The sequence below is a fragment of the Tiliqua scincoides genome, chromosome 11 (assembly GCF_035046505.1).
Source record: "Tiliqua scincoides isolate rTilSci1 chromosome 11, rTilSci1.hap2, whole genome shotgun sequence".
Lineage (NCBI taxonomy): Eukaryota > Metazoa > Chordata > Lepidosauria > Squamata > Scincidae > Tiliqua > Tiliqua scincoides.
Genome location: NC_089831.1, coordinates 9,022,511 through 9,094,599, shown reverse-complemented (window position 1 = coordinate 9,094,599; position 72,089 = coordinate 9,022,511). Strand labels below are relative to the sequence as shown.

At 46.7% G+C, this 72,089-nt stretch overlaps 9 pseudogenes; 6 read left to right on the top strand and 3 right to left on the bottom strand.

The window, feature by feature from the left end:
* Window positions 1–21,300: 21,300 nt before the first annotated feature.
* Window positions 21,301–21,420, bottom strand: LOC136662763 (5S ribosomal RNA; annotated as a pseudogene).
* Window positions 21,421–44,780: 23,360 nt separating this feature from the next.
* LOC136662634 (5S ribosomal RNA) lies at window positions 44,781–44,903 on the top strand (annotated as a pseudogene).
* Window positions 44,904–44,932: 29 nt separating this feature from the next.
* On the top strand, window positions 44,933–45,055 carry LOC136662599 (5S ribosomal RNA; annotated as a pseudogene).
* Window positions 45,056–45,084: 29 nt separating this feature from the next.
* Window positions 45,085–45,207, top strand: LOC136662598 (5S ribosomal RNA; annotated as a pseudogene).
* Window positions 45,208–45,236: 29 nt separating this feature from the next.
* On the top strand, window positions 45,237–45,359 carry LOC136662570 (5S ribosomal RNA; annotated as a pseudogene).
* Window positions 45,360–45,388: 29 nt separating this feature from the next.
* Window positions 45,389–45,511, top strand: LOC136662888 (5S ribosomal RNA; annotated as a pseudogene).
* Window positions 45,512–48,110: 2,599 nt separating this feature from the next.
* LOC136662887 (5S ribosomal RNA) lies at window positions 48,111–48,233 on the bottom strand (annotated as a pseudogene).
* Window positions 48,234–48,262: 29 nt separating this feature from the next.
* LOC136662562 (5S ribosomal RNA) lies at window positions 48,263–48,381 on the bottom strand (annotated as a pseudogene).
* Window positions 48,382–60,890: 12,509 nt separating this feature from the next.
* On the top strand, window positions 60,891–61,010 carry LOC136662929 (5S ribosomal RNA; annotated as a pseudogene).
* Window positions 61,011–72,089: the final 11,079 nt, after the last annotated feature.

Genomic DNA, 72,089 nt, shown 5'->3' with positions numbered 1-72,089 from the left:
ACATTCACCATCGGGAAACATAGAATGACTCAGAGAGAACAGGCAACTCCCATAGAAAGGAATAAAACACACATAAAGTATAGCAATATTATGACAAACCCCTCACCATTTGGTCAGACATTTTCTGAAGAAAAGACCATTTGGTCAGACATTTTCTCTCATATATATATGAGAGAGAGTTCTCCTCTATGGAGAACTCATGCAAGGAAAGCGCCCTACAGGTAGACCACAGCTGCGATACAAGGACATCTGCAAGAGGGATCTGAAGGCCTTAGGGGTGGACCTCAACAGGTGGGAAACCCTGGCCGCAGGCTGTGCAGCATGGCCTTTCCCAGTTTGAAGAGACACTTGGCCAACAGTCTGAGGCTAAGAGGCAAAGAAGGAAGGCCCATAGCCAGGGAGACAGACCAGGGACAGTCTGCACTTGCTCCCAGTGTGGGATTGTCACTCCCGAATTGGTCTTTTCAGCCACACTAGATGCTGTTCCAGAACCACCATTCAGAGTGCGATACCAGAGTCTATCAAGACTGAAGGTTGCCAACACAATATATATACAACTCTATCCTTACAATGCATGTATATCCAACTCTCATCAGCTTCACAGGGGTGAAACATCGCTGCTCTCTGCACCCGGCAACGATGGGTGCTTCGAACACAGTGGCATCCATGAGAATGCCCTGGCGCAGTATCATAGGCCTGTGGTGCTGGTTCAGTGCCATACATTGTGGCATGAACAGGCACAGCCATTCACACACCCAGCTCTGGACACTTGTTTAGTGCGCTCTAGACCTGGCTGCTCACATGTCTGGCCTATTAATCAGGTTAATTCCAAGTAACCCATCCTGATTTATGGATTGCACCGTTAGTTTACCAAGTATTCCAGCATTCCCGGATCTTCATCTTCTGCCTATGTGATTTAAAACACAAGGCAATTTGCTTGTCACTCCTCTCCACTGTAATGAGTTCTAATTTAACAATAGTAAACATAATGTATCAGTTGTCAAGAGTGGAATTAACCAGGGAATGGTGAAAAGTGATTCTCCGTTCCACCTTTTTGTTTCCGATTGAGGGTTCAGATCCTAAATTTGCTCACAGAATGGGACTTCCACATCATGTTGCAGCCCCTGAAAGCCATTCCTGAGGACCGAGGGGCACATTGGAATCACATGGAATGAGATGTGGGGGGCGACAGCAAGAAGGGGGGAATTTTCATGGGGTCTGGCGTTGGATTGACCCCAGCTGAGTCTCTCTCCTGATTGCTGTTGTGCACACAAGGAAGTGGATATACTAACGTACTATACCAATAATTTAAATATTTGGATGGCATTTTCCAAGTTGAGGAAGCTATCGTTCAGAGCCTGCCGCAGAAAGTATAGCTATTCATGTATTTTAGAAGTGGGCTACCCCAGAATGCCAGATGCAACAGATGGCACCAGGATGCCGGTCTCTTGTTGTCTTGTGTGCTCCCTGGGGCATTTGGTGGGCCGCTGTGAGATACAGGAAGCTGGACTAGATGGGCCTATGGCCTGATCCAGTGGAGCTGTTCTTATGTTCTTAACTACAATTCCCAGGAGGCCTTGCAAGTCTCTTGTTATCTGGTGTGCTCCCTGGGGCATTTGGTGGGCCGCTGTGAGACACAGGAAGCTGAACTAGATGGGCCTCTGGCTTGATCCAGTGGGGCTCTTCTTATGTTCTTATGTTTCAGAAATGTAAACATGGCTCCTCTTGAGAGACTCCTTTCTTGACGGAGTTGCATTTCATACTTAATACTATTATTCATATGGAGACAATTTATTTGGATCACGTACTCCAGTTCCTGTTTATGCACAAAATGTACAACTTTATTTTGGGGAAGGGGGAGGGGGGGCTCTGCTCAATTCTTTCCTAACCATAAAGATCCTGCTCTCTTCTTATGGATAACAAGAATCCACAGGGGTGATACAAAGGAAAGGCAGCTAGGTTCTCATCGAGATCTTGTTTTGTTTTTAACTTTGCCTGGATTTGGGCAAAAAGAAAAAAAATTCTTTGGGAAAAAAATACTAATCTATCAAAACAAGACCTAATTAGTTTGCTAGGGTGATGATTTCCGTTCTTAATTAGGAAAGTGGGCTTGCAGGAATTTGTACATTACATTTTCCAGATAGCACATTGAGCAATATGCACGGCACAAACTCACTAAGTAAACAAAGATGTCATTCCTTTAGCGCACAGTGGACCCCTGCTTTACAATGGTAATCCATTCCAGAGACCCCACTGCATTGTGAAAATATTGTAGTGGAAACACAATCATAATTATTTATTATTTTTATTTTTGGGTAATTTGTTCCAGGGTGTGAGAAGTTGAAATGTCTGCCACATAACTAAGCTATCCTCACCCCAGCAGTGTCTTTTCTAGTGGCTGTCTGCTGATGTTCTTTTGCTTCTTTTTAGATTGTGAGCCCCTTTGGGACAAGGAGCCATTAGTTGTTGGTTTGATTTTCTCTGTAAACTGCTTTGTGAACTTTTCGTTGAAAAGCGGTATATAAATACTGTTATTAATAATAATAATAATAATAATAATAATAATAATAATAATAATAATAATATTTCCATCTCTACAAGGTGATTTTAAAGGTTTCCGCTGTGTTCTTTAGGGGGCCATGGTTATCAGATTACACAATGTTGTAGTTATAAACCACACATTACAAGGCTGTATCCTTTCCTCCAGACACACAGCCACGGTGTTAAACATGCTGCTGTTGACTGAGATGCTACCAAATGCTTGCTGATTGGCCTGCCTCTCACCCACGAGGGCCTGTCGTGAACCCATTGTAAAGCGAATATCTTATTGCAGTCATTTTCAAACTGGTGGGCTGTGACCCACTAGTGGAGAACCACTGCCTCTTTCCCTTTAAAGCGTGGGGGCAGGGGGGCAGTGATGCAATTGTCAGGATCATGCCGCCGTGGGGGAAGAGGGGGCTTAATTTTAACAATATACCTGCTGTTGGGGTCCGGGCAGGGCGGAGAGCCCTGCGGAGCCCTTTGCAGGTCCCCACAGCTTGTAGAAGGTTAAAAAAAAAAATCACAACCCACTTCCAGTTTCGCAATTGCAACCCAGAAGTGGGTTGTGCTAGTTTTTTTTTTACTTCTACAAACTGCAGGCAGCCCTGCACAGGGCTCTGCAGGGCTCCCTGCACCCCCTCCCCTGGACCCCAGAAGCAGGTAAATTAAATTAAAAGAAATCTCCCTCTTTCCCCACAGCAGTGTGTTCTGGGGATCACATTGCTGTTTCTACCCCGCCCCTGGACTGGTTTTCTACCCCGAAACCCTTGGACTGGTTTTCAAACTCCTGGAGAGTTTGAGAACAGCTGTTAGCGCCAATCAGGCGCTAGCAGCCGATTGCCCCCTCCCTGCCTCGTGCACAGAGGCTGAGGCTTGAGCCGCAATTGGTCCACGCGGCTGGGGAGGCGGGACTAGAGCCCTGGTGCGGAGCGCACGCCCCAGCCAGGCTCAGAGCGTTCCTGGCCGGCAACCCCGCCCGCCCAGCCTATTAACCAGTCTGGGATTAGCTGGTCGCTTTCTAGGGCCAGGTAGGAATTTTTTGCGGTCAGCCTGATTGGACTTTGGTTGGCAGTTTTTTCGCCTACCTCAGACTGGCAAACAGGCGGTGCGGTTTAGGCTAACCCGAGTTGGTCACTCCCGGTGTGGGCAGGGTACATTTAGGGCTGGGTAGGTAGGGACTTGGCTTGGTGTCTATCCAAGGCAGCAGGGTGAGGGGTAAGTCTGAACTGCTCCCATGATGCCTGACTGGCTCCAGGAGGCAGGCAGGCGAACCCCTGGCCTGGACTGACAGGATGGTGCGGCTCAGCCGGCTAGCCTGAAGTCCGGCTGCCTTGCCCCCCTCTGGGGGTGGTGTTGAAAGGCCTAAGCTGGCGATTGATGACTGGGGCCTCGAGCCAGGTGGTACGCCCAATGAGAACGTAGGGGGAGGCAGGCAGCTGGGACCGTTTCCCCCATATTGCCCCGCACGATTGATGTTCAGTGTTATTGCCCTGCTGCAGTCGAAGTTAATAAAGTGGCCCATTTTCATCCAAGCCGAAGTCTCATGTCTTTATTGCGGGTGTGGGGGTAACCATTGTATAGTGAAGTTTGCCAGACAACTGTTGTAAGGAAGTTAACACTGGTGGAATGCGGTTGCTACTATTCCCCCCCCCCATCCATTTGCCTAGCCAGGACCCGAAAGACCTATAGGAAGGCTTCCAAGAAGACGGTGTAGGGCAACAACTAACAATTGATGTGTCTCCCTCTTCTGACTGCAACACAGGACTTTAGCAATGGCAGTGAAGAAGGATAGTGGCCTATTCACTGTCTGGTTCCCAGGCACCCTATAGGGTGGACATAGTCAGCATCATCACATGCTTTCCAAAACATGCCATTGGAAAGGCATTCCTGACTTTTTGCCAGGGCCTCCACAACTGAGTAGACCTTCTCACAAGAGACCAACAACAACACATGCAATGGAGAGAGAGAGAGACACTCAAGGATGGCCTTTTAGGCAGATTCATGTGCATCCCTAATGCACGACTGTGTCCAATGTGCACCGTCCATATGCGACAAGAATAGTGTGGTCCAAAAATGTGACACTTTTCCAGAAAAGACAGAGGGTGTGTAATTGCCTGAAATAAGCCTAGAAAGGAATATGGGCTTTCTGAACATCTCTGTTTGCAAAATAAAGAGGAAAGTTCCTCCAATTGTAAAAGACTGCAGTTATGTGCAGATTTATTTGGCTTTTTTATTTTAATGAGCAACATTATCCCCCATCTGCCTAAAACCTCTTGCATATGCTGAGTGTGGTATCTTGCAGGCCATTTACTTGCTGTGAAAATTCTCCTTACTGGGAGAAAGCTTTTCATTGCTTTCTCAGCATGTAATTTAGGAGTCTGTTTCTCCACGGTGCTTTGTGATGCACGGTCCCTTAATTTTGCACCCCTTAATTTTGCATGAAGTGTCCGCGTTGTGAAGTGAGGCTGAGCAGTTTATGGAGATAGGGCGTCCGTTTTGACAACTGCGAGGGAATGATCTGTGGTGCCGCACACTACCAGCTTCACTGGGAAGAAAAGGACCCATTGGTTGTGATGTCATAAGACACAGGGTCACACGCACACACCCCTACAAAACCTTAAGTTGCTCCAGCCATTTACTACTTTACTCTACCTGTAAATTTTGAACAATGCGTCTTCTGCTTCAAATCATAGAGTTGGAGGAAGTCTTGAGGGCCATCTAGTAGTCCAAGCCCATCATTGATGTAGGAAATTTATAGCTAGAGCATCCCCAACTCAGAGACATTACTAAGGTTTGTGTCACCCGATGCGAGAGCTCACTTCTTTTCTTGTGGGAATATTTCCAAGAAGGAAAAATAAAACATCATCATCATCATCATCATCATCATCATCATCATTATTATTATTATTATTATTATTATTATTACATTTTCACAGTCATGTTGTTTTTGTTTGTATCCACCTATCGAGTCCTTTCCAAGGACCTAGGATAAGTAGCTATTTTTTGTCCATTATTATTATTAGTAGTAGTTGGCAACCTTCAGTCTTGAAAAACTCTGGTATCGCACTCTGAATGGTGGTTCTGGAACAGCGTCTAGTGTGACTGAAAAGGCCAATTTGGGAGTGACAATTCCTTCCACACTGGGAGTAAGTATAGTGTGTCCCTGGTCTGTCTCCCTGGCTTATGGGCCTTCCTTCTTTGCCTCTTTGCCTCAGTCTGTTGGCCAAGTGTCTCTTCAAACTGGGAAAGGCCATGCTGCACAGCCTGCCTCCAAGCGGGCTGCTCAGAGACCAGGGTTTCCCACCTGTTGAGGTCCACTCCTAAGGCCTTCAGATCCCTCTTGTAGCGCAGCTGTGGTCTACCCATAGGGTGCTTTCCCTGCACAAGTTATCTGTAGAGGAGATCCTTTGGGATCCGACCATCGCCCATTCTCACGACATGACCAAGCCAACACAGGCGTCTCTGTTTCAGCAATGTATACATGCTGGGGATTCCAGCTCGTTCCAGGACTGTGTTGTTTGGAACTTTGTGATACTGAGGATGCGTCGGAGGCAGCGCATGTGGAAAGCATTCAGCTTCTTCTCCTGTTGTGTGTGAAGAGTCCATGACTCACTGCAGTACAGACGTGTACTCATGACACAAGCTCTGTAGACCTTGGTTTGTTCCGTCAGCTTCTTGTTGGACCAGACTCTCTTTGCGAGTCTGGAAAACATGGTAGCTGCTTTGCCCATGCATCTGTTTAGCTCGGTATTGAGAGAAAGAATGTCAGAGATCGTTGAGCCAAGGTACACAAAGTCATGGACAACCTCCAGTTCGTGCGCAGAGATTGTAATGCAGGGAGGTGAGCCCACATCCTGAACCATGACCTGTGTTTTCTTCAGGCTGATTGTCAGTCCAGAGTCTTGGCAGGCCTTGCTAAAACAGTTCATGAGCTGCTGGAGATCTTTGGCAGAGTGGGCGGTGACAGCTGCATCGTTGGCAAAGAGGAAGTCACGCAGACATTTCAGCTGGACTTTGGACTTTGCTCTCAGTCTGGAGAGGTTGAAGAGCTTTCCGTCTGATCTGGTCCGGAGATAGATGCCTTCTGTTGCAGTTCCAAAGGCCTGCTTCAGCAGGACAGCAAAGAATATACCAAACAAGGTCGGCGCGAGAACACAGCCCTGCTTCACTCCGCTTCGGATGACAAAGGGGTCTGATGTGGATCCATAAAAGACTACAGTGCCCTTCATGTCCTCGAGGAAAGACCTGATGATGCTGAGGAGCAGCCTCATCTCTTGAAGGGAGACAATGTCCATCTGCAGTCTGCTCAGCTCCAGGTCGATGACAACTGTTTTGCGTGCGTCGTCTATTTCTTGCAGGTCGTCAGAGAAGCCAGGTATCATTGTCCTAACATTGCAGGTGCCTAGCTTTAGGGCGGGAGTTTTCTGTTTTCTGTTGCCTGGTGCAGAGTTGTCGATCCGCTTGTCGGTTTTCACCCTAAACCCCATGCACCCCGTGAGGTTAATGGACCGTAGTAGTAGTAGTAGAAGTATCATCATCATCATCATTTTTTTATTTTTTATTTTTTTACAAATGTACATTTTTACCAGCTGTCCTGCAAACTTTGGTGAGTTAGTAACCCCTGCTAATTGGGTAAGAGGCACTTTTTCAAGTGGGTGCTCCTTTTTTTTTTAGCAGGGGGAGAGTAACTGGCCCACCTCACCCCAGCACTGTCTGTTCTAGTGGCTGTCTGCTGGTATTCCTTTGCATCTTTTTAGATTGTGAGCCCTTTTGGGACAGGGAGCCATTTAGTTATTTGATTTTTCTCTGTAAACCGCTTTGTGAACTTTTAGTTGAAAAGCGGTATATAAATACTGTTAATAATAATAATAATAATAATAATAATAATAATAATAATAATAATAATAATAATAATTGTTGAATGTATACATTGTTGAATGTATGCAGAGAAACCACTTACTCAGATGCTCATTTTCAACCACTGTGCCGTGGCACAGTAGTGGTCCACAGGTGTGCTACAGGAATTTGGGGGGGAGATCATTTATTAGTAGGGCCAATGGGGATGTGAACACCCCCCCCCACTGGCAACATGGTGTGCCTTGACAATTTTAGTGCCTTGTCAGTGTGCCATGAGATGAAAAAGGTTGAAAATCACTGCTCCGGAGCCCTGCACAGCATCCTGGAGTGCTAAGAAAGCCTTCGGAGCCTCCCGAGGGCCCTTTAAACAGTACTTCCTGTTTTCAGGAAGTACTTCCTGTTTTCAGGAAGTACAGTTTAAAGGGCCTTCGGGAGGCTCAGAAGACTTTCCAAGTGCTCCAGGATGCCTCTCCGCCCAGTACCGTCTGGCCCCCCAGCTCTAACTCCAGGGACACCACTGAAAATAAGAGTGGGCTGCAAGTCCTATAAGAAGCTTCTTCGTGTGCACCTGTCTTATCTCGGAATCCAATCGCAGATTGACTGAGATCATGACCGCAAAGGCAGGTGGACCAAGGAAATGTCATAAGCTTCTCTTGTTATCTGGTGTGCTCCCCGGGGCATTTGGTGGGCCGCTGTGAGATACAGGAAGCTGGACTAGATGAGCCTATGGCCTGATCCAGTGGGGCTGTTCTTATGCAGACTGACAGCCTAAATGGCCCCCTCCGAAGCTTAATTAATACCATTTGTGCATTCTGCGTGTGTCCTCCCCGACTTCCTTATCAAGTCCCTTGTCACCCAACATGCATTCAATTTGCTGCCTCGCAGTGGAGCGGCACCCTCAACCATGGCTCTCCTATTCCTATCTGAATGAACAGACCTCGCCACGCTCCCCGGAGACTTACAAAGCTATTCGGGCGAAGCATGGCTTCTCGGAAGAGTTTTGCTGCAAGGAAGTTCAAGCTGGCACTTGATCTTTCCTTTGCATCCCTGCTTGCCAAATTCCTCCCTCTTTCCACCACCCTCCAGTCTTCATGACCTCCATACTCATGTCTACAGAATAGCGCAATTGCGGTTCATGCTTTCTTTCCCCTTTTTATAGCATATGACCAGCTTTGCAAAGTATCATAAATCTAGGGTTATGTGATAGAGTCAGGGATAGGCATAAATCTGCTTTCTCGACCTTTGTCATCGTCCCCCCCCGTGCCATTTTGCACGGTCCACCTATTGGAAGCACCACCAGAAGTAACAGGCGATGATGTCATCACCAGTTACTTCCAAACTGGGAGGCCAGACGCAATGCAGCAAACCCCTGTAAGAGACTCGGGGTGGATGGGAAGGCTTTTCGAGGACACAGAGCTTGCTGGAGCTTGCCTCCTGAGCTGAACCTCTCACTGCTGCTTGTCACATTGCATTGTTGGTCTGCCTGCCAGGCATCAGGGGGTCCTATATGTACCACCTCAAGTGCCACTCGTGGTACAAGTATCACTGGTTGAGAAACACTGGTGTAAATGTTTTTACATGCTCACCATGGGTACCATATTTTTCGCTCCATAAGACGCACTTCCCCCCCCCCCCAAAAAAAAAGTGGGGGGAAAAGTGTGTGCGTCTTATGGAGCGAATATTGCAAAAAAGAGTGCACGTTGGGGACCTTAATGAAGGGGGGATCTTCATGCCAGTTTATGATCCCATTCACCCTAATAAAGGGAGCGATCTTCATGCCAGTTTATGATCCTATTCACCCTAAGAAGGGGGGATCTTCATGCCAGTTTATGATCCCATTCACCCCAAGAAGGGGGGGGGATGGTTCAAATGTTATTCTGTTATAGTTTATTAAATATTTTATTACACTATTTGGTTCAGAATATTTGAACCAAATAGTGTTTTCCTCCTCTAAAAAATAGGTGCGTCTTATGGTCAGGTGCGTCTTATGGAGCGAAAAATAGTTCTTCAACTGTTCCATAATGCAGGAGGAAGACTAGATTTCCCTAACAGAGAACTACAGGTCAAAACTATCCTCGGAAGAGAGTCCCATTACACGCAATCAGACTTACTCCAAGGTGTTCAATATTGTAGTCTTGAAGTGCAATCCTATCCATATTCACTCACTTGGCTGCCCGCACCCAAGAAATACACATATAAATTGCGGCTCTACGTTTGTGCAATGGTATCATCCAGCTGCCATCTTCCCTCCCCTAGATTTTAACAAATCTCTGCTTTTTCCACCGGGCAGACAAAAGTGCTGCACTTCCATGACCAGATGGTGGTTTTCGAGTCCCACGCTGTGCTTGATTCGTCCCCAAAAGGATTTGTGGGCTCAGCAATGCATTTCTCCAGAAGTCGAACCATTTTTGTTGCTGCCTTGTGACCGGCAACCCGCACTGCTTTGGCGAGCGTAAGGCCATTTGACCGATTCACTGGGAAAAAAATCAAGTTACGCTGCGTGCTCAAGGAAAGGCACTCCTGCTTAGCAGCTTGCAAATCCTTTCAGGTCCCCCACCCCATTTGAATTTGGAAAAAGAGTAGCGGCTGATTGAAAATTGCCACAGCGAGAAAAGAATGGCAGGGCTCTGTGCATCACCATTCCGCCGCTATAGTAGAGAAGTCGTAACAGTTCATTTACATGTCGCCATACCAGCCATTGCATACGTACAGTCCATTAAAATATATATGTAGATTAGAACAAGGCTCTATTCTGATGGCATTGTGTTCCCCTTTGCCTGGACTCCGATAGCAGCCAAGGCACATTGGCCTACTTGTGAGCAAATGCACACATGTGACTTAGGTGCGCTTCTATATGGCTCAATACAGTTTCCTTCTCAGCTTGTGAGGGGGGGGGGCTTCCTTCACCAGGGTTTTTGGTGGTCCTGTGTTGATTGGATCAGAACTATTCTGGTGGGGTTGCATTCCTCTTGGCATACCCTTCGAAATGAACTGAGGCATGTTCTCCTACTAATGGGTAAATGTACACGTGTGGCCAGGGGCAGATCCGGTTGTTTGTGTTTGGGGGGGACAAGGAATGGTAGTGGACAGGCATCTTCAGGTTGCCCCGCCAAGTTTTTTGGAACTCCCAAAAAGTGACCTCCCTCCTTGGCAGTCCGGCTCTTTACGAGCCTGGTACTGGGTCAGAGAGCCCCACCCCTTCCAGCCACATGGTCCATCCAAGGTCTTGTGAAACCTTGGGCTAGCCAGAGCATCAGTTGGGCTCAATCTCGCCACCAATGCCCCACCCAGTGGGCATTCCCTTGCGCCTGACTTCTCTCCCTAGCCCAGCGGGCACCCTCCTCTGAAAGTTTGGGCGGCCACACACCCATGCCCCATCCTTGAATCCACCCCTGCATGTGGCTCAGTTTCACATGGGGCTCAATACATTTTCCTTGCCAGCGATCAGCTTGTCAACTCACTGACAATCAGGTTGCGACCCACAGTTTGGGAAACGGCTCTAACTCCCCACTAATATGCAATTTGTTCCATGTGAACGTAAATGAATGCCAGACGTGTGCACTTCCATATTTTACTTCCGCACTTTACATTGTCACTGAACTAATTCTCCTGCTACCAGTGTGTCCCGCAATATCCACCATGTATAGCAGTACCCTCAGAGATCAGCCTGTTCCTGATTGAAACAAGGTTCGATCCCAAATTTAGGGATCTGAGAGCAAATGAAGCACATATTGGGGTTCTTCCCAAGGCAAACATTTGAGAATTTTCAAGGGATGTCAAACAAGTTTTTCTTGTGTATTGGGGATGTTCTGAGCATCCCTTCCTCTAACCAGTTATGCTGTTTGAGGAACCTTCCAAGTTCTGAGTGTGACTTCTAGAAGACTCATCTTAAGGAAGAACTAAAAATGCTGCCAAGAAGCTGAGCTGATTCCTTTTCCATGGACTGGAACCTAAGGCTTGTTTCTGTTTTGTAAACTGGTGGTTCAAATCAGCTTTCCTAGACAAAGATCCTGGGAATGAACCCAAGATATCTCCATAGCACAAATTGCCTTGAGTTATTCAGCATGGAAATACTTTGCGGGGAGGGGGGAAGCAGAAACAGAAATGTGTTTATATTACTTGATTGCACATACTTTCAAATGGCATGCCGTATTCCAGCATGAGCTTTATAGAAGTGACATCCTAAGCACCAGGGGCAGGTAAAATGGGAGACCAAAAATAGATCAGTGGGACAGTTTTGCTGGTTTCCCATGCTAAAGAAAGCTCAGCCAATTTCCCGCTGATGTGCTTTTTGCTTCTCCTCTGTGCAACCGAAAATAAAATTAGCAACTCTCACTCCACCACAACTATGTGATCAGGTTATAAGATTATTCACTGGACTTGGAAGGTGAATTCAGCATGCCCCTTCTCTATGAATCCATACACATTTTTTTTTTGTTTCTCTTTGTTTTGGAAACTAGACAGAGCCTATGGGTCATATTTTTTTTTAATTGAATAAAGATATGGGTACAGGAACTAAATATACATGGGTTAAAGGTAGTACAAAGGGGGGAAAAAACATTGGAAATTTGCAGAACTGTAGCTATTACCATTTTAAATCACCATTGAGTCCCTTCGGGGAGAAAGGCGGGGTAGAAATAAAGTTATTATTATTATCGAAAAAACCATTAATTACTACTTTCCACCATTCTACAAGGTCATTTTTTTTTCTTAAGGGGGAAATTCATGGGCATTGTGTACACAATGTGCTTTGCTAATTGGGTCACTCAGTATAAAAAGACATGGGCCTCCTTCCCAATTTGGACTAGACAAAACAATGCCATGCAGACACTGAGACATCCCAGAGGAATCCCCTGAGTATCAATGAATGGGTAAGGTTGATTCCCTCTACTGGGAGGGGGGGGGGTGGGAAATGTGAGTGCATTTTTTTTAAGGACATTTCCCTTAACTGAGTGAAGATGTCAGATCCAGGGTAGTAGATAGGCTGTTGAGAACAGTGGCATCACTAGCGGGGTGTGGGGCTGCGGGCCGCACTGGGTGACATGAACCGGGGGGGGGGTTGATACCACTACTGGCCAAAAAATTTTAAATCTTGGTACTTTCAAATAATACCATCATGTTATATATCAATCAATGTGTAATTTCATGCAGAATGCAATGAAACAAACGGTGTGGAAATAGCTTTATTCTATCAAAAGTTGTAACTAAATAAAACAGCAGGGACTTGCAAGGGTGCATCGCCATGACCACCGCCTGGGGTGTCATCCAGCCCACTGGATGAGAGGAAGTCCATCATAGAGGTGAGGGACATAGAGGAGGTCCATCATAGAGGCCTCCTGCACTGATGGCGGCACTGGAACAGAGACTGGTGGCCTAGAGTGTCTCCTCACCCCCACTTCCTCCACCTCCTCTACTTTTTGAAAGGTTGGGAGGCACGAAGTCAGAAGGGGGTGACCACCAAGACAATGGCAACAACTTCCCTTCTTCTTACTCCATTGCCTAGGATCCTTTCAAATGGCAAGGGGAGGGGAAGGAAGAGAGCTACTCTAGGGTCATCACTCTTGGCTCCTTCCCAGTTTCTCTTCTCTCTGCCTTTTGAAAAGGTAGCAGTCAGTCAACAACAAAACCGTTATTAGGCATAAATGAAAAGGTAGTAGATGATGAGCTGGAAGGAGGAAGAGGAAACAAGCCGCAATATTATTATTGTATTATTATTTATTGGATGTGTAATCCGCCTGTCTCCCTGAAGGTCACCCAAGGCCGCTAACAGCATTTAAAATTCATAAAACCCATAAAATTATAAAATACAACCACCAAAAAATAGATAATAAAACAACCAGCAATAATAAAACCAGCAGAAATAAAACAATTGTTAGAAGTATCCATCATGCCCTCCAACAGGCATCAAAGGCTTTCTGAAATAAAAAAAGTCTTCAGGCCTCACTGGAAGGTTAACAATGAAGGAGATGTTTGCAACTCAAAGTGGAAGGAATTCCACAAGAGAAATAGAGAAGGCCCTATTTCTGGCAGACATCTCCCTAACGTCTCTTGATGACGGCACAACCAACAGGGCCCCCCTCTGATGACCGAAGAGAATGGGCCAATAGCAGCCAGGGATCCACCACAAACCATTAGGCCAGTGATTTTCAACCTTTTTCATCTCACGGCACACTGGCAAGGCACTAAAATGGTCAAGGCACACCATCAGTTTGTTGACAATTGACAAGACACACTGTGCTGTCAAGGGGGGACTCACATCCCCCAATGGCCCTACTAATAAATGACCCTCTCCCAAATTCCCATGGCACACCTGGGGACCATTTGCAGCACACCAGTGTGCCACGGCACAGTGGTTGAAAATGGCTGCATTCGGCAGACCTTGACCACTTTTCCTTATGTTCCATTATGGCCCCATACTCTCCCCAGGAGTTCGTAAAGGCCTGCCTCTTAAAATTTTCAGCACAAGGAAAATGTCTGTTAATCGTTGGTAAAAAACAAAAAAGAAGACATCAAATTGATTTCCAATCAATTGAAATGGGAACTTGTTACAAAACCGCAACAAGAGGCAAATGGCTTCAGCTGTTTATGACAGACTAAAACAGGAGACAGATACCAAAACTTCATGGGAAGAACGCGAGAGGAAGGGGGGAAAAGTTTGAAAAAAGCCGTTTCAATCTCAGTAGGAATTTTCCTCTCCCACACAAGTAATCTCATTTCTGTGTTGTTTGCCATAATGAAATCAGCTTGAATGCCTGGAAAGTAATTCCATCAAAACGGAATGGCTTGATTCTCATAAAGGGACAAGAGAAGGTAAAGCCCGAAGATTTTGCGGTGGTAGGCATTTTTATCCAGAGGCTGTGTGTGCATTATGTGAGCACCAGAGAAGTGACTGAGCTTTGATCAACTTTTGTAAGGGAGGAAGGAACAAAGGAGAAATAAGGACCTGTTTGTTTGATTCAGATGCTTAAATTAATGCTATGAGTCAGTGGCAGCATTTCTAAGCATGTAAGGATATAAGACAAGTCCTGCTGGTTGGCAACCTTCAGTCTCGAAAGACTATGGTATAAGCCTACAGCACCCAGTATTCCCAGGCGGTCTCCCATCCAAGTACTAACCAGGCCTGACCCTGCTTAGCTTCCAAGATCAGACAAGATCCAGCACAAGGCCTATCTTGTCTAGCATCCTGTTTCTCTCAGTGGCCAACCAGCTGGAATATCCCTCTCACACCCTTGTTCCCCTGAAACAGGTTAAAAAGGGGGGACGGGACACAACACACATCCACTAAAATTGAGCGTCGGGAGAATGAGAACAGACAAAAGAAAATATTTCTTGACCCACCATGTATTTGATCTGTGGAACTCCTTGCCGCAAGATGTGGTGATCGCACCTGGCCTAGATGCCTTGAAAAGGGGATTGGATGGATTTCTGGAGGAAAAGTCCATAACAGGTTATAAGCCATGATCAGTGTATGCAACCTCCTGTTTTTAGAAGTAGAAGTAGGCTGAATTCTGGGTGCAAGGAAGAGGGCAACAAGGTATCTTGTCACCTTGTGTGCTTCCTGAGGGATCTGGTGGGCCTTGGTGTCATACAGGAAGCTGGACTAGATGGGCCTTTGATCTGATCCAGCAGGGCTCTTCATATTGCCTCTGAACTTGGAGGTGACATGTCACCAGCGGTCACTGTATATAGACTTGCTGTCCATGATTTAGCTCAATACAATACTGATGGACACCAACTCTCCATGAGTGGGGACATCAGAGAATGAACAAGATACGAAGCATGTGGTCTACCCCTGAGCTACGATCTAATCTCTTATAGGGTGTGTAACACTTTGACTGAATGGGACGGAGCAGTGGTGTCGCTAGAGGGGGGGCAGAGCACTAAGTTTTGCAGGGAGCCTCCCTGCAGCGTGCAAGCTCCTCCCCTCTGGAGCCATTGGCCTCCTTCTCCCACCCCCGCCCACATGGCTTCAAAGGGGAGGGGAGCAGCTGCTTGCATGCTGCAGGGAGGCTCTCTGCAAAACTTAGTGCACTGTCCCCCCCTTTAGTGATGCCTCTGGGATGGATCCAGACAAGGGTTCAGCTTTTCTGGGTCCTGGCAGCCATGACATCTAATGGTCAAAACAGACGTGACATTAATGCGTAAAAATGCATTTGCATCTCTGTCTTAGGGCTGTAGTGGCTTACCCACCTTACCTCCAGCTGAGCCACTTTGGGCCCCTATCTTGTTCTGGATACAGCACAGGCCTCCTGGCCTGCCTGCTCCAGTTCGAGATAGGATTGCGCTGTAACTCATAAGAAGAGCCCCGCTGGATCAGGCCAAAGGCCCATCCAGTCCAGCTTCCTGTGTCTCACAGTGGCCCACCAAATGCCACACAAGACAACAAGACTTCCACCTGCGTCCTGGTGCCCTCTCCTGCATCTGGCAATCAGAGGCAGCCTACCTCTACCTTACACATACCTACCATGACTTGTAACCTGTGATGAACTTTTCCTCCAGAAATGTATCCAATCTCCTCTTAAAGGCATTTAGGCAAGATGCCGTCACTACTTCCTGTGGCAAGGAGTTCCACAGACTAATTACACCCTGGGTAAAGAAATATTTTCTTTTGTCTATCCTAACTCTCCCAACACCCAACTTTAGTGGATGTCTCCTGGTTCTGGTGTTATCTTTTCAGATTGTGAGCCCTTTTGGGACAGGGAGCCATTAGATATTTGATTTTCTCTGTAAACCGCTTTGTGAACTTTTTGTTGAAAAGCGGTATATAAATACTGTCGTTGTCGTTGTTATGTGAGAGGGAAAAGATAATCTCTCAATCCACTCTGTCCACCCCCTGCATGATTTTGTATGTCTCAATCATGTCCCCCCTCTGGCGCCTCTTTTCTAGGCTGAAGAGGCCCAAAAGTTGTAGCCTTTCCTCATAGGAACTCTCTCTCTCTCTCTCTCTCTCTCTCTCTCTCTCTCTCTCTCTCTCTCTCTCTGAAAAAAAAAAAGATATTTCAAAAACATTGAGATTCATACCCAACCACATTAAAAACACAAGTACCAAATAAACCCCTTTGGATCACTTCAAATGAAGAACTATATAACGGCCTTTGAACACATCCACTTAAGATGCTCTTGTAATGGAACAATGATTGCTATTTACAGGTTCCAACACTACTGTGCAGGAATAATCAAGAAAACCAGTTAGACTTAAAAAGCCCTTAAATGCCTTGATATATGTTTTGAAATACATTCATAAGGTCAAATTGTACATGCACACATATATCTCAATGCCTCAAAAATGTCAATTGTCTCATGAGTCCTTGGCATGAGCCCAACTTTTGAATCAGTTCTTGTTGGAAATGTTTATCTCTTCTCTTATCCTAATGCAATCATGTGTCTTGTTCTGTGGAAACATGCACGTCTTTCAGGTAGGAATGCACTCAGCTGCGCTGTGTCAACATACGTTAATGAAATGGGCTTTGAGTTGTGGAGGAGGATTTCCGAGACACTGAGGAACTTACATTACGGAGCAGGGAAGCCAAGTTCTTGAGATCCTCATTACAGGGGTGCTTGCTTGCAAATGGACGGCAAAAGCATTTTGGCAGAAGAAGGGATCAAATGGCCACAAGGTAAGGAGATGCTTCAGAGGAGAGTGAGAAGACACCTGAAAGGGGTAGAGATGGCCCTTCCCATGATGGAACATGGAAGGTGAGTTGGACCTCAAAGTGACCTCCATGGAGGGGGTTAGGGGCCCAATCCTATCCAATTTTCCAGTGCGGGTGCAACTGTGCCAACAGGGCAAGCACTGCATTCTGTGGTGGGGAAGCAATCATGGAGGCCTCCTCAAAGTAAGGAAGCATTTGTTTCCTTATCACAGGGCTGCATTGGGGCTGGAAGGTTGGATAGGATTGGGCCCTAGGACCCATTGCTCATTTCCTGTCTCCCCCTCTTTCGCTAATCTAGCACTGCTTTATTTTAAAGGACCCTCACTCAGGTATATGCCTGCTTCCCCTGGTGCCTCCCCTCTGGGGAGTGTTTCCTACCCCCCTTGCAATCATACTCCAATGGCTTCCAGTAATGGTGGAGGCACCTCCCCTGCTGGGAGCTTGGCTGATTGTGCTGGCACTGCGGATATCAGGTGCCCTCTCAGTGTGAGAGGGGCTGGAAACCCAAGAGACCTGGCTGTCATCAGGTACCTGAGTAAGACTGCCAGTGTCACCAGGTTGACCCAATAGCTCAGCAGCAACTGCCTTGAGATCAAGCTGTACCATGTCCTCCCAATGGCCTCCTCATGGGTAACCTGCCCTGGAAAGTCTGAACCCAGATAGATAGGACCACATGGCAACAACTCTGTATTTTCTTATCTTTATATTACATGCAAACTACATATAGGAATAAGAAAACACAAGCTACAATCCTATCCACACTTTCCTGGGAGTAAACCCCATTGACTATAATAGGACTTACTTCTGAGTAGACATGTATAGGATTGGGCTCTCAGTCATAACATATTCTTTATTTGGCCAGGTGCCACCGTCTCTCTTCTCACTTGCTGGATTTATTAAAAACAAATTGTTGGCATCCTTCAGTCTCGGAAGACTATGGTGTCACGCTCTGAATGGTGGTTCTGGAATAGAGTGTCCTCTCCAGTGTGCAAAGCCTGGGTAAATTAGATGTGGAGGATAGACTGTTAACCATACAGCAAATTCCCCCTCTCCACATCACTGAAATGGTCCAGTGGAAAGGCAGAAGCCAACATGGTTGGTTCCAGCGGCGTCGCAGGAGTTGCCAGAACATGACTGTGTTCAACCATGAACTGCCTCAGGGACTCCAGCTCCGGATTTTGCCTCGAGGTTGACTCCTGAAGCCTTTTCCATAACTGGGTGTAGCCACAAGGCAGTGGAGGTTTGGGATAAGAGTTTCCTTCTCTTAGATGAGCTGCCTTCCCAGGCTGACGAGTCCCATCTACCCGGTGGCTGTTTAGTCGCCTCTTACGACAAGTACAGCCAAACCGAGGACCTATTCTTATCCCCAGCCCCCAGGGGAAACTACAAACTACATATAGGAATAAGAAAACACAGGCTACAATCCTATCCACACTTTCCTGGGAGTAAACCCCATTGACTATAATAGGACTTACTTCTGAGTAGACATGTATAGGATTGGGCTCTCGGTCATATCATATTCCCTATTTGGCCAGGTGCCACCGTCTCTCTTCTCACTTGCTGGATTTATTAAAAACAAATTACTCACTAAAAAAGGAGAGAGAAAAAAGACAGAAAAGGGGGGGATGGGATAGAAGGGAATGTGTGGAGGGGAAGACAGGAGTTGTGGGTTCGAGCAACCCGGGAACGACCCACAGAAGCTCTTTATTTGGCCCACATGATAATTGAGCTCTTCCAGTGCTGCCCTTTCAGCAGTGCTGCTTCTGCTGAGGTTCTGGGAGATACCTCAGCATCTGGGGATGCATGGGAGATGGAAGGAGGCCTCAGATGGCAAGGAATGCTATGGAAGGAAGGGAAATGCTGCTGAGAAACTGGGAGAACCCAACGATCACTCAGGCTGTCATCAGCACTGCTTCTGCTCGGAGAGCCTCCTTCCTTCCTTCCTTCCTTCCTTCCTAGAGGCACGCGAGTCTCCGTGACAGACCCCCCACTGGCCAAGGCGTCACTCCACAGAGCGCCTCAGGGCTGCTGAGCTGCACCACTTCTGCTGAGGAGTCAAGCAGCACTGCTGAAAGGGCAGCCCATGCAAGAGTTGGGCTCTTTCAATGTGACGACTGAACTCTGCTATATCCTGAAAATCTGATCAAGATTTGAATATTTTCTCTTCTTGTCATTTGCAGCTAATGAGTTTTTTAACATGAGAACAGAGTGCTTACTACTGGCCATCGCCTGCTTAATGACATCACTTCCTGCTTAATGATGTCCCTTCTGGCTCTCAGCAGGCACCATGAGTGCTATTTGGCAGCCTGTACTAAATTAGCTCGACGCCCCTGGGTTAAAGGATCGGACACTCTGGCCCACCACTCGCCTCTCCTTCGCACTTCCTCTTCCGTTCCCCTCTTCAAATCTAGTTGCAGGAAGGTGAAGGTGGGTGGGAGAAGGTGAATGCCAGCTGCTGATCTGCCCCCTGCCATGACCTTCTAAGTCAGCCCCATGGATGGGCCAGCTCTGACAGTAATGTTGGGCACAATCCTAAGTGGGTCTATTCAGAAGTAAGTCCTATTGTGTTCAATGGGACTTACTTCCAGGAAAGTGAAGTTAGGATTGCAGCCGTTGACTCTCAGGCATTTCTTTGGCTGCCTTTGGATTACACCAATGTATGCGTCATGGGGAATAAAGGTGTCCAAACTGTATCTTTTTAGATTTGATTTTCCATCCACCAGCAATTTTTCCTATCACTCTAAAATGAACAGAGGGGGTTATTATTATCTGCCTGCCTCAGAGGTACGTAGACTTGGGGTTTTATAATGTCAAAACTTCATCAGGAGCTCTTTTTAACAGTAGCATAAATGTCAATCTTGTCTTTGTGATCTCATGCAGGCACCTGTGCCATGTTTGGATGCCTAGAAAAAAATGTGGTTATAATTGCTCTCTGGGGATCACAAGGCATGCGTGCCATAAATTATTTGTTCCCTCTGTTCTAGAGGTGCTTCTCATTCCAGCGTAGACTGGCTGTGCTTCATGGCCTGCTCCCAGACTTTTTTCATTAAAAAGGAGAGCTTCGAAAAACGGAAGACAGACAACTGTTGTTGGGGCAATTTAGACCAACTTTGGACTGCAAATAAGACCCTGAGCTGGTTTATAAGATATTCTGAATTGGCCCATCATCAATATCTGGGGAACGTGCCAACATCCTGGTGCTCAACTTGGAATTGTGCAAAGTCCAAGCAAACGTCCATAGAAACTCGAGTGTTTGGGGGCCATCAGTTTAATCTCTAGCAAAGGCTTGAATGGCCCCACAAAAGGCCAAAGGGTTAGAACTTAAGAAGCTAAGAAGAGTCCCGTTGGATCAGGCCAAAGGCCCATCTAGTCCAGCTTCCTCTATCTCACAGTGGCCCACTAAATGCTTCAGGGAACACACTGGACAACAGGCACACACTAGACAACAGGCACAGCCTGCATCCTGGTGTCCTCCCCTGCATCTGGCAATCAGACACAGCCTTGTGCATACCTACCATAACTTGTAACCCGTGATGAACTTTTCCTCCAGAAATTTGTCCAGTCCCCTCTTAAAGGCATCTAGGCAAGTTGCCGTCACTACTTCCTGTGGCAAGGAGTTCCACAGACTAATTACAAGCATCAGCCCGCTTGTGCAAAGGCTCTCAAAGGTCTGAAGGAAATAGGACCTTTGCGAGTGGCACCCTCAGGGGCTTCAGACTTTTGCGGGCACATTCGTGCTTGCCTGAATTTCGCTCACGAACGTTTGAGCAAGGCAGCTCCGCATTTTGAGCTCTCCTGAAATAATCCTTGCAACATATTGAGGGAAGTGGAAGTGCTTCTTTAAGTTGCACATGAGGAACTCCATGAAGGCCATGCTGAGGTAGAGCAGAGGAAGCTTGCCACTTTTCCCTGCCTGCTTCTCTCAGTGTCTCACCTGGTCACTCCATCTGGAGATGCTTTGGTAGCTACCAACACAGGAACAGCGAACCAGCCCATCACCCAGGCAGGCCGCCTCTACATCTTATAGCCTGGAATCTGCAAATACAGTACAATATATGGTTGGATGGCAACCCTCAGTCTGGAAAGACTATGGTATAAGCCTACAGCACCCGGTATTCCCAGGCGATCTCCCATCCAAGTACTAACCAGGCCTGACCCTGCTTAGCTTCCGAGATCAGACAAGATCGGGAGATAGTGTTCAGTATAGGGAGATGGTTGGCAACCTCCAGTCTGGAAAGACTATGGTGTAAGCCTACAGCACCTGGTATTCCCAGGCGGTCTCCCATCCAAGTACTAACCAGGCCTGACCCTGCCTAACTTCCAAGATCAGATGAGATTGGGCATGTGCAGGGTAACAGTTGCTGCAGTACAATATATACGGTTTGCGACTATCTGAGGTTTCAGGCATCTGTGGTCGGTCTTGGAATGTACCACCCGCAGATACAGGGAAAGGGGGTGATTATAACACAGTTTAAGCTGCAAAAAGCAGCTCTACTTGGAACTGCACATATTTTCAGAGGGCTGTCAGGTGGTAAGGCAAGCCCTACTGCTCTTTTTTGCCCCAGGAACCCCCAGCAGCCTGGTTCAAACACCGAAGCCACCTTGCAGCAAAATAATATGCATGCCTACATAAAAGTAAGCCCGGTTGTATTCAACGAGGCTTACTCAGAGGAACGTATGATAGGATTGTAGCGTCAAGCAATTCCTCCCCCCCCCCCGAGTAATTTTACCACTAAGTTATGGAACTGTAGGAGGGCAGAGTGTGTTTTCAAACAATCTTCAGTCCTTAGATCATGGCAACTCTAATCAGTTCAACTGCACATAAATTGTCCCATTAAAATTAAACCCCAGAAATCCCCTGCCAAAGTACACACACACACACACACACACACACACACACACACACACATATCCTTCTTGCTTGCAATTGGAATTTGGATTGGGTTCTTCCCAATCTTCTCTGCACCCTTGCCTATTTTCTCCCCTTGTACATACAACTTAATCTTCAGTAAGCCTTTAATGCCGAGGCTGTCCACATCTCAGAGTGTTACGTCGTTGATTCTCCAGCCTCGTCCTAGGGGGGATCCAAGCTGCTAGATAACTCTGAAGCTTTATGGCATCTGAATTTTTCAAAAGCCTTTAACTGCGTTTCAGAAATTTGTAGGCTTAGGTTGACACTGTTAAAAGAATGTATTGATTTATAGCCAAATGCTGTGATTCAGCACTTTGACATCCAAAGTGCACTTGAATTGAATTAAATTGTGATTGCCAACACAAAGCATACAACTGCTGTACCGGTGAAAAGCCAGGGATGATTGAAAGAGACAGGGTCGGCCCATCCATCAGGTCTATTGCAGAGGTCACTTCAAGGAGCAATCTTTTGGGGGGGACGGACATCTCAGTTTGCGTACCTGCCTCCACTGCTGCTCTTTCTCCTCCTGTTCTTTGGATTAGAAAAGGTCAATGTCTCAATCAAGACCAAAATTTGCCTCTTCCAAACACTCTTGTGAACACTCTTCCTCTTTCCAAGTCTCCTAAATCAGTGGTTCCCAAACTGTGAGCCGTGGTCTCCTTGGGAGCCACGGAAACCAGTCAGAGGAGCCACAGAATCCTTGTGAAAAACCCACCACCCTATACAATGTACAGAATTGTAGCCCTAATGGGGAGCCACAGCCAGTGGCCCAGGAAGTCAAGGCAGCCACTATTCAAAAACGTTTGGGAACCACTGTCCCAAATGGATTGGAAACATGCATTTTGCTCAAACCATACATGAACATGCTGAAGAACTTCCAAATGTACTGGTTTGGGACAGACCCTGGGGGTCTCTCTTTGTGATCAGCATCGTAACGAGACAATTCGGATAAGGTGTGATCATCAATCATTGGTCGAAGAGCAAATCCCACAACACAGACTGCAAAGGTTCGGTCACATCTGCAGAATGAACACCAGTCAGCTGCCAGGCAAGCTCCTGTGGAGAGACCAACCTCCTTGGTTCAACAGGCAACTCCAAAGAAAATGTGGCTCAGACACATTGAGGAAGATCTAGAAGACCAGCGATTGACCATTGACAAGGCTAGAAATATTGTCAGCCATCGCCAAGAGTGGACATGTGTCATGAATGACACACGGATCCCAGATTTACAGCAGCATATTGGTTGAGAGGTCAACCTGCTCCCCAGCTAAGAAGAAGAAGAAACGGAAGAGAGGGAGAGAAAATGTGGAGGGGCGGGGAGTGCAGAGCTAGAAAAATGGGGAGTGAGTTGAGCAGAGCCTGGGGCATTATCAGATAAAGGGGGCAGCACTTGGCGTGCTTTCTTGAGCACCTGGAGTTCTTGGATCAGCCCTGGGAGGGGGGAGGAATAGTGAGCAGGCCTGGTCTGAACCCAAATGCGGCCCAAGCCCAAACGCCACCACACCCCACCTCCTCACCCACATCCAGCTACTTAGAAAAGCAACTGAATGTGACCTTGTTAAGAATATGTTATACTATTTTTCAGCCAAGAAGTTTACAAAGCGGTTTACATAGAAAAATAAGAAACTGCCCATTGGGTTTGCCAGCCGAGCCATTTTGCCAACGTTTTGTTTGTTGAAAAGTATAGTATATAAGTCACCTTCGTTATCGCCATTCACCTCGTATAATTGGCGACTGGGGACTTTTCCTGCTAGCCCAATCAGTTCCATTGTGATTCCCATTTTAGACTGTGAGACCCTTGGGGATAGGACTATTAATGTGTTGGGGGGGGGGGAACTGTTGCAAGTCACTTTGAACCCATGGGGTAGAGCAAGATATAAATCATATACATAAGCATATACAGCGGAGACCAGATTGTAATCCACAAGTCAAAGTTCAGCTAACATTTAATTGCACCAGTGATTCAGGGGTGAGTAAGCATGTTGACAGGAAGGCCACATCATCTCTCTGACACTGTGGGAACAAAAGAATTAATTTATATTTCAAATGTGAATAAATTTGCATCAATGAATACATTAGACATGGAACTTATATGAATGAATGAATGAATTTTACTAAGCTTATTTATAATACACATGAGAACTATAATACAGGCATCTAGAACCACATGAGAACTATGAAACTGTTTGCCACATGCCTCTTGCACAGTGAAAATATACATATCAGACCAAGCCAGGCAAACAAGGAGACATAAGCAGTCATAGGCCAGCATGGGATCCAACAGTCTCTGACAGGTCAGAGGCTCATGGGAGACCGGGGGCTCCCTGCGGGCCAGATTGGGGGTCCCTGAGGGCCACAAATGACCCATGGTCTAGGGTTTGCCCACCCCTGCACCAATCCATTAATTGAAACGCATAGCTCTAATAAAAAGTGCATCCCTCTGACTGATTTTTAGCAGTTAGCAAACTCTCCTGTGAGTTATTCTACATATGCATTAGAGATTTTATCTTGTTGGGTTTTGTGTCCTTTTTATAGCTCATGCTTACTCACTGGAGTCTGAGAAATGAAGATTAGAGATTGACATAAATACATTTGTGGCTTCCTGAGTCAATACAGTGGAATAAACGAGAGCTCAAGGATGGGAGTGCTTTGCCAGGAACAGGATGCAAGTGACCCCCACATCCCCACAAATCTGAGATCAGACTGCCCATTCCTACAAATTCATCTTAAGGAATTTTCTACCTCCCCCCCCCCCCCCATGTCCTTTTCTTGCTGTTGTTGCACAAGCATTTACGACCATCAATTACACAGACAAGTTTAATAAGCCCTTTCTGTCATATCTCCTCTTGCTGTTATCAAAAACATGTATGATGTTCCATAATTATCCTCCTCTCCTACGGAGACTCCCACAAAAGCATGGACAGTGCCCAGCTCCTTCTCAGCTCCTTATCCTGTTGCCCAAGGATAAGATGTTGCAAAGTTACTCCATCCATCAAAGGAGAATAAAAGTGAGGTGGAATGTTCAGAGGTGCCGAAGGGGTGAAGAATCTGAGATGGATTGCTTAACAAAGGAGCCTCTCCCAGTTATTATTCAGCCCAAAAACATGAGCAGGAAAGTAGGGCTGGGAATGAAAATGTATCTCATGAATTTACATCACCATTAGCTCAGGGAGCATGATAGTCCAAGGGGAAACTGGAATTTAACATGTGCCTGCACCCACTCTCCTCATATGCGCATAGATGCATGTACTGGATTGGGCTTTCAGTATGTAATGGACTGCATGAAGGGGGGGTGTCACAAATTGAGGTTAGATAAAATAGAGGCTCTTTGGGAAGATCAGGAGTCTCTAAACTTTTTGGCCGCATCAAATATCTGGCACAACGTCAAGGACCAGAAAAAAAAAATTAAATAAAAAATTTAAATAGATACATTAGAGATGGAACTTAGATGAATGAATAAATGGGCTCAAATGTCCAGGGTTTTTCCAAGCACCAACACAGCCAAAAAAATAAAGCACACACTTAAATGGACCCCATTCCCCCCCCCCCCACACACACACACACACAAGCAGAACTCTGGTTGTGTTTGGTCAACTGGGTCCTGGGTCAGAGGTTCTCAGGGGATCAGAGGCTGGCCGTGGGCCATATAGAGGCTTGCCACAGGCCGCATCTGGCCCCCAGGCCAGGGTTTGGAGTCTCCTGGGGTAGATGGTTCGCTTGACCAAGAGGCGATTATCAACCAGTTCTGAGTTCTCCTCTGAGTTCCCTCATCATCTGAGTTTAGGTGGGTGGTGACAGAGGGCCTTTTTAGTCATCGCACCTCGACTTTGAAATGTACTCCCTTGGGGGTGTTTGCCAGATAAAATATTTTGTAAATTTGATGCTTGGCGAAAACATTTTTATTCACTCACACATTTCAGAATGCCATCTGAACTGCTTTAAATCCCCGCCGTCTGATGGCTTGCTGCCATTTTTGCTATGGCACAGCACTTTCTGAGCATGCAAAATGCGTCATCTGGATGTATTCCTGACAGCAAAGCAACCTCTTTAATGGTTTGCGTGAATTGATCATCAGACGTTAGCAGTCAAGCACCACTTGGGTACAAGCAGAACAGTCATTGCTCCGCCCTGCTGGTTTTGTGGCTGTAGCTTTTGATAGGACAGAGATATTTCAACACGGTTTGTTTCATTGCATTCTGCATGGAATTACACATTGATTGACATATAACATTATAGTGTTATTTGAAATTACCAAGATTTTAAAAAATTTGGCCAGTGGTGGTGTCACCCCACCTGCCCGGGTCACCTGGTGTGGCCTGCACCCCCTTAGTGATGCCACTGTCATTTTGTTTACTGGTTGTGGGCTTCCTTGCAGTCATCTGGTCATTGTGAGAAACAAGATACTGGATGAAATGGGTCTTTGGCCTGGTTCAGCAGGGATGTTCTTATGTTGATATATATCCACCTTGTTGTCTCCCTTTCTCTTGAGTCGGACAATTGTCAACCTAAGTCTGACCTTATTGTCTAAAAAATGGCCCTTGGTCTATCACTCCTGTTTGGAGACCATGTGGACATGGTGAGAGAAATTTATATCAATGGGTCAGCTCAGCACACTGAGCTGCAATCCAATTGTCTCAGGAAAAAATGTCCCCAAGGGCAGCAAGTGAAGAATGGCATGAGCTTCTCCTGTGTCATCCAGAAGTGTTCTCCTTCTCATTGGTTTTTCATTGAGACCAACCTAAATCAAATTGGATCCTCAATTCCTAAACAGATGAGGCCAGCCTTCATTCCCCAGCAGTTGCCCATCTGTGAACAAATCAGCCAAAGAAAGTAAAAAAGCGTTCATCTGTTATTGTAATCAAGGTAGGCAATTTCATCCACTCATGAGCGGCTGTCACAGATAAAGCATTGCTGCAATTTGTTCAACTGGGTTTGAGTAAGTGCAATGCACAGGGTTAGACGGGAACGCGGTGGGCTAAACCGCTGAGCCGACGAGCCTGTTGGCCCCAAGGTTGGCGGTTTGAATCTGTGTGACAGGGTGAGCACCCATCGCTTGTCCGGGTCCTGCCAACCTAGTAGTTCAAAAGCATGTAAAAATGCAAGTAGATAAATAGGTACCACCTCGGTGGGAAGGTAATGGCGTTCCATGCGCTTAGGCATCTAGTCATGTTGGCCACATGACCACGGAAACTGTCTACAGGCAAATGTTGGCTCTTCGGCTTAGAAATAAAGGTGAGCACTGCCCCTCTTGCTAAAACATTTTCTTTGACCCTTCTGGCCTCCTGCCCTGTTGCTCAAATGTACTAAAAGGTTGAGAATGTCATCACACACATGCCTAAACCTTTTCCCCAAACAAACCTGTGTGTGTTTAGCTATTGTGCATAAGGTTGAACAAACCTGCTTCCTGTTAACATTCATTTAGTCTTCTCTAGCATTTGGCTACCTACCTGCTTGTCTTCCTATAAGCTTGCTAACTTATAGTGTTTGGTAAAAGGAAGACACACATGGTGCCAGAGTAAGGAGAACCACAGTGAACCAGATCATGGATACCGGGGTTCACAGATACAGGAGGGTCCTGTACTTGTGAACTGTGGCAGTCTTGGAAGAAGGCAAAATTACACCCCTGTTCACTCATTATGCCCTCAGGTCTTCCTGTATGACTGAGGGTTTCCTGGTGGTACTCCTACTATAGCCGTACCATGATCTGTGTGTGTAGACATTAATCGCGTGGGATTGATTAATTATAATGAATGATGTGAAGCTCACTGACACACAGGGGAGACAACAGAGGAAGGGAAGTGGAAACTGGGATAAACTGGAGAAGTAGGCACCTAAGAAGAGGGGCTCTATTGGAGAGAGAGGACACTGTGGACAAATTTGCGTGCATCTGGTGGGTCACAGGAAGCTGGGCTAGATGGGCTCTTGGTTTGATCTAGCAGGGCTCTTCTTATGTTCTTAGCATAGCTTTTTCCAACAGGATGCTGGAGCTTACGGTCCTTTGCTCTGATCCTGCAGGGATCTTCATAAGTTCTTCAGCTTTGGACAATTAATTACCCCAAGAAACAAAACAGGAAATCCATCTTACCTTTGAAAGTCTAGCAGCAACTCAGACCTCAGCAGGGCACTTAAGGATGCTAGGTAATTTGCCAGGGATTGTTAATGGAAGATGTCTGGAGGTTTGCTGATGGGAAAGGAACAAAGGAGAACAAGCAACAATTTTTCCCTGATCAGAAAGGATAGAAAGATATTAATAACGGTGTACAGTGGAGAGCTACGTGATAACCGATACACAATGGGACTGTCTTTCCATCCCAGAATAACTATCCAGCAAAGGGGCCAATACACTTAAGCAATGCATTCATTGATTGTTTAGACAAGCCTGGAGGCTGCTCATTTGAGATAAGCGCAGGTATTACATTATGCAAGGGATCATTTCAGGGACCACCAGATAAACTCTGTGTGATGTTTAAATCTGTTCCTCTCCATCATTCTCCACCCCCCTCCCCCCCCCAAAAAAGTATATGGAGAATAAAGTTATACTTTAAAATAAAGTATACCTGAGTAACAGAGGAACATTCTGACACTTGAATTAGACTTTTCCCCCTTTACTTTTGCCATTTTTTGTTCCTGCAAAATACTTAATGGTCTCCTCTGTGCTTTTCATTTGTCTCCTGCCATTTTGTTTTAAAATTTAGCTGGCAGAAAAAAGAGCCATAACAAATGGAAAATGAAGGTTTGTTCTTTGCCTGCTCACCCGCCCACCCGCCTGCCCTTTGTTTTTTTTCCAAGAAAGAAAGAAAGAAAGAAAGAAAGAAAGAAAGAAAGAAAGAAAGAAAGAAAGAAAGAAAGAAAGAAAAGGGTTTCAATTTCCATTACTGTCAATCCAGCAGTAAATAGATATTAAAGAGAATATTTCCAACTGCTGTATTCTCTGGGGGGAAATCTGGGCATGTCTATTGAGATGGATGAATTGTTATGGCTCTAGGACAATGTGTCCAAGGATCTGGCAAGTGTAACCCTTCGGGAGAATTTTCTGAAATTACAGTTTTGTTGGCATTTAATTCTGGAACATTCCATATGTATGAAACTGGCAGTCACCAGTGAAGAGGAGTCAGAAGACAAAAGCCGATTTAATGAATTTTGAAAGGGTATGTCGTTCGGTTAAGTCCTTTAGGTTGGAGGGGTGGTTTGGGGGGGCGCAAGGAAAGAGACACATAAATGGTTATGTTCTTTTTTTATGTCCCCCAAATGGTACTTGTATCAGATAATCCAATCCTATGCTGCCCCATAAGATACAGGCATCCCCCCATATCCGCAGAACCAGTATCCACAGTTTCAATTATCCGTGGTTCAAAAATCCCCCATTGCGTCCCCCATCAAGCACATGGCTTATCTGCTTGCTGTTCCTGGGTTTCGTTGCCTCTTTGCTGACTACAAAATGGAGGCAGGAAACACTCATGGGAAGTGAGACAGAGGGATGCAAAGAACGCAACGCTAAGCTCTTCAAAGTCTATGATCGGCATTGCGTTCTTTTCAAACCTCTGCCTCGCTACCTGTGAGTGGGTCCTGCTTTCATTTTGCAGTCAGAGAGCCAGCAAGAGCCAGGAAGGCTGAAAACACAAGCAGATAAGCCCCGAAGGAAGAACGAGTCTGTAACTGTGGCCTTAGAGAGGTAGACTCTCTTTTACACATTGTTTTGCACTGTGTTAGCAATCAAGTGCCTAGAGACCAATATCTTCCCCCATTAAGAACTAAAAAAGGTCTTTCTGAGAATGTTTGCCTACAATTTTTGTTGGCGGGAGATTCTAAACTCGTGACCCTTCCAGTTGCGAAATTTTTACACCTGAGTAACCTGAAGAGGGCTAATCTGTTGGTCCTAACCAACCTGGAGTTACCGTGCAAGTAAATTGTTGTGTTTTAACCTTTATCTTTATTCACTTTTTAACATATATTTATATATTGGATTGTTTAGAGATATTATGTGTTAATTTTTATGCCTAATAAAGGTTTGTTTGATTGATTGATTGATTGATTGATTGATTGATTGATTGATTGATTGATTGATTGATTGATTGACAAGCAGATAAGGGCCCAATTCTATCCAGTTTTCCAGGGCCGGTGCAGCTGTGCCAGTGGGGCATGTACTGCATCCTTTGGTGGGGAGGCAGACACAGAGGCCTCCTCAAGGTAAGGGAACATTTGTTCCCTTACCTCTGGGTTGCATTGTGGCTGCACCAGTGCTGGAAAGTTGGGTAGGATTAGGTCCGAAGTCATTTCCATCATGAGTGGATTTTTGAACCGCTATTTATAAGTCCCCTTTATCTGTTGCCTGAGTTCCAGCCGGGCACCCATCTGGTTGGAGGCAGCCAGGGAAAGCAATTCTCCTTCCAGCTGGTGGCCACTCCAATGAGTCTGCAGAGCCCCTGTAACTTGACCACTGCTTGGAGAGGCTGAGCATCGCAAAACAGCTGTGGCTGGAGCCACGGCTTTCGAGAGCAAAGGCAATGCAGGCAGGGTACAAGGAGAGATAGAGGCACCAAGGTGGAGAAAGGGGGCAGGATCTTGAAACTGACTTTATCATACCAGGGAGGGAGGGAGAGCCAGTCCAGAAGGGGGGGACGGCAAAGTCTTTGTAAGGCAGGAGCAGACATGGGATGAAGGTCAGTGGTGGTGAGGATGCTGGCTGGCCTGTGAGCCTACAAGGAGCCATAAGCAGGGAAAAGTATAACAGTGAAGCAACCTCTCCCCCCATGGCCTGTCAGAGGTTTATTGCTCTGGACCTGCAAAGGGGGAGACGCCCTCCTTTGCCTGACAGCCATGACCACCCATGGACCCCATTGAGCCTGACATCCTTGGGGTGGCAGGCATCCCACCCAGGGCTGGACACCTGTGGTTTCCTTCTCTGTGGGGGGCAGGGAGCTTATCCCCGGTGGATACAGGAGATGCCTGTACTTTCACTTCTCCAGTGTTTTCTTGGCATGGTCCCTGGGGCATTTGGTGGGCCGCTGTGAGATACAGGATACAGTGAGATACAGGCCTATGGCCTGATCCAGTGGGGCTGTTCTTATGTTCTTAACTACAATTCCCAGAATGCCTTGCAGGTCTTCTTGTTATCTGGTGTGCTCCCTGGGGCATTTGGCGAGCCGCTGTGAGATACAGGAAGCTGGACTAGATGGGCCTGTGGCCTGATCCAGTGGGGCTGTTCTTATGTTCTTATGTTAGAAACAACAACAAAGAGCCCTTCCTAGCCCATCCTACAGACTCTCTCAATCTGCAGAGCAGGACTTAAAATGTGGAGCAAGAGTCATTCCATGATCCCGCTTGGAGAACTATAGTTCGGTTTCCACAGGAATATTATCAGGCAGCGCACGGTGCTCCCCCCTCCTTTTTCCCCTCAACTACGCAGTATTTGGCTGCGTCCATCCCAATCGTCTAGGCTCAGTAAGGTTGGGAGCCAAATGCGAAGTTTTCCAAGAAGTGGATCATTCAATGAGCATTTGGAATGTAAATTTCACTAGTAACCCCTTAAAAAGTAAAAGACCTTTTTCCTCAGCTGGACAACATAATGCACATGCCTGCATTCTATATAATGGTTATTGCTATTATCGTAAGAATAAACAATTGGCACCCCTCTTTCCCTGTTTTCCCTTTCCCCCAAACTTACCTGGCACTAACAGCTTTGGGGAAGCCTCATACCATATCCTTTGTGACAGCCAGGGTGTCCTATGACATTGTCCTGGGCACTAGGAGCTATGGGAAACGCTTCCCATGGTACCCTACTAAGACATCAGTCTTCATAGGGTACCATGGGAATCATTTCCCATGGCTCCTAGTGCCCAGGACAATGTCACAGCAGCACCTTGGGCTTCACAAATGAGGCTATAGTGAGTTATGGTAGCTACAAGGTGGTGACAGGGGCAGGGGGTGTGTAGTTTGGGTCCAGGAAGAGGCAGGTTCAGCAGCTTTGATGGCTGCTGAATCCTAACTCCTTTCCCTGATCCCAATTCATGCAGATCAGTGCCAGCTATTTAGTTAGCATGGGTTTGAGTAGACCCCCGCCCCTTCACTTCAGAGGCTTACTCCTAAGGAGCAATTGTTAAACCTGAGTAAGGGAACAAGACTTCCACAACTCCCCCCACAACCCACAGAATGAAGCAGTAGCCATTTTGGTGCTGCTGCACCAGCGGGGAATAATAGGATTGGGCTCCTAGCATCCAATCTTATCCAACTTTCCAGCATTGCTGCAGCCACAATGCAGCCCTGATGTAAGGGAACAAACATTCCCTTTCCTTGAGGAGGCCTCTATGACTGCCCCTCCCACTGTAGGATACAGCAGACTCACACCATCGGCATGGCTGCATCAGCCCTGGATAGGACAGGGCCCTTAGTCTATTTTAAGTTGCCCTGGTGAACCAGGAATAAATTAATTCTGGATCATCTAGCAGTAATTTAATAGCAAATTATGGCTGGTGATACAAAAACCCATATTGTGGCTATTTTTGCATAAGTGAGAACATCTGCAGAAAACATGCTTTTTTTCCTAATAATTCAACTATTTGTTGCTAACAAGTCACTGGAAAACCCCAGTACACAAAATCCCAATTGGCCACGGACCAAGCACAACTGGGTGCAAATAGTTTCTAATCCATTTGATTCCAGGACTAGTTCAGATCCCTAAAGAGATCACAAGCACTCATACAAACTTCTGCTGCAAAACTGAAACTATTCCCATGGTTCGCTCACATTGCCCGTCTCAACCTGAGGCCTTGTGGAACCTTGCCTCTTTCAGCACACAACACGAAGAGTACATTCAGCAGCCATTCCAAGAGCAATTAAATGAGTGGCAAAGTTCCAGCAGGAGCTTACTCATCACATAGCAGCATCGTATAGCAGGAACAGATCAAAAAGCGTTCTTTCCCAAACCAAATCCATTAGTCTTGATTAAAAAAAAAAAAAAAAGTCGATTTGGAGAGAAAAATAAGTCCCAGAAGTTGTTGTGTGAATCAGTTTGATTTCCAAAAGTCAGAAGCCATTCGAAAGGCAAGTGAGAAGACTGACATTGTTACTACTCAACCATGGGAAGCAGAGTAATCCCAGACGTGATGGTCCCCAGACCATCCTGAGACAGGAAGTGCCAAGAACGGAGGGAAATGTGCTTGAATTGCTAAAAAATAAAATTGTTCCCACACAATTCTGAAGCAAAGGGGATTTTTGGGGAAGTCACGGCCAAGGTTGGATTTCTAAAATTAGTGACGCCAAGACTCAAGTTTGCTTAGCAGTCAAGTCCTCTGCCGAGAGGTCCAGAAGAACGAACACAGTTATAGCCTCTCTATCCGGCTCAAAACCACAAAGACTGTCAACCAGTAAGTTAGGAGTCCCAAAATACCTTCAAACAATACACAAATGCATCCTTAATCTCAGTCCCACCAATTAAAGCATTTCCCTAGTTTCATGTTTTCCAAACTGTGTGTTGCAATCCACTCACCTGCTGATGCCTTGTGAAATCAAAACCGACAAGCTGCTAGCTGACGAGGAAAATGTATTGAGACCTACGTAAAGTGAATCTGAGCCATGCGTGTGCATTTACTCACAAGTAGGCAACTGTGGCTCAGTTCCGTCTCAAAGGTCAGGTGAAGGGGAATGTAAGGCCACCAGAACGGTCCTGATCCAGAACAGAACGGTTGCATGGCTGCATCGACAGGGGGTCGTCAGGTAGGGCTGGGCTGTTAATTAATCAAAACAGAAGCTGATTGATGCAATGATTAATGAGTCCATCAGCAGCCCTGCTGCGTAGTTCATGAGGTTGGGTCCCAGCTTTGTTCAAGTCCCAGATCCCATGACAAAGAGATGTCCGTGAAAGACAAGGCCTTCTTTTCCCATCTCTTTGAAGTTGCCCCACAGAGGATGGCCTTCCTAACTGCTCCCTTGTAGTGGAACTTATTTTATAATCTCTAACAGCTGCTATGCTTCTAAAAATCTGCCCTTGAAAACATATGGCCATAATTAGCCAAGGTTTGGGGAGGAGAGAGATATAAATAGTTGCATGCAGGTGGTCCTTATCAGAGGCATAATTCTGAACAAGTGCCCTGTCAACCAAAATCTATTCTGAACCCTTGTGGTGATTGAGGTCCCCTTGCTCTGCTCCCCCACCCCTTCCATATATTTCCCTTAGGGAAAACCACAGTGTATAAGATTCAATAGGGGGAAAAAGTTTCCCTGAACCATTGCAGGAAGACGGCACAGCAAAGTGGACAGATCATTTTCTGGATTCATTCCCTTCTATAACCAGGTGGGACAACAGCTATGGCCAGCCCACCTGGTAGGATTGGCATGCACCAATTCCACTGCCAAGCCCACCAGAGGAGATCTTTTTTGCTGGCACTGTTTTCCTGGATAGCGGCCACCACTCGGCTCACTTGTACAAACTAACAAGTGAACGATTGTTCATACCGTGAATGAAAATCTTTTTGTTGCCGGTCAATTTGCAAAAAAAAAAAAAACTAGCTGACACCGAACTGCAACAGGAGCTTAGCACTTTTCCACAAACATGTGGACTACAAACCTTCTCTGACTCGCCTTACCTAGGAGTAAATTCCATTAAACTCAACGGGGCTTACTTTTGACTTGATAAACACAGGATTGCAGTGTTCTAGAAGCTGTTTGTGATATGACATGGGCATCTGCCACTCAGGAGGAAGACCAAAGAGATTCTACTGGGCATATCCAAGGCTTTGGGCAATCACAGGTAGATCTTTCATCCCATCCACTTCATGGGACATCATGGGGGTGACAGCTAGGCCTCTCCCACACTGGGTGACACAGGCCTTAGTGTTTGTTTGTTGGCAACCTTCAGTCTCGAAAGACTATGGTATCGCGATCTGAAAGGTGGTTCTGGAACAGCATCTAGTGTGGCTGAAAAGGCCAATCCGGGAGTGACAATCCCTTCCACAATGGGAGCAAGTGCAGTCTGTCCCTGATCTGTCTCCCTGGCTAATGGGCCTTCCTTCTTTGCCTCTTAGCCTCAGACTGTTGGCCAAGTGTCCTCTTCAAACTGGGAAAGGCCATGCTGCACAGCCTGCCTCCAAGCAGGGCCGCTCAGAGGCCAGGGTTTCCACCTGTTGAGGTCCACTCCTAAGGCCTTCAGATCCCTCTTGCAGATGTCCTTTGTATCACAGCTGTGGTCTACCTATAGGGCGCTTTCCTTGCACGAGTTCTCCATAGAGGAGATCCTTTGGATCCGGCCATCATCCATTCCCACGACATGACCGAGCCAACGCAGGCATCTCTGTTTCAGCAGTGCATACATGCTAGGGATTCCAGCACGTTCCAGGACTGTTCCAGATCTCACAAAGGCTTTCGACCTGGTCAGCAGAGACGGCCTCTTCAAGATTCTCCCCAAGATTGGATGTCCACCCAGGCTCCTCAGCATCATCAGATCTTTCCACAAGGACATGAAGGGCACTGTTGTCTTCGATGGCTCCACATCAGACCTTTTGACATCCGAAAGCGGAGTGAAGCAGGGCTGTGTTCTTGCACCAACCTTGTTTGGGATTTTTCTTCGCTGTCCCTGCTGAAGCAGGCCTTTGGAACTGCAACAGAAGGCATCTATCTCCGGACCAGATCACGACGGAAAGCTCTTCAACCTCTCCAGACTGAGAGCAAAATCCAAAGTCCAGCTGAAATGTCTGCGTGACTTCCTCTTACCGACGATGCAGCTGTCACTACCCACTCTGCCAAAGATCTCCAGCAGCTCATGGATCGTTTTAGCAAGGCCTGCCAAGATTTTGGGACTGACAATCAGCCTGAAGAAAACACAGGTCATGGTTCAGGATGTGGACTCACCTCCCTGCATTACAATCTCTGAGCATGAACTGGAGGTTGTCCATGACTTTGTGTACCTTGGCTCAACGATCTCCGACACTCATTCTCTCGATACTGAGCTAAAACAAGCGCATTGGTAAAGCAGCTACCACGTTTTCCAGACTCACAAAAGAGAGTCTGGTCCAACAAGAAGCTGACGGAACATACCAAGATCCAGGTCTACAGAGCTTGCGTCCTGAGTACACTTCTGTACTGCAGCGAGTCATGGACTCTTCGCTCACAACAGGAGAGGAAACTGAGCGCTTTCCACATGCGCTGCCTCCGACGCATCCTCGGCATCACCTGGCAGGACAAAGTTCCAAACAACACAGTCCTGGAACGTGCTGGAATCCCTAGCATGTATTCACTGCTGAAACAGAGACGCCTGCGTTGGCTTGGTCATGTCGTGAGAATGGATGATGGCCGGATCCCAAAGGATCTCCTCTATGGAGAACTCGTGCAAGGAAAGCGCCCTACAGGTAGACCACAGCTGCGATACAAGGACATCTGCAATGAGGGATCTGAAGGCCTTAGGGATGGACCTCAACAAGTGGGAAACCCTGGCCTCTGAGCGGCCCGCTTGGAGGCAGGCTGTGCAGCATGGCCTTTCCCAGTTTGAAGAGACACTTGGCCAACAGTCTGAGGCTAAGAGGCAAAGAAGGAAAGCCCATAGCCAGGGAGACAGACCAGGGACAGACTGCACTTGCTCCCGGTGTGAAGGGATTGTCACTCCCGGATTGGCCTTTTCAGCCACACTAGACGCTGTGCCAGAACCACCTTTCAGAGCGCGATACCATAGTCTTTCGAGACTGAAGGTTGCCAATACTTACCAGGACTGTGTTGTTTGGAACTTTGTCCTGCCAGGTGATGCCGAGAATGCGTCGGAGGCAGCGCATGTGGAAAGGCCTTAGTGACGCCACTGTATAGAATAACACTTGTAAAAACCCCTTTTGAAAAAAGGGGGTTTGACCCCCCCTTTTGACCCCCTTTTGGGGTCAGCCTGCCCGTGTAAACTGCCTTGAGTCTATGAAAAAGGTGGTACTCTATTTAAATACTGTAATAAATAAAAATTCCAGCTCTATAAACAGACTAGGGAGGGCCTCACAACCCTCCTTGGCCAAACACATGCCCATTGGGGCCATTAAGAGGGTAAGTCAAAACACACTCGCTGCTGCTATTGAAGTCATTATGGCCTGCATAGTTTTTTTACAGCAAAAATAACCTCACCTTCTTCATTTCTGTGGTTGTGCCTGCGGAACGCCATTGCAAGGCAGGTTCCACAACACACGAACACTCGGATTTCAGAAACACAATTAGATGCAGATGAATAATGCAAAAGCTTCATCAACAATTGTTTACACTTTAGGGTTTGTCATGGCTGAGTCAATGTAATTAGTCTGACTGGGCAGGTTTGTTAATGGGATACATCGGCACAGTTCAAAGATTTAGAGCCCAATCCTATGCCTTGTCTACTCAGAAGTAAGTCCCATTAGAGTCAATGGGGCTTACTCCCAGGAAAGGGTGGATAGGATTGTAGCCTTTTCCAGGAAAGTGTGGATAGGATTGTAGCCTTTTTCATGTATCATGCCCTGTAGATGACCTGGAAAAGAAATGTGCTTTCAGTATAATTCCACAATTTGGGATTGAGTTGGTCGTGCAATAACAATCATATAATAATACTGAAGATCTGAATTTTCTGGTGTCCACAAGCGCTTCTCGTCATCTTTGCCAAAAACCTGTAGGTTATGTGTCATTATCTCCATATTGCAGACCTAAAAACCAAGCCTAAGAGAGAGCAGCTTGCCTAGGGCCACCGAATGAACATAAGAAGAGCCCCACTTGATCAGGCCAAGGGCCCATCTAGTCCAGCTTCCTGTATCTCACAGTGGCCCACCAAATGCCCCAGGGAGCACACAACAGGCACAACCTGGTGCCCTCCTCGGCATCTGGCAATCAGAGGCAGCCTGCCTCTCGAACCAAGAGCTTGCATGTACCTATTATGACTTGTAATCCGCAATGAACTTTTCCTCCAGAAATTTGTCCAATCCCCTCATAAAGGCATCCAGGTAAGATGCCATCGCTATATCCTGTGGCAAGGAGTTCCACAAACTAATTACACGCTGGGGTAAAGAAATATTTTCTTCTGTCTGTCCTAACTCTCCCAACACTCAACTTTTGTGGATGTCCCCTGGATCTGGTGTTATGTGAGAGGGAAAAGAGCATCTCTATCTACTCTGTGGGTTGGTGGAGTGAGTGGGAGGGAGCTGTCACAGACAGCTCAGAATGAGTTTGTAGTAGAGCCGCATTTCTGTGGCCGGAATCTGTGGCTGTGGGCCAATTTCAGGTCCTCATTCATTTCAATATGTGTTATTTTTCATAGACTCGATGCTACCATGGTTTGTGACAGCATTTGGGGAAATGCGATAGATCTGTACTTTGAACAGGATGCTGTGTATATGCTTTTAACAATTCTAGTCAATGGGGCTTACTTACTCCTGGGTAAGTGTGGATAGGATTGCAGCCTTTGGGATTTTTTTAAACAGATCAGCAACTGCTTGGGAAGGCTAGGCAGGTTCTTTCTTTTAAATCATTTGTTGGCAACCTTCAGTCTCGAGAGACTCTGGTATCGCGCTCTGAATGGTGGTTCTGGAACAGCATCTAGTGTGGCTGAAAAGGCCAATTCGGGAGTGACAATCCCTTCCACAATGGGAGCAAGTGCAGTCTGTCCCTGGCCTGGCTATGGGCCTTCCTTCTGTGCCTCTTAGACGGTTGGCTAAGTGTCTCTTCAAACTGGGAAAGGCCATGCTGCACAGCCTGCCTCCAAGTGGGCTGCTCAGAGGCCAGGGTTTCCCACCTGTTGAGGTCCACTCCTAAGGCCTTCAGATCCCTCTTGCAGATGTCCTTGTATCGCAGCTGTGGTCCACCTGTAGGGCGATTTCCTTTTAAATCAATTTTTCACTTTCACATAAGGCACGTTTGCGACCCTCAACACTGGTGGAGCACCAGAGCTGGCCGGTGCTGGGCTAGCACCAGTGGAGCACCAGAGATCCGCTGCTCAGAGGTTGAGAAGACTGCCGGGCAGCAGAGAGGTAGATGGGGAAGTGGAAGGAGGAGGAGAGGAGGCGTTCCGGGGTGGAGGGAGGCAGAGGGAGGGCAGGAGAAGGCGTGCCAGGGGGAGGGAGTGGCAGTGGGTGGGAGGGAGGTGGGACCGATTTGCTTCACCAGATCCTGAGCCTCCATATCAGGCTGCCCACCCAACACAGAGGCTCTTACTTCTATGCTGACCTTTGGGTTGTCGTAGAATTGAGCAGCCCCATTATGGGGCTACACACCTTGCCCGGGGGAAGGGGACACAAGTACCCTTCTCCCGAGGAGGCAGTGGGGGTTACCTGGGGCACGCTGGATGCAGTGGCAGCCATTTTCAGCGCCGCGACATCCCCGTGTGCCGGGCAGCTCAGGATTGGGCCGTTCATTTGATTTTGTTCCATGGGGGTTGTTAAAACTTTTCCTGCTTGATGATGTCATGTCCAGCCATGCCATCACTTCCAGGTTGATGACATCACTTCTGGTGGGTCCTGGACAGATTGACATTCTAAAAAGTGGGTCCCAGTGCTAAAAAGTTTGACAACAACTACTGCAATGGGTTCATCTATGGGGGGAGAGGGGACAGAGAATTCACACAGGTATGTTTTTTTTCATGCATTAAATGCAATCTAAGAGATTTTCCAACTGTGAGCAGGAGGATTAGGAAGCCATCTCAGCTGTATGTTGACTGATAGGGGAAGCTATTCACGTTTATTTTCTAAATATATGGAAATTAACTTCTGCTGAGCAAAACAGCAATGCATGAAAGCAGCCTTAGGGGCATTCAGTGGCTTCTTCTTTCTTCTCAAAGAGCAAACGTGTACACACATTAACTCTTTTAACCCCCTGTCCTCCCCCCATGATCAAACCTTCCTGTACTCCTCTGGGAGCGCATAACTAATGCACTGATTAACCCAAGTAATGGGATCTAATGCAATTCACAGCCAACATATTAATTCATTTATCTCCTGAAAATCTCTCGGCTATAGCTCCTGCATGCATGATTTTTAATCATTCCGGAGCACGCATGTTGAGTGCAGTCGGCGGAGAGTATTTTATTGTTATTATTTATTCTCAGTAAAGAAACTGCCAAAGATGATTTGTATCTCCTAGACTGGATGCAATGAATCATGCAGCTACACCACAACCATGCTTACTGCGGGGGGTGGGAGGTTAACTTTGAACTCAACCCTCCTTCACCCAGAAGCAAATGATTTAAGACTAGAACAGGGGTGTCCAAAGTTTTTGGCAGGAGGGCCACATCATTTACATAATTTAAAAGGAATATATTAAAGATGAACTTATATGAATGAATGAAGGTCTTGCAATAGCTCAAGGCCTGTAAAAGGCCTTTCCTTTGCTGCCGCTACTGCATCACAGACGTGAAACAGCAAGCAGTGGAGGGAGCCCTCATCCCACAGCTCACGCAAGAGGTCAAACAGTCGCCCTCGTTCTGAGAGCAGTTGCGCCGGGCCAGTGCAGGCTCCAACTAATCTCTAGAGGGCCAGAGGCTCATTGAAGACTGGGGCTCCCTGAGGGCCGCATTGAGAAGCCTTGAGGGCCGCATGCGGCCCAGGGCCGTGGTTTGGGCACCCCTGGTCTAGAGGGATGGCACCTGGTGGGTCAGGGGCCTGGCTGTGCTTGGTGCCTTGAGAGTGAAGTTTCCCCCCATTGCTTCTGGTCCATCACCTGAGATTTTCTTCTATCCATTGCAAACCTTGAGAAGTTGGCTAAAACCTTAATGTTAGGTCAGATCCTGACACATGTTAAACTTACAGTAAAGCCGTTCTAGTGTCTTTGCATCACAGACGTGAAACAGCAAGCAGTGGAGGGAGCCCTCATCCCACAGCTCCTGCGAGAGGTCAAACAGTCCCCCTCACACTGAGAGCAGCTGTGTCGGGCCAGTGTGGGCTCCAACAAATCTCCGGAGGGCCAGAGGCTCATTGGTGGCTGGGGGCTCCCTGAGGGCCGCACTGAGAGGCCACAAGTGGCCCCAGGGCCGGGGTTTGGGCACCCCTGGACTAGAGTAACACTTGTTTGCCTGTCAGGGTGTCTGTTTCAGGGCAACACTAGATGTAACTCACAGCCCAAGCCTATGCAAGTTTACTCAGAAATAAGTTGCACTATGTACAGGAGCTTACTGCCAGGAAAATCCACATAAGGTTGCATCTCCTTGTGGGATGCTGGTATATTCCACAAGGGACGTTGGTGTGACAGCCTCCCTGCCAGTCTTCACAGAAGAGGTTTTGCATGTGGAGGGGTGTGGATTGGGACACGAAGGGGGGGCAGGATGGGGCAGGTCATGACAGCCCTGGCATTCACCATATCCAAAAACCATGGCCCAGCCTAGGCACACCCCTGGCAGCCTCCTCAAGAGCTATGCCAGCTAAAGAACTGGCATAGATCTGAGGGGTGCCTTCGGGGACTAGGTGGCAGCTAGAAAGTTAAGTTTGTCATGTCTGATCTCTCCTGAACTGCCTGGTCCCCGATCAGCATGCTGGATGCAGCAGATGCCCCCAACCTACCTTCAACACCCCCTGGCTGGTCCCAATCCCCTCCCCAATCCGGGAATGTCCCCTCCCCCGATTTACCAGCTTTGTTCACGGGATCCAGAGATTATTGGTGTGTGCCCAGGATCACTAGCTAATTGGGCTGGAGGCCCCAGCCTTTGTGCTGTTGCAGCAGCCGCCATCCCAGCGGCCCGGGACTTGGGCTAACAGAGCGTGTGTTCAATCAGCACAAGGCCAGGACAGGTTTTCCAAGACAGGCCAGGGCAAACACATTTCCCTAGTTCCCATCCCTTTGCCCCTTCCCCACACACTGTTGTCTCCCATGTGTCTGTAGCTAAACTGTAAACCTCTAGGGGCAGGGAGCTTTCATTCCCATCTGTGAAAAATGCCATGCACATGGTTAGTGCGATATGAATGAATAAATGCATACATACATAGTACTGATGACATGACTCTGTTAAAAGCACAGAACCTTTCTGTATCCACAGCAAAAGGATGGAAGAGGGAACTCTTTGATGGGCCAGTCATATTATGCAAGGAGCTAAGTAGCACAGCCCTCTAAGAACATAAGAACTGCCCTGCTGGATCAGGCCAATGGCCCATCTAGGCCAGCTTCTTGTATCTCACAGTGGCCCACCAAATGCCCCAGGGAGCACACAAGACAGCAAGAGACAAGCTGTCTCCTGGTGCCTCCCTTGCATCTGGCATTCTGACATGACCCATGTCTAAAATCAGGAGGTTGCACATACACATCATGGCTTCTAACCCATGATGGAATTTTTCCTCCAGAAATTTGTCCAATCCCCTTTTAAAGGCGTCTAGGCCTGATGCCGTCACCACATCCTGTGGCAAGGAGTTCCACAGACCAACTACACGCTGAGTAAAGAAATACTCTTTGTCAAGGAAAGAGTTCCACGAGGGCCTTCAATTCCATCTGTTAATTGTCATGCCAAGGGTATCCAAGTAGCGCACCACAGTGTTTTTTAGCATCCTCCAGCTCACAGCTGAATCCTTGCCGGGAGATGCTTGCAGCCAGCCAGCTTCCGCCACTGCAAAAATGATGAATGCTTGACTTTCCAAAGTGGAGGCACTTAGAGCAAAATTAAGTCAACGGGCACCACTGTTATGCAAATGAAAAATGCTACTCCAATTTGGATCGGCCTTATAAGTCACATATCTAATGTGTCATGCCCCTGCCCTGACTGATAGAAATGGCATTGGTTTTAAGTGGAATCAAGTGGTTTTAAGTGGAATTTTTAAGTGGAGTTTTAAGTGGAATTTTTAAGTGGTTTTAAGTGGAATTTTAAGTGGAATTTTTTGTTGTTCATTCAGAGTTTTGCCTTTTGAATTTTGCCTTAAGTGAATTTTTAAGTGGAATTTCTAAGTGGTTTTAAGTGGAATTTTAAGTGGAATTTTTTTGTTGTTAATTCAGAGTTTTGCCTTTTGATTTTCAGTACAGGTGGTCCTCTTTATCTGCAGATTTGGGACTCCTGCATTTGACCCCCTGCATTTGACTCCTGCATTTGACTCCAAATTCATGGCTAAGGACTCACGGAGTCTCCCAGATGCAATGAGAACCTTGTTCTGGGCAAGTCTGGGAGCCTTTCTAGGCCAAAAGTGTTTAAAGGGCACTTCTGATTTTTACTGAAATGTCACATCCAGAACCCCTATTGGACTGCAACCCGCGGATTTAATTATCCACAGGTTTTGGTATTCGTGGGAAAGTCCCAGAATTGATCCACCATGGATATTGAGGTCCAACCTGTATTTCCATGAGGATTGGTGTGTCTCTGTCTGTGTCTATAATAATAATAATAATAATAATAATAATAATAATAATAATAATAATAATAATAATAATAATAACAACAACAACAACAACAACAACAACAACAGGTATTTATATACCACCTTTCTTGGTCTTTATTTAAGACTTTATTCAAGGCGGTTTACATAGGCAGGCTTTTATTTAAATCCCTTATTAAACAGGGATTTTTACAATTTGAAAGAAGGTTCTTTCTTTCAAGAACCACTACATTCAAGGTGTTTCATTCCGATCTGGCTTCACATTCTGGCCTCCATCCTCCCACGCTCAGAGCAGATGGAATAGCTCGGCTTCAGCTTGTCAGCTGCTTCGAGGTCGCACGGTGCCGGTGGCCTCGAACTGGCGACCTTGTGGATGTTATCTTCAGGCAGATGGAGGCTCTACCCTCTAGACCAGACCTCCTGCCCTATATTATTGTTATGGGTCTTACGCACAGCCCACCGAACACTGATGGCTAGATTTAGGGCCCAATCCTATCCAATTTTCCAGTGCTGGGGCAGCCATACCAATGGGGCATGCACTGCATCCTATGGTGACAGTCAGAGAGGCCTTCTCAAAGTAAGGGAACATTTGTTCCTTATCTTGGGGTTGCATTACGGCAGCACCGGTGCTAGAAAGCTGGATAGGGTTGGGTCTTGGTCTGTTGAATATCAGGCCCTTTCCAACATAAACACTGACAGAGACACACAGACCTCTGGTATCAGCGACGGAAATAAAAACAATCCCTTTTGATAGTATGGAGAAGTCCGCAAAAGCCTTCAGTGACATCTGCAGAGTAACAATGAGGAAGTCCAGGTGGGGAAATATATAAAAGGCCTCACGTGGAGCGTCCGTCAGAGTACAGAAACTGCTCAGAATCCAGATTAGATCAAATATTTATATTGTGGAGTCGGCTCTGCTGATTAATATTTACTCCAACTTTGCAAATGTCACCAAAACTCTGAGTGTTTGTTGATTGGTCGGGGTTCTTTCCGTACGATGGAAAGCTCAAGGTTTGGTCTACTAAAACACGAGGGGCAATGTGTTCATTATGAGTACCAAATCCTCCCTTAGAGTCAAACTAGATGTACAAGCAAAATGCATGCTTTTGACCCCTTTTAATTCTCATCTATGTTTACAAAGTGCACGTGTGTGTGTGTGTAACAGCTCAAAACAGTGGAATAAGGGCATTTTAGCACTCAGCTATAATAGAAGTTTATTTTGTATTATTTTAAAAAATATTTAAAATAAACATACAACCAGCTGTGTGTCGAAACAGTCTGAACTGATTTGTGTAATGGGACAGAAAGACAGACAGACAGACAGATGTGGATGGCAAGGTACACACAGACTTGGAGCCCAATCCTGAACTTCATAGAGTCAGTGATATGCACGTACCACTGGCTCTAACAGGCAGCAACTGTTACCCTGCACTTGCCTGATCTTGTCTGATTCTCAGAAGCTAAGCGGGGTCAGGCCTGGTTAGTACTTGGATGGGAGACCGCCTGGGAATACCAGGGGCTGTAGGCTTATACCATAGTCTTTCGAGACTGAAGGTTGCCGACCATCTCCCTATACTGAACACTATCTCCCGATCTCGTCTGATCTCGGAAGCTAAGCAGGGTCAGGCCTGGTTAGTACTTGGATGGGAGACCGCCTGGGAATACCGGGTGCTGTAGGCTTATACCATAGTCTTTCCAGGCTAAAGGTTGCCAACCATCTCCCTATACTGAACACTATCTCCCGATCTCGTCTGATCTCGGAAGCTAAGCAGGGTCAGGCCTGGTTAGTACTTGGATGGGAGACCGCCTGGGAATACCGGGTGCTGTAGGCTTATACCATAGTCTTTCCAGGCTAAAGGTTGCCAACCATCTCCCTATACTGAACACTATCTCCCGATCTCGTCTGATCTCGGAAGCTAAGCAGGGTCAGGCCTGGTTAGTACTTGGATGGGAGACCGCCTGGGAATACCGGGTGCTGTAGGCTTATACCATAGTCTTTCCAGGCTAAAGGTTGCCAACCATCTCCCTATACTGAACACTATCTCCCGATCTCATCTGATCTCGGAAGCTAAGCAGGGTCAGGCCTGGTTAGTACTTGGATGGGAGACCGCCTGGGAATACCGGGTGCTGTAGGCTTAGACCATAGTCTTTCGAGACTGAAGGTTGCCAACCATCTCCCTATACTGAACACTATCTCTCGATCTCGTCTGATCTTGGAAGCTAAGCAGGGTCAGGCCTGGTTAGTACTTGGATGGGAGACCGCCTGGGAATACCGGGTGCTGTAGGCTTAGACCATAGTCTTTCCAGGCTGAAGGTTGCCAACCAACAATTGTCATATATGTGGCATAAGGCATGGCACCAGGGGAGGAGGGAGTGCTGCACCAAGGCCAGCGCCAGTAGCTGCTGAGCCTCAGCGCCACATGAACATCTGGCCAGTGCTCTTCCAGCACCAGCTGGTGGTAAGACTTCTCTGGCAGGGGAGGAGGTGGGGAGTAGACCAAACAGGGCAGAGGGAGGGGAAGATCGGGCCTAAGAGGGAGCGGAAATGGCGGCCACCTCTGCTGCTGTATCCGAACCCCCTCCCGAGCTGGGTGATCCATCAGGGGTCTCCTCAGCTCCGCGCCCACTCAAATGCAGGTGCGGATTTGAAGAGACCAATTGGTGCCATGGCTGCGTTACCCAGGGTAAGGGAACAAACACTCCCTTGCTTTGAGGAGACCCTGGCGGCAGCCTTGGAACCCACATGATGAAGCAGTCACAATATTGATGCTGTTGCACCCCTGGACACCAAGGCATCCAAGATTGGGCTGCCCCTCCTATGAATCCCCAAGCCTAGTTCCGTTGCACTGTCCTAGCTTAAGTGGAAGTACATTGTGTATGAAATTCCCAAAGCTGAATCCCCCACACCTTTTTTCCCAAGTTGGACCTTATTTGCAGTGGAGGAGATGATTTAGGGCCCAATCCTATCCAACTTTCCAGCTCCTGTGTAGCCACAACACAACCCTGTGATAAGAGAACACATGTTCTCACACCTTGAGAAGGCCCTGGTGACTGCCCCTCCACCACAGGATGCAGCACACACCCCACAGGTCCAAGGCCCCAGCACTGGAATATTGCATAGGATCAGGCTCTTAGTAATTTACCCTTTAGGTAAAAAAGAATGGGGGGAAAAAACCCACACTTGATTTGCTTGTAATATAAAAGAAACTTCAGGGACACTCATTGAGCTTGTTACTGTTTGCCTCGGATGGAGAAGAAAGAACGAGAAAATCTGACAGCTGGGACTGCCCTTTTGTGTTTGCACTTTCTGACCCATAGAAAGGGAAACATGTGCCTTGTGTTTCTGATCCTTGGCAAACGCCGTAAACGCAACCACTTCTATTCCCATGCAATGTGTCAACAGAGAACAAGTATGTGATTATGTTCAAACACCGGGCAACATTTGTTCTAGAAGGCAATGTTGCTTTTGGTGGTTGTTTGCCAGATTTCTGTTCCCTTCCCCTCCCTCCTGGCAGAGGTTTAACCGATGGAAACTACTGCTGTGTCTCTTTGCAAAAGGAATTAGGGCCTGGTTGGTTGGCAACCTTCAGTCTTGAAAGACTATGGTATAAGCCTACAGCACCTGGTATTCCCAGGCGGTCTCCCATCCAAGTACTAACCAGGCCTGACCCTGCTTAGCTTCTGAGATCAGACAAGATCAGGCATGTGCGGGGTAACAGTTTAATCAGGGAGAGTACATCTTCTGGAAGCAGGATAAACCCTTTGGTCAAGGCTGAATTTTTCAAGCCAGGATTAATTCATTGAGGTGCAAGGGGTACATCTGCGTTTGGCACCAAAATGATTTAAGGCTGCAGTCTTAGGCACTCACGTGGAAAATAAGTCCCATTGGACTCAGGAGGATTTAGTTCCAATTACGTTTGCATAGGAACTGGATGTTAATCTAGTTTCACCTGTGTATCAAGATAGGTAAGCTCCTTCCTCCGCCTCCCCCCATACTCACCTTGGATTTGCTCAGAAATAAGCAGAGTTATTTCATAAAAAAGTCCCCCCGGGGGGCGGGAGGGAATGGCTTATTCTTCCAAGCCAATTCGAATTTGCTCCCCAAGCCTCAAAATCATCTAGCACAGGGGTGTCCAAAGTTTTTGCCAAGAAGGCCACATCATCTCTCTGACACTGTGTCGGGGGGCCGGAGAAAAAAAGAATTAATTTACATTTACAATTTGAATAAATTTACATAAGTTTACATAAATGAATATATTAAAGATGAACGTATATGAATGAATGAAGGTCTGGCAATAGCTCAAGGCCTAAAAAGGGCCTTGCACAAAGCAAGGCCAGCCTTTCCTTTGCTGCCACTACTGCATCACAGACGTGAAACAGCAAGCAGTGGAGGAAGCCCTCATCCCACAGCTCATGCAAGAGGTCAAACAGTCGCCCTCACGCTGAGAGCAGTTGCAACGGGCCAGTGCGGGCTACAACAAATCTCCGGAGGACCAGAGGCTCACTGGAGTCTGGGAGCTCCCTGAGGGCCACATTGAGAGGCCTTGAGGGCCGCAAGTGGCCCCAGGGCCGGGGTTTGGGCACCCCTGATCTAGCATCTCAATCCTCTTGATTCTCCTTTCCTATTTACTAGGCACGATTGCGGGGCAGGGCGGTAGGAGTGGTGGGAAAGTTCAGCTCTGGGTACCGGAAGAAGGGAGATCTGATCGATCTGATCCTGACCTTCTCTGGTGCACTGCTAGAAGTCCTCAGAATAACTTCATTCCCCAAGGACCCCCAGGATTTCTTTCTCCGACACATTAGCAGTGTACCATGGAGGAGAGGGGTGGAAAAATATCCATGCCCTGCAATGGTTGGCAACCTTCAGTCTCAAAAGACTATGGTATAAGCCTACAGCACCCGGTATTCCCAGGCGGTCTCCCATCCAAGTACTAACCAGGCCTGACCCTGCTTAGCTTCCAAGATCAGACGAGATCGAGAGATAGTGTTCAGTATAGGGAGATGGTTGGCAGCCTTCAGTCTCGAAAGACTATTGTATAAGCCTACAGCACCCGGTATTCCCAGGCGGTCTCCCATCCAAGTACTAACCAGGCCTGACCCTGCTTAGCTTCCGAGGTCAGACGAGATCAGGCATGTGAAGGGTAACAGCCCTGTAATAGCCTGATGTTAAAGGGATGATGATGATGATGTATATCACATCACAGTACATCAGGTGTTTAAACTATTGTTTTTTTGTGTGCTCACTAGTTTGAAGAATTTATCATCATCATCATCATCATCATCATCATCATCATCATCATCATCATCATCATCATCTATGGTGTCACAATCCACCAGATATTTAGACTGGAATTTTTGGGTGCTCACTAATTTGAACCCAGGAGTTTAAACAAGCAGTCTCCACAGTGGAGATCGCTGTATACCAGTAAAGCTGTCCCAGGAGCAGACAGTGCTTACTGTTCCAACCTGGGGCCTCTTTTCAGAGCCAAAAATCATCCCCAACCTTTGTGCCGGCCAGCCAAGCATACGGGCACAAAGTCAGCTGGGGCGAAAGACCTGAGAAGTGGCTGGTGAGCGCAAAGGTTTTGGCAATCTGCGGTGTGAACCGGAGGCTCTCCTGAAGAATGGTAAGCACCATTCACACAGGAGAGGGACAAGGCAGGGCACTGGATCTGGCCATGAGCCGGAGTCCGGAGAGCCCTGGTTAAAAAAACAAAAACAAAATTCACATAGCAGAAGAGTGTTTAAGTGGTTTCAGAGGACTCACAGTTTGAAAAAGAAACCACCAATATTAATATTCTTTGTTTTATCTTAAATTACATCACTGGTGATATGAGAGAACATTAGTCTTTTTTTTTTATTTTTACTTTAAACTGATATTGTACAGCCACATGGATGGATAGATTGATTCTGAGCAGAAAAATGGTGCGTTTAAACAGCTCCTGATGATTCGCTCTCTTTTTTGTTTTTTATTTCAACCTCCTGGGACTGTTTTTCATTTCAAAAAAGATGAGGATAAAAAATGCGCACACACAGAACTGTCTATCGCGTGTAGCGATTGCACGCGCACCCCACTGTTCGGGTTGAACACTTGATGCAAGGCTGTACAAAAGGCTCAAGACTTTGTAAATCGTTGATCTGATAATTTCCCAGAATGCCTGTCTCAATTCTGCTTACTAACATTCAGACAGGGATGCTAGCTTTTTCAGGTACCCCCCACCGAATGCTCATGACATGTCTAGTCACAAGTACACTTGGTCTTTTAACCTCATTCTGTGCCAATTCATATTTGTTTGCTTGAATAAATACTCCAGGCGTCATACAGCATTTTAGAGAGCAATGTATTTGTGATAATCCTGGAGATAAAGACTGTTTGGAATTGATTGCTTGCACTAATTCCATCTCTCTCTCTCTCTCTCTCTCTCTCTCTCTCTCTCTCTCTCCCTGCAACAAAAAGACTTTTCAGAGACAGGTTGAACAGGGAAAGCAATCACATGTTGGAATAATCTTTCATCATGTTCGTTCCTGCAACAACAACAAATAGACTTTTGGTAGGTATGGCCTGATTTCAACTCACTGGGATTTTGGTGTTGTTTTTTTTTTTTGCTTTTGCTTTATTAAAGCAAGTTGTCTAAAACAAGAATGTGATACATGTATAATGTTTATTATCCATGTATCACATGTTCGTTTTAGAAAACTTGTTAAGTCCTTCCACGGGGTTCCCCATCTTGACACCAGAGATGGGCACTCGACTCTCATCTTGACGCCAGAAATGGCCATTTGACTCAGATTGACTAGAGTTGCGCAAAAATGCTGTTTTTGACCAATCGAGTTGCCTCAAATCATGGGTGTCACTGACCCCCCAACTCGACTTGCAACTCAGGGCCAGTGACTCTGAAAGTGAGTCTAGACTCGAAATGACTCGAGTCTCTATCTTGAGTCCCGTGTGTGTGTTCTTTCATACTTTTTGCCCCTTTTGCATCACGCTGAAAGCCTTGTGGGCAATCCAAAAGCTGGCCTTCAGACCCAGGGAAGCAGTAGATATGGTGGAAGCAGGATAGGTTGGTTCCAGGAGGGTGGGACTGTGGGGGGGTTGAAATGTCATTGATGCAAGATGCTATTGATGCTAGCCTCAGCTAGTCCAGCTTTTCTCATCAGTGGTGTTTACACCAGAGTGGTGAGTTGGGACTATATCTGGATCCAGCCATGAGACTGGATCAAGCCAAGAGCTACTTTGAGTGAGGACATCTAAAAAAAAATAAAAACAGTTAAAGGGAAAGGGTTTAAACCTCTTCCCCCACCACCATTATTCCCATCTGAATTAGAACCTCACATGGATTCTCTTAGCAGTTGTTTTTTAAAGGGAATACATCCTATCCACAGATTGGCCATGTCGTGTCTAGTTGTCCCCTATATCTGTTTCATTTGAAAGACTGTTATACTTTGAATAATCAACACAAGTTTCTTAGAACATTGATGAAAGGAACTAATTAAAACCATTCTCAGAAGATGCCAAAAGTAAAGAACTATTTATGTTGAAAAGAACACTGCCTTCCATAAGGGATTTGAGTTTATGGAGACTGTGGTGAACAGCTAGCCTGTACTAGATACCATCATAGCCATGCAGATAGAAAAGGGAATCTTTACCATGGCACAATATAGTCCTTGGATCCAGCTTCCAACTGCTTACAAGGGACACAGGGCATGAAAGATGTCAGGACCCAGTAGCGCAGCCAGAAGGGCGTCACAGTGCTAAGTTTGCAGGTACCTGAATGTCCTGTGGCCCCTCCCATTTGGAGCCATTCCAGTTGGTTAGAGCAAAATGGAAGAGACACCTTTGTTTTGCTCTAGCTGCCCGGAATGGCTCCAAAGGGGAAGGGGAAAGGTCGCTCGCACAGCATGTACAGGTGCCTGCAAAATGTTGCGATGTGACCCCCCCCCCCGTAGCTACACTACTGTCAGGACCACAGATGATGCCAAGGTTAGACCAGACCCAGTAAACAAAGTAGACTTGGATGTTATTCCAGCAAACTGGGAGCAGAACCTTATCAGGCTGCCCTGCTGGGGGAGCTAGTATTCCATCAACATAGACTGCCTTATGGCACTTGCAAAAGGTACTCTGGCAGCACGTGGAGCAGTGCGCTGCCAGAGCACCAGGGGAGAGGTAGGAGCATCCTCCTGCACACCAACAGACCAGTGAAGGCCGGCCAACCCAGGTAGGCCAGTTGGAGAGATGGGATCAGGCAGGGGAGGGCAAGAGGGCAGAATGGGGGTGCAAGTGGGCAGAATGGGGCAGTGATGGGGCAAAGGAGGGCGCATCAGATCCAGGAAGGGGCCGGTTTGGCAATAGTGGTGTCCACTGAATGCTAGCCCCTTTCCTGACCTTGATACCCGGACCCGGACCCATGTAGATTTGTGCCAGCAATTTTGCCAAGCCTCAAAGGCTTGGCCCTAGGACATTTAGGCTGCAATCCTAACTACACTTTCCTGGGAGTAAGCCCCATAGAACGAAATAGGACTTACTTCTGAGTAGAGTAGACCTGGTTAGGACTGTGCCCTTATTCCCTTACCCAGAAGGAATGCTGGGATCCCCTCCCCCCCATCACTATGATGCAGCACAAGTTGTTTTGGCCCAGCTGCCTTAACAGGGGGAAATGGAAAATAGTCTTTGCCCATTCATTGAAGGCAGATAACAAATACTTTCAGCTATTTACCAAATCAGCGGGAAAGACATTTTATCTGCGCTCTGCAACGCGGAGTCACCTGCTTTAATTGCTCACATTTCGGCAGGCCTTTCCACCCCATGCCAAGAGAGGGCTGAAGTCTGTTTAAATAGATTTGTCACGCCGCAAATTGGGTTCTTTTACCACTCCCTGCAAAACATGTAAATTGACCCGACTTCCCTTTTTTGGTGATTTATACCATTTGAAAGGCCGGCGTATGAATAATGTATTCGGAGGTGGCACTCCTTGTTTGCTCCCAATTACAACTCCAAAACCGGGGTGGGTAAAGCAATCATCCCATAAGCTAAATTGCCACTCCAGGATCTTTCACCGAGTTCCCAGCTGCTGAAATGGAGGGCTGTTCAATGCAAATTGCTGGCTGATTTGAACATCAGCAAAGGATTCTGCGTCCGCCTGTCTCACACCTCCTGAGTGGAGGTGTGCACAGGGCTGCCCACGAAAAGTGCTCAGGAGCTTCAATGGCTACAAAATGCAGCAGAGTGAATGATGGGTGGCACCTTCTGCAGGCAGAATATTGAAAACATATTGTGCTGATCCTGTTGGATCTCTGTTGGCTTCAGGACCCCTTTCACAGCAGTGCTGACTTGAATTTTCTCATACCATGCACATATTCTCCATGTATTTTTTATATGATGCAGTAGCACCGCTAGAGGGGTGTGGGGCATGCGGGCCACACCAGGTGACGCATATGGGGGAGGGGGGGTGACACCGCTAATTGTCAAAATGTTTTAAAGCTTGGTATTTTCAAATAATGCCATCATGTTATATATCAATCGATGCGTAATTTCATGCAGAAAGCAATGAAACAAGCAGCATTGAAATATCTCGATTCTATCAAAATGTATAGCCAAAAAGCAGTGGGCGGGGTGTTGGTACTTCATGCCCATTGCCCCGGGCATTGCCTTGCCCACTGCATGGGAGGAGCACCATCCTAGGGGTGATGAACTGGTCTTCTTCATCAGGTGATGCAAACCCTTGTGCTACCACTGATGTGACGGACTCGTCCATCAGCTCTCAGCACAGCTTTCCCAGTGTTTTCTGCCCTCTGCTTTCTCCCAGTTGGTCTGTTCTTGCCCCATCAATCCAAGTGGCTGACTGCCCACTATCAGTCACACAGGTGGGGTGTGTGTGTTTGTGTGCTGTGCAGCGCCCATGAGAGGGAGGCAGCAGGGGGTAAATTGTACCTGGGCCCAGGGTCAAAAAGAGGGCCCAAGAGCTGAAGGCCCTCAAGTTTCTTGGGATCTAACATCTGACCTCATCAAGGCCCATGAGAGGGGGTTTGCATCCTGGGCACATTGTACCTGTGCCCAGAATCAGAAAGGGCACCTGGAGCCAAAGGAGGAGACCCGGAAATTTCCTGGGAATCTCAGAAAATGTTTACATATATTGAGAAATAATGTCCTATCAGGTACCCAGATTCCTCATTTTTTTTTTTACACACTGGTACTCTGGGCTCTCCTTATCCGCAGGCTAACCCATGGATTTGAATATCTGCAGAAACTGAGCCCATGGCTGGATGGCCTCAGAAGACCGCCTGGACTTGACTGGAAGGCATTCTGTTTTCCAGCATGAACTATAAATGCCTTCCAGTCAAGTCTGGGAGGCTTCTGAGGAGATCAGGAGGCCACACGCCATGTCCAGAGGGTTGGACAAGGCCCTCAGTTCAGTACAACCTCTGTAGAGCCCTGCCCCCCCAACAAGGATTTAATTATCTGCAGAATAATGGAGGGGTTTCCTGGAACAGATACCCCATGGATATTGAGGGCCCATTGTATAAGCTTTTGAAGGTTGGAGATGGAAACTTACCTGGGAGTGAGTCCCATTGAAATCAGTAGAACTTACTTCTGAGTAGATATGCATAGGTTGAGTAGATAGGATGCAAGCAATTGCTGGACAATGTAGGGTAAAAGGAAATAGTGTCAGGAGGGTCTGGTCTAGAGGGTAGAGCCTCCGTTTGCCTGAAGATAACATCCGCAGGTTGCCAGTTCGAGGCCACCGGCACCATGAATGGTGAGACCTTGAAGCAGCTGACAAGCCGAGCCGAGCCAAGAAGCGTCTTGGCTGCCCTCCATGTGAGAGATGAAGGAGCTGTTTGTCAGCTTGCGTGGGAGGAAACTGAAGGCCAGAATGTGATACCAGATCAGAAAGATCCATCCGAAATGTTGTGGTTCTTGAAAGATAGAACCTTTCTTCAATTGTAAAAATCCCTATAGGGATTTAGAACAGCCTGCCTTTACAAAACGCCTTAAATAAAGTCTGAGGAGAAATATGACGACTAAGAAAGGCAGTATATAAATACCTGTATTATTATTATTATTATTATTATTATTATTATTATTATTATTATTATTATTATTATTATTAGTGTGACATAGGCTGGTATAATAATTATATATAATAATAGTATAATATATAATAATTATTATAATATAATAATTAATAATAATTATATTATAATATAATAATAATAATAACATTATATTATAATGTTTATAATAATATATAAACATAGGCTGGTATAATATTATATATAATAATAATAATAATAATAATAATAGGTATTTATATAGCGCCTTTCTTGGTCTTTATTCAAGACTTTATTCAAGGCGGTTTACATAGGCAGGCTTATTATTTAAATCCCTTATTAAATAGGGATTTTTACAATTGAAAGAAGGTTCTTTCTTTCAAGAACCACTACATTCAGGTGTTTCATTCCGATCTGGCTTCACATTCTGGCCTCCATCCTCCCACGCTCAGAGCAGATGGAATAGCTCGGCTTCAGCTTGTCAGCTGCTTCAAGGTCGCACGGTGCCGGTGGCCTCAAACTGGCGACCTTGTGGATGTTATCTTCAGGCAGACGGAGGCTCTACCCTCTAGACCAGACCTCCTGCCCTCCTGCAATTAAAACCAAGGGTACAAACAAGGATACATTTACAAGCTCCTAAAACTCCCCCCCCCCCAAGCTAGGAAATATGAATCTCAGAGGCATCTCTGCATCTAACTGTGGCATCTATTTACAAATCTGTCAGAAGATGGTAAATATCAACAACAAAGAGGGGATTATTCATAGTGTCGATTCCGGAGGGTGAGGAATTCAAGTCAAGACATTTCAGAAGATGCAAAGACAAGCTGCATTAATGGTTCTTGTTATGATGGAGATTGTGAATCTTTAAAGGAGGAAGACCAAAATAGCTCCCATGATTAGCTTCTATCACTGCTTCGAAATTAGTCCTGTGTATGATGGTAGCCATAAAGATAAATGTATCTTTATACATGCTTTATAAAGGGAATAAAGATAAATGTATCTTTATACATGCTTTATAAAGGGAACTGGAGGAGTGGGGGGGGGAGTCTTCCTTCACTTGATCCCTTGCTGATAAAGGAGTTTTGAAGAATTTTGTTTGACTGAGTCTGCAGCCTCTTATATCCATTGGAACACAGGAAGAGGAGGACTGATAAAGGCAGATGATAGCTGATGGAGAGCAGAGGCAGACAGAGGCAATGGTAGATGCAGTGGCCTGGCCAATCCACAACCAAAGCAACCCTCTCCATCTGCCCCATGGGCAGGCTGACCCCATATATGAATGTCCAATACTGAAAGGCCAGGGAGCTCATAAGGATACAAGAAGAGCCAAAGGCCCGTCAGGCAAAAGGCCCATTCCTATATCTCCAGGAAGCACACCAGATGCCCCAGGGAGCACACAAGACAACAAGATCCCTGTTGCCATCCCTTGCAACTGGCATTCTGAGGTAGCCTACTTCTAAAACCAGGAGATTGCATGTACCAGTCATAGCTTGTCGCCTGTGATGGACTTTCCCTAAATCTGTCTAATCCCCTTTTCAAGGCATCTAGGCCAGGTCCTATTGCCACATCCTGTGGCAGGGAGTTCCACCGGCTAATTACACACTGGGTAAGGAAGTATTTTGTCAGTTCTAACTCTCCTGGCACTCAATTTTTATGCAGCCCCCCCCCCAGTTCTGGTGATGTGTGAGAGGGGGAAAAATAAGCCTCATCCAGTCTAGCCATACCCTGCATAATTTTGTATGTCTCAATCATGTCTCCCCTCAGTCACCTTTTTTTTTTCTAGACTGCAGCCCCAAATGCTGTAGCCTTTCATCCGAAGGGAGGTGCCCCAGCCCAGTAATCATTTGGGTCACTTTCTTTTGCACCTTTTCCAGTTCCAATATGTTCTTTTTGAAATGTGTTGACCAGAACTTTACGCAGTACTCCAGACTGACCAGAACTGCATGCAATACTCCAGCTTCAGGGAAAATGGCATCTGTGGAGGGAAATTCAAATTCCTGATCCTAGTTTCAGAACCTGGATCCAATGATTACAGAGTGAGTCCAACAGGCCCATTTCCAACACATAGTTGCCATTACTCTTCAAATCAGAGCTAGGTGATTTCCTATGCTTGGTGTGTCTTGTTGCATGGTCTGAAGCTACATGGTACAGATGTCTTGCCAAAGCTAAGCGGGTCTGGATCTCATCAGTCCCTGGATAGTTTATCACCTGAGAACTTTGTATAGGCTGCTTTATGTGCTTCCTGGATTTATAAAGGAAGCGGGGAATAGACCTGTGGAGGAGAAGAGTGCGGTGGGCTAGAGTGTCTTGAAACTCTAGCCCTCTGTGCTTCCTCTTCCACTCCATTCCCTTTTTAACCCAGGGGCTATGGGAAGAGAACATGGAGGAAGAGGAATAGGGGGTGAAGACAATAGAGTTGGTTCTTATTTTTATTTATTTTTTATTTTTATTTTATTTATTCACATTTTTATACCCCCCTTCCTCCAAAGAGCTCAGGGCGGTTTACACAGCTGCTCCTCCCCTCCTTCTTGTCCTCACAACAACCCTGTGAGGTAGGTGAGGCTGAGAGAAAGTGACTGGCCCAAGGTCACCCAGGAAGCTTTGTGGCTGAGGGGAGAGTTGAACCTGGATCATCCAGGTCTAAGTCCACCTCCCAAACCACTACACCACCCTGGCTCTCTTTCTTAAAGGTTCTTTATGCCTTGGCACACCATCAGGTAAAGTCACGCATTTTGCGTTCAACCTAAGGCAGATCCAGATCTTGGGCCAGCCTTCTTCTTGTGGGAATACTCTCTCAAGGCAGAGTAGAGGAAAGAAAGGCTTCTGTGAACTCTGTGCCCGTGTTTTGCATTCCTGGCCTCACTAGCCAGAGAATGGTGTGTTTGGCCAAAGCAAACGGAAAGCCTCTGATGAGTGACATCCCTTGTAATAAGGACTAGTTGGGAGGCATCCGTACAATGATTCCCATCTATTTCACATCCTTGTGGCAACAGATGTCATTTTCGCTACCCAGTGAAGCCCCTTTGTTTGCTCTGCACACCTCTGCAAAGACCTGCGCCCTGAGAAAAGGTTGTTTTCCTGAGTGGAAAAATCCACTCAGGGTAGGTGAAAACACTGCTTTTGAGGCTGAGTTAGCGCAGAAGAACCCCAGCCTCCTGGGTCATCACTAATCTACTCCAGCCAGCTGTTCACAGCAAGATATTGAGGGAGATCGATATTTTTGCAAGTGCAGGCTGGCAGCTGGCCTTCAGTCCTGGCTCTGTTCAGGAGCGGTTGTGACTCCCGCGCTACTCATTGCTAAACCACTTTCTGCAAATGAAAAGAGCAGGTGTCTCATTGTAGACTGCAGCAAAATATATGTGAGTTCCCCCTTCATTAAATACAGGGGGGAAACGCATTTGATTCCAGGACATAAACAACAAAGAAAATCTAAGGCAGGGCTGAGCTATATAGAGCCCATATGCTACATATGGCATATGAAGCCACTTTTATTCCCCTTGGCAAGAATTTAATAATAATAATAATATACCGCCTTTCTTGGTCTTTATTCAAGACTTTATTCAAGGCGGTTTAACATAGGCAGGCTTGTTTAAATTCCCGAAGGGATTTTTACAATTGAAAGAAGGCTCTATCTTTCAAGAGCCACAACAATTCAGATGTTTCGTTCTGATCTGGCCTCCATCCTGGCCTCCATCCTCCCACGCTCAGAGCAGATGGAAATAACTCGGCTTCAGCTTGTCAGCTGCTTCAAGGTCGCACGGTGCCGGTGGCCTCGAACTGGCGACCTTGTGGATGTTATCTTCTGGCAAATGGAGGCTCTACCCTCTAGACCAGACCTCCTGCCCCAGGAGGCAGTGAAAACTGGAAGTGACGTTTTGGGATCTTCTGAGGGATGGAGAGGCTGCGTGTGGCCTCCATGACCCCCAGAAGGCTTTCTGAGGCCTCCAGAAAGTCTAAAAAAATCACGTTCTGGAAAGCCAGAAGTGATGGTTTTAAGCCTTCTGGAGGCCTCAGAAAGCTTTCTGGGCGGCATGGAGGTCTCGGGTGGCCTCTCCGGTCCTCAGAAGGACCTTAGAAGTGGCCATCAAAGCAGGGCTATCTAGAAAAATAAATGCCAAAAAAGAGTGGTGGGGAGAGGGGGTTGCAGTGGTACCCCCTGCCAGTTGGTGCCCTGGGGTATTTGCCCCTCGACCTCACCAGGTGCAGCAGTGCATGCTGGAGTGAGGAATCAAAAGGATTTGGGACAGCAACAAAGTGAGGGCAGGTGAAAGCATAATCAGAAGAGCAGGAGAAGGCTGTGATATCTCTGATGGGCAAAAAGTTGACAATTGCTGGCATGGAGTCAGACAGTTTTATATTCTCCACCATTTCATTGCCTCTTACAGAAGAGGTTGCCCACATGTGGCTGCTGCCATTTTGTTGCAGGGCTCAGGCTTGCACAGTTTAAACAGTAGACAAGTGTAGGGCCCTCAAGGAGGTAGATACTTTGGAGGGGTTGCTTTGGGCAAGCTCCTCAATCTTCAGCAGGCCCTCTCAGACTTTGTCCAACCCATCTGCTCCATGCTCTCCCCTTCCTCCCCTTTCTGAATTGCCTCACCTTGCTTCCGCCTTCTCTCCCTCCAGTTTTCAAAACCCAGTGCCCCCTGATTTGGTGCCCCTCTCTCCCTCTCTGACTGTCAAGAAGAAACAAAGGGGCGGAACGCACCTTGATGAGTTTAAGTGGTTCAGGACTGGCTTCTAAAAAGAGTGTGTTCGGCCTCCCCGTGCCTTGGAACACCTCCGGATGTGGCTGGAAGTCACCGACATGAACCAGAAATGGCTCCTGGTCATGACCAAGAGGCCTTCTGAAGAGGCTGAGATGGCCTCTAAGTGACTAAATTGGAGCACCACAATGCCCATGTGGATTCCAGTATCTGTGGATTTTGGTGGGGGATCCTGGAAAGAAGTCCCCTACAGATCTACTGTACTACGCTACCACTAGTTCTTGATATTGTGATGAGTAACTTGCTCGTAGTAGTTCTCATATATAGCAAACCACCATGCACAGAAGGGGAAAGACGTTGTCGCTTGTTCATCCGCATTTTCGCACCGTATAAAAACCACCGTAAAGCATTTTCCGATGCCCAGAAAAGAGACTGAATAGGCAAACCACACAGTGCCAGCTTCAGGCAGTTCTGCCAACTGTATTATAAAATCACTTCATTTTATTTTTAAATTTGAATTTGTATTAATTGCATATCCCAGTGATTGTTGCTGGAAAAAGAGCCTTCAGCTCTGATGCTTCCCACAGCTTTTCTCACAAACCCAAGTGTCAGCTATTATACAAGGAAAAAAAAAAATCAATATTCTTATCAGATACTGCAGGCAATTCCATTAGTCGACTTAATTAGCTCCAGGAAGCCAAATGAGGCTGGAACCAACAGAACTCCCCAGCAGCCCAAATTTGGTACGGATTATGCAAACCGGTCCAGAGGAGGTGATAATAAAGGCAGTTTGCTGAGCTATCATTTTCAACTGTTTCTGTGATCCTGGAAGTCTCTTTTTCCACCACTGGAAACAAGGGGGGATGTGCTTCTTTGTAGTAAGGCAATGGATCAACATTTCCAATTATCTTGCAACTTTTCACCTCCAAGGGAACCCCAAATTCAAGTGAAACATTTTGAGAAGGGACTCTAGCTCAGTGATAGAACACATGCTTTGCAGACTGACAGCCTGAGAACCAGCAGGTCAGCGGCACTGACGGGAAGGCCTGAGCCAGGCCAGGTACGTGTTGAGCCAGGCAGTTGGAGGTGTTGATGAGACAGACTCCCTCTTGACCCCTAGACAAATTCGGTATGGCAACGTTCTCAGTTCTGCCTGCAACAAGCTCTGCTTGTGTGAAATATGCAAGCTGGTTAAAATCAAGGACTACAGAAAGCAGTCAGGACTGGCTAAACTGGGACGAGTACCAGTTAGAGGGTACTCGCTGAAATTATGTTGCAAATAGGGTACAATGCTAACTGAACTATAGAATGGAACTGCTTATGCTCTCTTATGAGTTCCTCACCCTGTGGGGAGGGGGAACTACCTTTGATCAAAGAATACAGCTTTCCTTGCCAAATCCACCTTTTGACTCAGCCTTCTTTATTTCCGTACATCACTTGTGAATGGAGGCTCAGAACTCTTTCTGCTACAGAGGGATATGGGGAGAGTGGTGGAAGGGCACTTCGGAGGGGGCAGTTCAGGCCCAGAAGAGAGCAAGGATGACAAAACAGACCTTTGCCGCATCCTAACCCCATATTGGACCTGAAAGTCCTACAAAGGGCTACTCTGTTCTGCACCAGCACAGATCTGAGTAGCCCCATTGAGCAGGCTGGGGTGCTGCATGGGGTAAGGGAACAAATGTTCCCTTACCCTGAGATCTCCCACCTGCTCAACTCCAATTCTGGATACAGTGTGGGTCAGGTGGCTCTACAGCGCCAGCATTGGATTGAATTGGCCTGCCCAGATCCCACGCTCAATTTCTAAGTAGGGTAGAGAAAGACCCTTCTCTGGAATCCTGGAGATCTTCTGCCCATTGACACCAATGGGCTGGCCTGGGCTAAGACAGCCTTTTGTTGTTGTTGTTTTTTAAACATAGTTGGCAGCAACTGTTACCCTGTACATGCCCGATCTCGTCTGCTCTCGGAAGCTAAGCAGGGTCAGGCCTGGTTAGTACTTGGATGTGAGACTGCCTGGGAATACCGGGTGCTGTAGGCTTATACCATAGTCTTCCGAGACTGAAGGTTGCCAACCAACCAGTTGGAGAAAACTGAATTATGCCTCTGAATTATGCCTCCAGGGTTTTATGTCATAATATTCTGCATCCCAGCAATAATTTTAGAGGGCATAGCAGCAATCATGGACTCTACAGAAGCATTGGGAATGGCCCATAGAAGCCACCTGAAGCTACTTCTGACCAAACCAGAACATGGGTTCAGAAAACAGAAGTCATTTCCAGTCTCTTCTGCAGGCCACTCTGAGACGCACAGAGTCCAGTAAAGTGAGTTGCCAGCCCGGCACAACCTGGAAGAGCCTCCTGGGCTTCCTGAAAGCAATTCAGCACCACCAGGAGCATTACATCAGGCCCAAGTAACGTGAGATTGAGACCAGCTGCACATGGACCTGCTGCCCACCGATCAGTGTAGACAGTCTTGACCTGGATGGTCCAAATCAGTACAAGACAATGTGCTGTGTTCACACCCCCAGCTGCCCAGTCATCAAGTATACAATACTTCTGTTATGTATTATGTCCGAGTCCCTAGGGGACAGCACCCTCCTTCTGAGTTAAAATCTAGAATGTCTAGGCTTGCGTCTTTGCAAATCCCAGGCAAAGTTCAGTGTTGTGGTGGCTTTCCTGGAAGCAAGTTCCCGTAAGACTGTCTCCATCCGGAGTCATTTTTCCCAACATGCTCTTCAGGAAACAAGGGTAGCAAAATATTAGATAAAACAACCTCCGGGGGGGGGGGGAGTATTTTAATCAGAGCTCCATATATTATGTGTGTGCATTTGACCTTAACACTCATCCTTGGCCATATGGGAAGTCTTTGCTATTCTGCTCACTAGATTGAAAGCCCAGGAGGAGGTATTCTGAAAAGTCATACGTGTTGACAGTTGGGTGTTGCTGTCAGTGTAACTTGAGCACAATCTGTTGAGAGGTTATTCACACATGGTCCATTTCAATGAATAGGTGCCAACCCGTTTCTGAAATTCTCATCATCTGAATTTCCCTTAGAATTTTCTGATCTATAAGTTTTCCTAAAAAGTGGACGAGACGCATTCTGAATCCTCCAGTGTCCTTTTTTTCATTTCTGAATATTGTACAGCAGTGGCTGTCAAATGCTTTAGCACCGGGACCCACTTTTTCAAATGATAATCTGTCGGGACCCACCGGAAGGGATGACATTAACCTAGAAGTGATGTCATGGTCAAAAGTGACAACATCAAGCAGGAAAACTTTTAACTCTCCCATATGATAAAATCAAATTTAATTAATTAAGGGCGCAATCCTAACCCACTTTCCAGGACCCACATAAGAGTAATACAACTTCGAAGTAAGAGAACAAACATTGCCTTACCTTGAGGAGGCCCCCATGACTGCCCCCCAAATGCAGGATGCAGCACATGCCCCACCTGCACAGCTATGCCAGTGCTGGAAAGTTGGGTAGGATTGAGCCCTAAGTAAATTAAAAGTTTGCATTAAGTTTAAAAATTCTTTTAAAATTAAAGAAGAATCCTCCTAACCCTCACAAGCAGTTGTTGATATGTTTTTAAAAATTCCCCAAACATCTTAAAGGCTGTAATCCTATCCACACTTGCCCCATTGACTTTCATTGTCAAAAACCTATACAACGTAGCCTGTTAAAAGTACAGATCATCAAGAGCTGGGCTAACAAACAATAATGATGATGGGTACTTGCGGGACTTGTGGGATGATGGGTGGATTTCATGTAGTTTTTGTGTTATACCAGTAAAGGTTCCTAACTGATTACAAAAAGCAATCTTGATGTACATAAGAACATAAGAACAGCCCTACTGGATCAGGCCATCGACCCATCTAGTCCAGCTTCCTGTATCTCACAGCGGCCCACCAAATGCCCCAGGGAGCACACTGATAACAAGATACCTCATCCTGGTGCCCTCCCTTGCATCTGGCCTTCTGACATAGCCCATTTCTAAAATCAGGAGGTTGCACATACACATCATGGCTTGTAACCTGTAATGGATTTTTCCTCCAGAAACTTGTCCAATCCCCTTTTAAAGGCATCCAGGCCAGATGCCATCACCACATCCTGTGGCAAGGAGTTCCACAAACCGACCACACGCTGAGTAAAGAAATATTTTCTTTTGTCTGTTCTAACTCTCCCAACACTCAATTTGAGTGGATGTCCCCTGGTTCTGGTGTTATGTGAGAGGGAAAAGAGCATCTCTCTATCCACTCTGTCCATCCCTGCATAATTTTGTATGTCTCAATCATGTCCCCACTCAGGTGCCTCTTTTCTAGGCTGAAGAGGCCCAAACGCCATAGCCTTTCCTCATAAGGAAGGTGCCCCAGCCCAGTAATCATCTTAGTCGCTCTCTTTTGCACCTTTTCCATTTCCACGATGTCTTTTTTGAGTTGCGGCGACCAGAACTGGACACAATACTCCAGGTGTGGCCTTACCATCGATGTACAGATGCATCATCTGTGGAGCTTCACCAAAGAACACTGAACATCTGCGCCTCTGTAAAACACAACACTGCAACAAAGACACAGTATAGTATAGTATTGGCAACCTTCAGTCTCGAAAGACTATGGTATTGCGCTCTGAAAGGTGGTTCTGGAACAGCGTCTAGTGTGGCTGAAAAGGCCAATCTGGGAGTGACAGTCCCTTCCACACCGGGAGCAAGTGCAGTCTGTCCCTGGTCTGTCTCCCTGGCTATGGGCCTTCCTTCTTTGCTTCTTAGCCTCAGACTGTTGGCCAAGTGTCTCTTCAAACTGGGAAAGGCCATGTTGCACAGCCTGCCTCCAAGTGGGCCGCTCAGAGGCCAGGGTTTCCCACTTGTTGAGGTCCGCAAACAAAGTCAAAACCCAACAAAGTGAAAAATGACATTTCTGCAGTGTGTTTTCAACCTGTAGGTCCACCTCAGGGATGTAGAGAGGAAAAATGAATGCCTTTTGGGGAGGTAAAGCAGGGTATAAATTTAGTAAGTAAGTAAATAAATAAATAAACAGATGCAAATTGTGTTTGCTGAGCTTTTAGAATTACTTTAGAAATTCCCCTGGTAAAACTAAAATTCAGGAGTGGAATGCAAGGACAAGAATCACTTCCTCTCATCTTCACCCAGCATCCTCCAATTCCCTGACATGTATTCATTGACAGTCTTTTAAAATGGCACAATCTTGAAAGCAGGACACCAAAATGACCGTTTAGAAAGTGGATTGGGTCACAGGGTTGGCCAGGCTGGAGAGCTGATATCCCACATCCATCACAGGCCTCCCCAGACTCCATGAACTGACTTGCTGAACCTCCCTGGACAACTCAGCTGATGCAGAGTCGTTATCCACCCCGCCACCGTGTGTTGGCAACCTTCAGTCTCGAAAGACTCTGGTATCGCGCTCTGAATGGTGGTTCTGGAACAGCGTCTAGTGTGGCTGAAAAGGCCGATTCAGGAGTGACAATCCCTTCCACACTGGGAGCAAGTGCAGTCTGTCCCTGGTGTGTCTCCCTGGCTATGGGCCTTCCTTCTTTGCCTCTTTGCCTCAGACTGTTGGCCAAGTGTCTCTTCAAACTGGGAAAGGCCATGCTGCACAGCCTGCCTCCAAGCAGGCCGCTCAGAGGCCAGGGTTTCCCACTTGTTGAGGTCCACTCCTAAGGCCTTCAGATCCCTCTTGCAGATGTCCTTGTATGGCAGCTGTGGTCTACCTGTAGGCGCTTTCCTTGCACGAGCTCTCCATAGAGGAGATCCTTTGCCATGATCCATTGCCTACTGTTGGTCAATTTGGAGGGCTCATTACTGGTCTTTCCCCACAGGAATTTCAACAGTATGTCCCAGGCAGTGGTTTAGAATCATTCCTGGGATGCTAAAAAAAAAAATTGGTTTGTGTTATTTGAAGATCTCAGGCTGCAATTCTATCCACACCTTCCTGGGAGTAAGCTCCATTGACTATAATTGACTTACTTCTGAGTAGCTAGGCATAGGATTGGGCTCTTAGGCAAATTTCCATTTTGCATAGGAACTCTAGGACCAGTCTCAGCAATCTGATGATACTTTTAGCTCATCAGATGGGGGGGACTTGCAATGGGGGGGAATTGAGCATGCAAGTCATACCTCCTTTAGTGTCACCAAACTGATTGTGATTAGCAAAGGAACCAGTCAGGGGTCTTCAAAAAAAAAAAAAAGATACCAGATGATCAGGCATTAGACTTTCTAAACAGGGTGGGATTTTGATGTAGTATTAGTATTCACAAAATTCTTTCACTTCCCATAGTAGGTGGGATGATGGATTTCAGCAGGGTATTTCTGACCGCAAAGCCAAAACCATGCTCCCTGGTTTCGTTTGGTGGTTTTCCCTGCCAGAAAAATGAGAAATTTCTCTCCTTGACAGATCCGGAATCTGGCAGCCTAGTCTCTTGAAGGGCGACGATGTCCATCTGCAGTCTGCTCAGCTCCATGTCGATGACAGCTGTTTTGCGTGCGTCGTCTATTTCTTGCAGGTCATCAGAGAAGCCAGGTGTCATTGTCCTTACGTTCCAGGTGCCCAGCTTTAGGGCAGGAGTTTTCAGTTTTTTATTGCATGGTGCAGAGTTGTTGATCCACTTGTCGGTTTTCACCCTAAACCCCACGCACCCCATGAGGTTAACGGACTGTGGCAAGGCAACGTGCTGGAACGTGCTGGAATCCCTAGCATGTATGCACTGCTGAAACAGAGACGCCTGCGTTGGCTCGGTCATGTCGTGAGAATGGATGATGGCCAGATCCCAAAGGATCTCCTCTATGGAGAACTCGTGCAAGGAAAGCGCCCTACAGGTAGACCACAGCTGCGATACAAGGACATCTGCAAGAGGGATCTGAAGGCCTTAGGAGTGGACCTCAACAAGTGGGAAAATCTGGCCTCTGAGCGGCCCGCTTGGAGGCAGGCTGTGCAGCATGGCCTTTCCCAGTTTGAAGAGACACTTGGCCAACAGTCTGAGGCTAAGAGGCAAAGAAGGAAGGCCCATAGCCAGGGAGACAGACCAGGGACAGACTGCACTTGCTCCCAGTGTGGAAGGGATTGTCACTCCCGAATTGGCCTTTTCAGCCACACTAGACGATGTTCCAAAACCACCTTTCAGAGCGCGATACCATAGTCTCTCGAGACTGAAGGTTGCCAACAACATTAGTATTCACCCATAAAGACCTTTTTTGCATTTGATTTGTGGGGCTGACAAATAAAGATATGCAAACCATTGTGATTATTCCATCTGAGTGCATCCAAATTCACTAATTGAAGTCACAAGGGACTTCTCTCCCTTGCAGAATCATCTTCCTTCTTTAATCATTTTCCCACACAAGATGGTGAGATTGCCAAAGCCCAGGGACCTGGAATGGGGGGGAGGGGAGGAATGGGAAAAGAAACAATTATAGTATTTCGCTGGTCCCCAGCTTTAAGGGTATCTATTTCTTGGATGTTTAAAGGGCAATGTTTTCTACAAAGAGGAAGGAAGATAAAATGCTGGGGGGAAATGATACAGGAAGCTAGCAAGATTGCAAGAAGCAAATCTGGATGCTATAACCAAAACTGAAGTCACCTAGCATGGCCGAACTAGGAAAAACTGAAGCTACTGTTCCCGGAGGTCTATACCAGACAGTGTTCTTCAGCCCTGGGGTTGGGACACCAATGGGGTCTGAAAGCCTCAGTTGTGGGGTCATGGAATGAAAAAAGAGCACTGGACAAGAGCACCACCAGTTAAAGGGAGAGGCTTCTGCTGTAACCCTTTAGGTACCAGGAAATTGTGTCAGGTTCTTAGCAATTGTGCTAAAATAGCTTTCACTAGTGCAGGCTTCATGGTAACTTCTGCGCTCTGTAACAAGAATATTTGGTTAAATGAACAGTGCTGGGAGGGAATTATGGGGGCAAGCGTGGGCATATAGGGACCCAGGAAGGGGGTGGAACCAACGGTGTTTGTTTGTTTGTTTGTTTGTTTGTTTGTTTGTTTGTTTGTTTGTTTGTTGGGGTTGTGGCACAAAAAAGGTTGGAGACCACTGGTCTATATACTGTACCTTTAAATTCTCCTATGCAATGTTTTGCCATGGCTTATCTCACTTGCTTCTTCCATCCCCCCCACCCCCAGTGATGGTGCCAGGTTGCAGGAGGCAGACTGAGACTAGCTAAGGTGGTTTCCTCAGTCAGTAGAATGGCATGGCTCCCCACCATTTGTTTGTTCACTTGCTACTACTGGTCCTCCACTCCCTGAATTAGAAAAGCAGGAAATGTGGTGGAAATGAGTGAAGAGGAGAGTGACAGCCTAGAGTGTCAACGCTTCCTTTGCTGTCCCATCCCCCCCCCTTCCTTTTCCAATTTAGACACACACTGGCACATCACATATGCAGTACATGGTTTGCAGGGAGCATGTATTCTCCATTTTGCACACCCTATTTTCAGGTGAGGATATTGGGGTCCCATTTAATGGACTGGGGGAACTGAAGATGAAATTGGGGATGGAGAACTCACATGAAGTGAAGCATTAAAAACTTAATTTCAGTTCCAAACTGCTCCCCATCTGCATTTTCACATATTCATCTGTCTTATTGCTCAATTTAAACATTAAAAAAACACCACATTTTTTTTAAACATTATTTTGCCATTGGCTACAATACAGGATAGAATTCACTGCCGACCAGCCAAACGTAATTTCTCAAAATCTCGATGAAACTAAAACGGCACTACTTGGATCTTTCCAAACACTTAACCTTTTTACAAACTGTAATAAGCATAGATTTGATGTTATGTGAGTGAGAGCTAAACATGGGCATTACTGGTGCAGAATGAAACATGAGCCTAGGCCCAGCTAAATGTCAGAGGGAATGTCTTACCCAGTATTGGCAGCAACTTGATTTACTTGCACATCAAGAGAGAATCAATAACTTTCTTAACCTGATCTAACCCATTGGTCCCAATTTACCCAAGGAAAAAAAACAAAACAAACCTGGGAGAAATCTTAAGTGTGTGGGTGTAAGTAAGAAACTATCAGAATTGTATTAGAGAATAGAAAACTGCAGAATTTATTATCACAAACTTAATACAGGCTGCAATCCTATACACCACTGGCTCTCACACTTTTAGCAGTGGGACCCACTTTTTAGAAAGAGGATCTGTCAGGACCCACCAGAAGTGATGTCATGACCGGAAGTGACATCATCAAGCAGGAAAATTTTCAACAATCCTAGGCTGCAAGCCTACCCACGCTTACCCAGGAATAAATCTCATTGACTATCCTTGTTAAAGGCATATACAGAGCAGCCTGTTAAAAGCACAAATCCATAACATTTCCCCAATGCAGTCACATGCCATGGTAGCATCAAGTTCAATATATTAAAAATTAAAAATTGAAATGAATGGGGACCTGCTTGAAATCAGCTCGCGACCCACAGTTTGAGAAACACTGCTGTACACACTTTCATGGGAATAAGCCCCATTGAGCACACTGGGAGATTTCTGAGTAAACATACATAAGATGGTTCTGATCACCCTGTTGGCTCCTGGATACAGCAGAACTTTCTTGTCGTTATCTTTAATTCCTGCCCTCCCATGGCCTCCTCCTGCCAAGTATCTCTCTGCTCCCATAACTGGACATGTCCTTTCCTGAAAACTTTGTCTGGCTCCACCTGCTTCAGTAATGGTGTCACCAGCATTTAATCAGTGGTGCTCATGATCAATCAGTGCATGCCCCATTGCTGGGCATCAGTCTAGGACAAGGGTGCCCAAACCCTGGCCCGGGGGCCACTTGTGGCCCTCGGGGACTCCAAATCCGGCCCGCGGGGAGCCCCCAGTTTCCAATGAACCTCTGGCCCTCTGGTGACTTGCTGGAGCCCATGCTGGCCCAACACAACTTCTCTTAGCATGAGGGTGACTGTTCAACCTCTTGCATGAGCTGTGGGACGAGGACTTCCTCCACTGCTTGCTGTTTCACATCTGTGATTTAGCAGTGGCAGTGAAGGAAAGGCTGGCTTTGCTTTAGGCAAGGTCTTTTATAGGCCTTAAGCTATTGCAAGACCTTCATTCATTCATATAAGTTCTATCTCTAATATACTCATTTATGTAAATCTATTCAAATTTGAAATGTAAATGAATTCTTTTTTTCACGGCCCCCAACACAGTGTCAGAGAGATGATGTGGCTCTCCTGCCAAAAAGATTGGACACCCCTTGGTCCAATCTTTTTGGATTGGTCTAGGACTACAAATCCTAAGAATTGCACTTCGTATTTTGTTTCCAATGCATATAAGGCAACCGTGACTTTCTTTGTATTGGAAACATTGGGTGGAGTGCAGTTGAGATGTGTAGTCAAAGTTCAGTTCCTTACAGAGCAAGGAGATGCTCTCATGCGGCTTGAAGATGGATTCCTTGATGACTTTCTCCACATTGGGAATCCTGAGCCATTCTCATGTGTTGAGCAGGGTTGGTTAGATCAGTGGCATTACTAGGGTTTGTGTCACCCAGTGTGGGAGGCCAGCACATCACCCCAGGATGGATCTACCTTCCATGCAGTGGGCAGGGCAATGTCCCAGGTGGTGGGCGTAGCGATGCACCATTGCCTTGCCCCACTTGTTTAACTATAACTTTTGCTAGAATAGAGAGATTTCAATGTGGTTTGTTTCATTGCATTCTGCATAAAATCACACATTGTTAAGATATACCATGATGGCATTATTTGAAAGTACAAAGGTTTTAAAAATTTTGACCAGTAATGGTGTCATACACAACCCTCCCTGTGCGCATCACCAGGTGTGGCCAACACCCCCAGCACCTCATTAACAACACCACTGCCCTGGGGCCTACTCCGCAGTGGAAATCATGCTCAATTCTCATGTGCTGAGCAGGGTCGATCAGATGCACCATCTAAACTGGTCCTGAAGAAAGGTTTTCGTTTTGCAAACCCATCAGGATTTAGGCTAGAATCTGGAGTCCCACTGGCTGTGCAAAAGAGCTGTGACTATTCAATCATAAAGAACAAGCTGGATTCCCGAACAAAAAATGAAAGACTCCAGAGCTGGCCTCCTAGAAGAAAATTCCACAGTTGCGGAAACTGTAATTAGCAGGGCTTAATTATAAATCAATTCAAACAAAGGAAGGTGAATTCAGTAATGCACTGCTTGGTAGAGTTAATACTAAGGACTGGGGCTCTGGGACAAGAGATCGACTGATCCCTGAGGCTTTAACAAAATGACTGCCAAATTGGGGGTGGGAAGGCACATGACAGAGGTTTATAAATGAAGTATGATACACAAAGGTGTATCTTGGGTGTGGCAAGACAGGGAAGGTGCCCTGGGTGCCATGGGGATGGGTACTGGGTGCGGACATTCCGGGAAGCAAGTAGTAGCTGTAACTCCCTCTGTCTGTGGAACTCCAGGTGGCTCCTAGCTCTCTTCAGTGGTGGGTCTTGCTCCTTCTCCACAGGCAAAGGAATGGGGTGCACAAAGCCACCAGCGCTCCCTCCTTTGGGGAGAACCTGGACATGACATCACAATGTCACATGACATCATGACTTCAATGTCCCGGGTGCATTGGTGCATCACAGATGGTACAAAAGAAAGTGGTCAGAGAGGAGTTTTCTGCCCTCCCTTCCTTATAAGGTAGGCTTTGCCACACAGTATTGATGATATTGAGTTTGATGGAGCAATGGCCTGACTCAGTATGAGTCAATTTCCTGTGTTCCCTACTATGTCATCAATCAACCAATGGCCTGCTAGTGGTCCCAGTTTCCTCACCAAGCTATTGCCAGTGTCAAATGCAAGGCTACTGTCTAACTAGCAAAAGCCAGAGTACCAGGTGCTCCCCATGTGTCTTGCCACAGCTCCTCCCCACTGGGCCTCGTGCCCGCTTAAGACTGATTAGTTTCCCTTGTTAAACTCACAAGTGCAGCAAGCAAAAGTCAGAGTCAGGTCCCAGTCCACAGATTCCAAGTAAGTCAGTCCAATCAGTTAAATTTGCCAAATCAGAGTCCAGAGCCAATAAGCCAAGTCACAGTCCAAGGTCAGATTCCAGGTAGTCAGTCAAATCAGTCAGAGTATCCAAGTCCAAAGTCCAAAGTCAATAAGCCAAGTCACAGTCCAAGGTCAGATTCCAAAGTCAATAAGCCCAGTCAGTCAGTCAGTCAGTCAGTCAGTCAGTCAGTCAGTCTCCTCTCCTCTCCTCTCCTCTCCTCTCCTCCAACCTGCACTCCTTCTACAACCCACAAACCCTTCCTGCCTCAGGTGCTCCTTATATCCCTGAGGGCCCTATTGCCTTCAAGTGGCTGCAGCTGTGCAGCACACTCTGCTAGATGCCTAGGACTTACCCTTAAAGGGGCCACTGCTGACACCACATCTACCTCCTCGCCAGATCTTCCACGATTCCAATACACCATGCACAAGGGCAGAGCTCAAATTATGGGGCAAATGGGTAGAACCAACTAAACCCCCCTCCATCTCAGAGGCAGCATGCCACTTCCTTTCTCATATGTACCTGTCCACACCTTCTCTTCCTTCACTTTCTTACCTGGCAGCAGATTAACCTTGTGGCCATTGCCTTTGTCTCCTTCTTGCAAATATGGTAGCAGGTACTTACTCCTCATTCACAAGTCCTCTTCCTACTCTTCTGGAAGACACTCTAGGCTACTGCCAGCCACTCTTCTCCTCCTCACACTTCCTCTGCTACTTCCTCTTCATTCTGCTACTTTCAACAGGAGGAACAGGAAAAGGAGACAGTTGTCACAGCAGGGGCAAGGACAATGCCAGGCCAGGCGGCCAGCAGGGATGGGCGACTCAACTTGTAAGACTTGGACTCAAGTTGCCAAACACCCATTTTCCCAGACTCATGCGGACTTGAGTCCCACATGTTTTGAAACCGGAAGTGACTCAGGACTCAGGAGTTTTTCTCAGGAACAAGTGGAAAATTGAAAAATCGGCGTTTTCTGCACTGCTGCCTTCACTCAAAGAACAGCAGAACTTTTGTTTACAGATGGAATGGGGACATCAGGGGAGTGTTAAATGAGAACTCTGGCACACACACACACAACCAACAGCTCCATTTTTTCTGCTGAGCCGCACCTGACTTGTTTATCAAAAAGACTCGGACT